This window comes from Capricornis sumatraensis, chromosome X (genome assembly GCF_032405125.1).
Source record: "Capricornis sumatraensis isolate serow.1 chromosome X, serow.2, whole genome shotgun sequence".
NCBI classification, from domain to species: Eukaryota; Metazoa; Chordata; class Mammalia; order Artiodactyla; family Bovidae; genus Capricornis; species Capricornis sumatraensis.
The window spans coordinates 28290155-28362243 of NC_091092.1; the positions used below are offsets into that span (position 1 = coordinate 28290155).

The following is a 72089-nucleotide window of genomic DNA, read 5'->3' on the forward strand; positions in this document are numbered from 1 at the left end:
GAGAGAAGCAACCCCACATCCAAGGAGCCGCAGCTGCGTGGGCGCAGGAGGGCCGAGAGGAGCCACTCCACATTCAAGGTCAGGAGGAGCGGCCCTGAGGAGATACCCCTCGTCCAAGGTAAGGAGCAGCGGCTGCGCTTTGCTGGAGCAGCCGTGAAGAGATACCCCATGACCAAGGTAAGAGAAACCCAAGTAAGAGGGTAGGTGTTGCAAAAGAGCATCAGAGGGCAGACACACTGAAACCATAATCACAGAAAACTAGCCAATCTGATCATACTAGGACCACAGCCTTGTCTAACTCAATGAAAGCCACCCAAGATGGGCAGGTCATGGTGGAGAGGTCTGACAGAATGTGGTCCACTGGAGAAGGGAATGGCAAACCACTTCAGTATTCTTGCCTTGAGAGCCCCATGAACAGTATGAAAAGAGCTACCATAGGACTCAGCAGTTCTATTCCTAGATGTATTCCCAAGACAGTTGAAAGCATATGTTCACACAAATGTTCATGTCAGCATTATTTGTAATAACAAAAGGTGAAAACAACCGACATGACCATAAAATGATGAATGAATAAATAAATCTGTCATATGCATACACTGGAGTATTATTTGACAATAAAAAACCAAAGTATTGATATATGTACAACATGGATGGAGCTGGTGAAAGAAGACATACAAAAGGTCACATCCCATTTATATGATTTCACTCATATGGGCTGTCCAGAGTAGACAAATCCACAGACAGGGTTGTGGTTGCCTAGGTGGTGGTGATATAGTCAAAGCTATGGTTTTTCCAGTAGTCATGTATGGATGTGAGAGTTGGACAATAAAAAAGACTGCCAAAGAATTGATGCCTTCGAATTGTGGTGCTGGAGAAGACTCTTGAGAGTCCCTTGGACTGCAAGGAAATCAAACAAGTTTCCTAAAGGAAATCAGTCCTCAATATTCACTGGAAGGACTGATGCTGAAGCTGAAACTCCAATATTTCAGCCACCTGATGTGAAGAGCCGACTCATTAGAAAAATCCCTGATGCTGGGAAACATTGAAGGCAAAAGGTGAAGGGGACGACGGAAGATGCGAGAGTTGGATGTCATCACTGACTCAATGGACAGGAGTTTGAGCAAGCTCCGGGAGATGGTGAAGGACAGGGAAGCCTGTTGTGCTGCAATCCATGGAGTCACAAGAGTCAGACACTACTGAGCAACTGAACAACAAGTGGTGGTGATAGTGATGGCTGGGGAGTGTTGGTTAAGATGTTTCAGTTTGGGGAATAGGTAATGAAAATGTTCTGAAATCATAGTGGTAAATATTGTAAACATTTACAGAGTTGTGGCGGGCTACAGTCCATAGGGTCGCAAAGAGTCAGACATGACTGAAGCGACTGATCCCTCACGCATGCATGACCTTCACTCGGAGGAGTGAGGGTCAGGAAAGAAGAAGCTTGGTGATTGTGGATTAAAGAGGAAGTGGGAAGTAAGAAAATGAACATGGTGAATGTAGGCAGTTCTCTGGAGAAGCTTGGATGAAAAGTAAAGAATATCTATGGAGGTAATAAAGAGTGAGAGACATCCAATGCTAAAAAAGCTTTGTTTCATTCTGTCTCTGTAAACTTGCCTTATCTGGACATTTCATATAAATGGACTCACTTAATATGCAGTTTTTTGTGTCAATCTCCTTTCATTTAGTATAAAATGTTGAGGTTCATTCATGGCATAACATGTATCTACAATTTGTCCCCTTTGATGGCTTAATGGTATTTCATTGTATGGAAGAACTTTTTATCTCCATTTTCTGGTTAATGTGCATTTGGATTCTGTTTTTCACTATTGTGATTAACGTTATGGGCATTCATATATGTAAGTGCCTGTTTACGTATATGAACAAATGTTTGCATTTCTCTTGGGTAAATACCTAGACATGGGACTGCTGAGTCATTTAGTATTTGAATTTAACTTTTTAAGAAATTCTCAGTAGCTGTACTATTTTATATTCACACCAGCTCCAGTTTCTCTATGTAGCAGCGTCTGCCTTTTTATTATAGCCAATCTAGTGGGTGTTGCAGTGGCATCTCACTGAAGTTTTAATTTGCATTTTCCTAATGATTAATGATGTTCAGTATATTTTTATGTGCTTATTATCCATTCATATATCTTCTTTGGAGCAATGTCTCTTAAGAAAATTGACAATTTTCAAAATTTGAGTTATTTGTCTCTTATTATTGAGTTGTAAGAGTTCTTTAAATTTTTAATATAAACTCTTTATCAAGTATATTATTTGCAAAAATCTCCCAGTCTATGGCTTATATTTTTCACTTATTTAATGGTATCTTTTTAAATTAAACTTTTAATTTTGAGATAAGTGTATGCTCACACGACATTGTAAGGAAGAATACAGAGATACTATGTACCCTTTAACCACTTTCTTCCACTGGTAGCACCTTGCAAAACTATACAGTATCATAACTGGGGTATTGACATTGATATGGTCAAGATACAGAACAGTTCCATCTCCACAAGGATCCCTCACGTTGCCCTTTTGTAACTACACCCAATCCCCTCCCACATCTTTAACTCTGGCAAATGCTAATCTGTTCTCCATTTCAAGTTTTTCCCTTTAAGAATGTTATGTAAATTGAGTCATACAGTATAGTCTCTTGGGGCAGATTGTTTTCTTTTTCTCAACTTTATTGGGAGTATATTAATAGTTAAATTAAAACTGTAATATATTTAAAGGGCACAATGTGATGATTTGTTATACATACACATTGTGAAAGGATTACTATCATCAAGTTAATTCACATCACTCACATATTTACTTTTTTTTTTTTTTTTTTTGGTGAGAACACTTAAGTTCTATTCTCTTGGCAAATGTCCATTATCCAATACAAATTTTCAAATGTGTGTGTGTGTGTGTTGAAAGTCGCTCAGTCGTGTCCATCTCTTTTTGACCCCATGGACTATACAGTCATGGAATTCTCTACGCCAGGATGCTGGAGTGGGTAGCATTTCCCTTCTCCAGGGGATCTACTATAGTCACCATGTTATACATTAGATCCTCAGCTCTTATTCATCTTATACTGAAGGTTTGTACCCTATTACTCTATTTCCCCTACACCCCAGTTCTGGCCAATACCATTCTGTACTCTATTTCTATGAGTTTAACTCTTTTTAAAGTTCCACATAGAAGTGATACCATGCTGTATTTGTTTTCCTCTGTTGGTTTACTTTATTTAGTATAATACTCTCCAGGTTCATACATGTTGAAAATAGCAGTATTGCAAATAGCAGTATTTCCTTCCTTTTAGAGGTTAAATCCTTTGTGTGTATATAACACATTAGCCTTATCCATTCTTCTGTCAATGGATACTTAGGTTGTTTTCATACCTTGGCTGTTGTGAATAACGCTATAATGAATATATAGCGGTATAGCTCTTTCTGCTGCTGCTGCTAAGTCACTTCAGTCGTGTACAACTCCGTGCCACCTCATAGATGGCAGCCCACCAGGCTCCCCTGTCCCTGGGATTCTCCAGGCAAAAACAAAGGAGTGGGTTGCCATTTCCTTCTCCAATGCATGAAAGTGAAAAGTGAAAGTGAAGTCGCTCAGTCCTGTCTGACTCTTAGCAACCCCATGGACTGCAGCCCACCAGGCTCCTCTGTCCATGGGATTTTCCAGGCAAGAGTACTGGAGTGGGGTGCCATTGCCTTCTTCAACAGCTATCTCTTCAAGATAGTTATTTTGTATCACACTATGGTATTTCTATTTTCAAATTATTTTGGAATCTTCATACTGTTTTTCATAGTGGCTACACCAGATTACATTCTTGCCAACAGTGTACAAGGATTCTCTTTTCTCCACAACCTCACCAGCATTTATTTCTTGTTTTTTTGGTAATAGACATCTTACCAGGTGTTAGGTGACATCTCCCTGTGGTTTTGATTTGCATTTCTCTGATGATTAGCGATGTTGAACACCTTTTCATGTACCCATTGGCAATTTGTGTATCTTCTTACAAGATGTCTGTTCATGTCCTTTGTCCATCTTTGAATTGCCCATTTTTTGCTTTGGAGATGTGTTGTTCTTTGTGTATGTTAGAAATTAACCTCTTGTTAGATATGTGGTTTGTAAATATTTTCTCCCATTCCATATATTGTCTCTTCTTCATTTTGTTTATGGTTTCCTTTACTGTGCATAATCTTTTTAATTTGAAATAGTCTCATTTGTTTATATTTTATTTTTTTGCCTTTGGTTTTGGTGTAAATTAAAAAAAAAATTGCCAAGGCCAATGTCAAGGAGCATAACCTGTATGTTTTGTTTTGTTTTTAGCAGATCTCAATTTTAAGTGTTCAATTCATTTTGAGGTTATTTAGTGTTTGTGTAAGTTAAGGGTCTAGTTTCATTTTTTTCCATGTGGATATCTAGTTTTCCCAGCACTATTTTTTTGAGAAATTATTCTTTCTTCATTGCATATTCTTAGCTAGTTTGTCAAAAATTAATTGGCCTTTTTATGTATGGGTTTATTTCTGGGCTATCGATTATGTTTCACTGCTATATGTGTCAGTTTGCGTGTCAATACCATACAGCTTGATGACCATATATAGTTTTACAATATAGTTTGGAATGAGGAAGTGTGATGCCTCCAACTTTGTTATTCTTTCTCAAGATTGCTTACCTATCCAGGGTCTTTCATGGTTACATATGAATTTTAGAATTGTTTTTTCTATTTCTGTGAAAATGCCTTTGAAACTTTGATAGGGATTACATTAAATCTGCAGAATTCTTTAGATAGTAAGGACATTTTAACAATATTCTTCCAATCCATGAGTGTGGCAAGTATTTCTGTTTGCTTGTGTCATCTTCAATTTCTTTTATTGATGTCTTATAGTTTTCAGTGTGCAGGTCTTTTACCACCTTGGTTAAATTTATTCCTAAGTATTTTACTATTTCGAAGTTATTGTACACGGCATTGTTTTTTTACTTTCTCTTTCTGATAGTTCATTGTCGGTGTATAGAAACACAACTGATTTTGAATCATGCAACTTTATTGAATTTACTAGTTCTAACAGTTATTTGGTGGATTTTTTAGAGTTTTCTAAATATCAATATAATACAATGTCATCTGAAAACAGACAGTTTTACTTCTTCCTTTCCAACTTGGATGCCTTTTATTTCTGTTTCTTGTCTAATTGCTCTGGCTAGACTTAGAGTAGTATCAAATAAAAGTAGTGAGAATGGGCATTCTTGTCTTCTTCCTGATTTTAAAGAAAAGTTTTTTTTTTTCCCCATCATTAAGTATGATGTTAGCTGTGGGCTTGTCATATATGGCTTTTTTATGTTGGTGTACATTCCTTCTATACTCAATTTGTTGACAGTTTCTATCATGAATGGATGTTGAAATTTATAAAATGCTTTTTTTTTGCATCTATTGAAATGATATATGATTTTTATTTTTTATTTAGTTAATGTGGACTCCCACATTGATACTGTCCTTGACTGGCTTTGGTATCAGAGTAATACAGGCTGATTAGAACCTGGACCCTCTAGCAGCAGCTGGGAAGTAGTCAAACTCCTACCAGGGAGAAACTGGGAGATGCATGGTTTTCGCCTGCTCCCGCTGCATGAAGAGTGATCCTGTGCTTGTTTAAAGACTGTGTCATTGTTTGCTTTAGTCCTATGGAACTCATGAATGCTAGCTATGTTGGCTTCCAGAGCTAGGTGATTTGGGAGCCTGATACTCAGGTGGCAGCCATAAAAGTTAAGGCACTAGATATGTGGACAAGCTCCTTCAAGGGAAATACTGGCAAACTGGTTTTATTGTTGGAGAGAACAAAAGGGAGAAATTGAGGAAAGTGCCCACCAGATTTGGGGGCTCCAGGAAGGAACGCAGTAACCAACTGCAATGCAGTCAAAACCTTGACCCTCAGGCAGCCGTTGTAAAATATGCAGTCAAACTCTTATGGGAAAGATTGGGAGATGAGCATGTTTGTGTGTTCCCTCTGCACTGAGCCCTGGAGGCCAGCCACAGTTGAGTGCTTGCATGCCTGTTACTGAGCTGGTTCTTTGTTTGCCACAGTCCTGTGGGACTCAGGAATGCAAGCCCCATTGGCTTTCAGAGCTAGGTGTTTGGGGGGCCCATCTCTCAGGTGAGAGTCTTAAAACTTGGGGCAGTAGATGTGTGGTCCAAATCTTTTCTTCCTCAGGGAGAAGCTCGGAGTTTGAAATTCATTCCTATTTGTATGGTACTGTGCTAGGGGTGGGGTTTATGGCTAGTGCCTCAGTCTTTCCTATCTGTTCCAATGATGGTATTTCCTCAGTCATTTGATGTTTCTGGATTTCTCTCAGAGGAAATTGCTCCATGTGTAGCTGTACATTCAGTGTGTCCATGAGAGGAGGGAAATTCAGGATCCTCTTATGTTACCATCTTGATATGGAATCTTCTTGTACTGAGTTTTTTCACTCAGTATAATTCCTTGCAGACTCATCCATATAGATGCATAAAATAATCGTTCATTACTTTTCATTCCCGAGTAGTATTTCATGATGTGGATGCATGTACATTTCTTTAACCACCCACCTATTGAAGAATATCTGGGTTGTTACATTTTATGGCAATTAAAAATAAAGCTGCTACGAACATTTGTGTCTAGGTTTTTGTATGTACATAAATTTTTATTTCTTTGGGGAAAATGACCAAGAGTGCAATTTCTTAAGAATGTCCTATGAAATACAAGTGCTTTTAATTTTAAGTCCACTTATCAGCTTTTCATGGATTGTACTTTTGACGCTGTATGTAAGAACTCAAGACCATGAGTTGCCCGGGTCATGAAGATTTTCTATGTTTTCTTCTATCAGTTTTACAGTTGTATATATCCCTGAATTCATTCATTTTGCAAGTAGATATCCAATCATCCCGGCATCATTTGTTAAAAAGACTATCTTGTTATTGAATTTCTCTGACACCTTTGTGGAAAATCAGTTGATCATAAGTGTGAAGACTTATTTCTGGACCCTCAATTCTGTTCTATTGATCTATATGTCTATCCTTGTGCCATCACTATACTGGCTTGTTCAGTTCAGTTCAGTCGCTCAGTCGTGTCTGACTCTTTGTGACCCCATAAATTGCAGCATGCCAGGCCTCCCTATCCATCACCATCTCCCAGAGTTCACACAGACTCACGTCCATCGAGTCCTCGGTCATCCCCTTCTCCTCCTGCCCCCAATGCCTCCCAGCATCAGAGTCTTTTCCAATGAGTCAACTCTTCGCATGAGGTGGCCAAAGTATTGGAGTTTCAGCTTTAGCATCATTCCTTCCAAAGAAATCCCAGGGCTGATCTCCTTCAGAATGGCCTGGTTGGATCTCCTTGCAGTCCAAGGGACTCTCAAGAGTCTTCTCCAACACCACAGTTCAAAAGCATCAATTCTTTGGCGCTCAGCTTTCTTCACAGTCCAACTCTCACATCCATACATCACCACAGGAAAAACCATAGCCTTGACTAGACGGACCTTAGTTGGCAAAGTAATGTCTCTGCTTTTGAATATACTATCTAGGTTGGTCATAATTTTTCTTCCAAGGAGTAAGCATCTTTTAATTCCATGGCTACAATCACCATCTGCAGTGATTTTGGAGCCCCCAAAAATAAAGTCTGACACTGTTTCCACTGTTTCCTCATCTATTTCCCATGAAGTGATGGGACCGGATGCCATGATCTTCGTTTTCTGAATGTTGAGCTTTAAGCCAACTTTTTCGCTCTCCTCTTTCACTTTCATCAAGAGGCTTTTTACTTCCTCTTCACTTTCTGCCATAAGGGTGGTGTCATCTGCATATCTGAGGTTCTTGATATTTCTCCCAGCAATCTTGATTCCAGCTTGTGTTTCTTCCAGTCCAGTGTTCCTCATTATGTACTCTGCATATAAGTTAAAGAAGCAGGGTGACAATATACAGCCTTGACATACCCCTTTTCCTATTTGGAACCAGTTGGTTGTTCCATGTCCGGTTCTAACTGTTGCTTCCTGACCTGCATACAGATTTCTCAAGAGGCAGGTTAGGTGGTTTGGTATTCCCATCTCTTGAATAATTTTCCACAGTTTATTGTGATCCACACAGTCAAAGGCTTTGGCATAGTCAATAAAGCAGAAATAGATGTTTTTCTGGAACTCTCTTGCTTTTTCCATGATCCAGCAGATGTTGGCAATTTGATCTCTGGTTCCTCTGCCTTTTCTAAAACCAGCTTGAACATCAGGGAGTTCACGGTTCACGTATTGCTGAAGCCTGGCTTGGAGAATGTTGAGCATTACTTTACTAGCATGTGAGATGAGTGCAATTGTGCAGTAGTTTGAGCATTCTTTGGCATTGCCTTTCTTTGGAATTAGAATGAAAACTGACCTTTTCCAGTCCTGTGGCCACTGGTGAGTTTTCCAAATTTGCTGGTATATTGAGTGCAGCACTTTCACAGCATCATCTTTCAGGATTTGAAACAGTTCAACTGGAATGCCATCACCTCCACTAGCTTTGTTCGTAGTGATGCTTTCTAAGGCCCACTTGACTTCACTTTCCAAGATGTCTGGCTCTAGATTAGTGATCACACCATCATGATTATCTGGGTCGTGAAGATCTTTTTTGTACAGTTCTTCCTGTGGCTTTATAGTAAAATTTGAAATTTAGTAACATATTGCCTCAAATTTTGTCTTTCTTTTTCAAAAATTTTTGGTTCTTCTAGGTCTTTGCATGACCATATACATTGAGGGTCTATTTATCAGTTTCTACCAAGAAAAGAATGCTAGGATTTTAACAGGGATTGCAGTGATTTATAGATCAATTTTGTGAAAATGGCCATCTTTACAATATTGAATACTCCAATCCATGAAAATAAAATATCTTTCCAGTTATTTAGATCCTCTTTAATTTCTCTCAACAATGTTTGTAGTTGTTATTATACAAATCTTTTACTTATTTTGGTAAATGTATTCCTAAGCATTTTATTCTTTTTGATGCTACTATTAATGGAATTGTCTTATTAATATCAATATCTGATGGATTATTGCTAGTAGGAAACAATACAATAGAATTTTGTACATTGATCTTGTATCATGCAACCTTACTAAAGTCATTTATTAGTTCTAGTAAGTGTTTTGTGGATTTTTCTTCTACATCATGCAATCTGCGAATAATAGCAGTTTTAAATCTTTCATTCCAAACTTGATGTGCATTATATATTTATTCATCATTTATTTATATTTGTTTTTGCCTTATTACACTAGTTAGATATTTCAGTGCAGTGCTGAAAGAAGTGGTAAAAGCAGAAATCCTTGCCCCGTTCCTGAACTTAGGGGAAAGTATACAGTTTTCACCAAAAGTATGATGTGAATTGTGGATTGTTTTGGTAAGCACTGTTTATTAGGTTGAGGAAATTCTCTTTTATTTCTGGTTTGTTGCATCATGACTGCTAGCTTTTGTCACATTCTGTTTGTGTTTCTCTTGAGATGATCATGTTTTCTCCCTTTATTCTATTAATATAATATTGATATTTACATTAATTTATTTTCAGATATTAAACCAATTTAGCATTACTAGACTAAATCTCATTTGTGTCATGGTGTATAATCCTTTTTATATGTTGCTGAATTCGATTTGCTAATTTTATTAGCTTTCTTTACTGTGTAACAAATGATCACAAACTCAGCAGCTTAAAAGAACACCCACTTATTAGCTCACAGTCCTGTAGATCAGAGGCCTAGCATGTCATGACTGAGTTATCTGCTCGGTGTCTCACAAGACTGAATTCTATCAGACTAATAATTTCTTAAGGGCATTTGCATCTATGTTCATGAAGATATTGGTTTGTACTTATCTTTCACTGGGGTACTTGGATCTAACTTTGGTATCAGGTAACACTCTGAGCATGGACTTTTAAAATTTTTATTATTTCATTTTCTTTACTTGTTATAGCTCAGTTCAGATTTTCTATTTCTTCCTGGATCAGTTTCATTAATTTGTCTCATCCTAGAAGTTTGTCAATTTCATATAAGTTTTTCAATTCATTGACACAAAAGTTGTTCATAATACCCCCCATGTACAATAATATTGTCTCCCTGCAAAATTCATGTCCACCCAGAACCTCAGAATGTGAGTTTATTTGGAAATAAGGTCTTTGCAGGTGCAGTTAGTTAGGATGAGATCATCCTGGATTAAGGAGAAGGCAATGGCACCCCACTCCAGTACTCTTGCCTGGAAAATCCCATAGATGGAGGAGCCTGGTAGGCTGCAGTCCATGGGGTCACGAAGAGTCGGACACGACTGAGAGACTTCACTTTCACTTTTCACTTTCATTTATTGGAGAAGGGAATGGCACCCCACTCCAGTGTTCTTGCCTGGAGAATCCCAGGGACGGGGGAGCCTGGTGGGCTGCCGTCTATGGGGTCTCACAGAGTCGGACGCGACTGAAGCGACTTTGCAGCAGCAGCATCCTGGATTAAAGTGGACTCTAAATATGCGTCCTCTTATGGTTACCTGAAGACGCAGAGTAGATACGCATATGAAGCCACAACCCCTGGAATGCCAAGGATTGCCAAAGGCTGGAAGAGGCAAGGAAAAGTTCTCTCCTAGAGCTTTTGGAGGGAATGTGACTCTATCAACACCTTAATTTCAGACTTCTAGTCTCCAGAACTGTAAGAGAATAGATTTGTGTTGTTTTAAACTACCCAGTTTGTGGTAATTTGTTACACCAATCCTAGGAAATGAACACACTTCCTTAAAGTCCTTTTAATTTTTGCAGGGTCAGTAGAGTTTTCTTTTTCATTGCTGACTTTGATAATTTGTGTCTTTCCTTTTTTTTTTTTTGTTAGTCAGTCTAGTTAAAAGTTTGTTAATGATAATCTTTTCAAGGAATAACATTTGTCTTTAACGATTTTTATTTATATATATATATTTTTTTGTTTGTTTGTTTTCTCTTTCATGGTTTCCCTCATAATCATATTATTTCCTTCTGTTTATCTTGGGCTTAATTTCCTCTTTTTTACTCATGGTAGAACTTAGATTGTTGATTCAACTCTGTTTTTTTAGCATATTTTCTGACATAGGCACATAAAGCTATAGTTCAGTTCAGTCATTCAGTCGTGTCTGACTCTGCAACCCCATAGACTGCAGCACACCAGGCTTCCCTGTCCATCACCAACTCCCGGAGTTTACTCAAACTCATGTCCATAGAGTCGGTGATGCCATCCAGCCATCTCACCCTCTGTCGTCCCCTTCTCCTGCTTTCGACCTTTCCCAGCATCAGGGTCTTTTCAAATGAGTTAGTTCTTCACATCAGGTGGCCAAAGTATTGGAGTTTCAGCTTCAGCATCAGTCCTTCCAATGAATGTTCAGGACTGAGTTTCTTTAGGATGGACTGGTTGGATCTCCTTGCAGTCCCAGGGACTCTCAAGAGTCTTCTCCAACACCACAGGTCAAAAGCATCAATTCTTTGGCACTCAGCTTTCTTTATAGTCCAACTCTCACATTCATACATGACTACTGGAAAAACCATAGCTTTGACTAGACGGACCTCTGTTGGCAAAGTAATGTCTCTTCTTTTTAATATGCTGTCTAGGTTGATCATAACTTTTCTTCCAAGGAGCAAGTGTCTTTTAATTTCATGGCTGCAGTCACCATCTGCAGTGATTTTGGAGCCGAAAAAGATAAAGTCTGTCACTGTTTCCATTCCTTCCCTATCTATATGCTATGAAGTGATGGGACCAGATGCCATGATCTTATGATATTAATATAGCCACTCTAGCTCTCCTATGGTTACTGTTATAATGGAATATATTTTTTTCCATTCTTTTACTTTCAACATATTTGTGTTTTTAAATATAGCATATGGTTGAATCCTTTTTTTTAAAATCCTGTCTGACTGATCTCTACCGTTTGTTTAGGGTATTTAAACTATTTAGATTTAATTCTTATTATAGTTTAATTTCATTTGCCATTCTCAATTTGTTTTCTATATGACTCCTATCTTTGCTATTTCATTTACTTCCTTCTTTTTTGTTAAATATTTTCAGTGTACCATTTAATCTCTCTACTAATTTTTGTTACTACAGTTTTTGATGTTTTCTAACTGGGTACTCTAGGGATTACAATATTTATCACAATCTACTAATTTATCATAATATATTTCAAATTAATGCTAAATTCTGATAAAATAAACTTTGCTCTGATATAATTCAATTTACTTCTCCCACCTTTGTGCAATTATTATCATATATATTACATCCCTGTATATTTTAAGCCCAGCAATACAATATTATAATTATTGCCTTATATAATCTCAGGTTGTTTTGAGAATTAAATGAGACAGTGTATAAGGACACAGTAAGTGCTCAATAAATAGTAGTTGCTATTAACCACATGTGTCCTTCTATTTTACTTACTAATATTTTCTAAATTTTCTACATTGAGCATATTTTGTGTGAAAAGACTAAAAATGGTGGAATTTAGATAGATGAGACAGTGACTTTGACTTTTATTCCTTCACCCTAGAAGAACCATCTCATCCCATTTTTTTCAGATCTTCACCCAAATCATCTTTTGAAGAGATTCATGTGAATTCCCAGCAATAAAATATTTGTATTGTCTTTCCCAAACTCTTTCTCATATCGTTTTAGAGAGAGGAACACCAGGTTGGATTTGAAGCCCCCATTTCTCAAAGATTATAATTCATACGCCTAAAATGCGGAAGAGAGGAAATTTAAAGGGGGATCCTTCATTCATCTTATTCAGAAATAAAATTTCTGAATTTCAACTCATCCCCTTGTTAAAAAAAAATAGGAAGGATCAGTTCAGCTCAGTTCAGTTCAGTCCCTCAGTCATGTCCAACTCTTTGCGATCCCATGAATCACAGCACGCCAAGCCTCCCTGTCCATCACCAGCTCCCAGAGTTCACTCAGACTCATGTCCATTGAGTTGGTGATGCCATCCAGCCATCTCATCCTCTGTCATCCCCTTCTCCTCCTGCCCCCAATCCCATCCAGCCATCTCATCCTCTGTCGTCCCCTTCTCCTCCTGCCCCCAATCCCTCCGAGCATCAGAGTCTTTTCCAATGAGTCAACTCTTCGCATGAGGTGGCCAAAGTATTGGAGTTTCAGCTTCAGCATCAGCCCTTCAATGAACATCCAGGACTGATCTCCTTTAGGATGGACTGGTTGGATCTCCTTGCAGTCCAAGGGACTCTCAAGAGTCTTCTCCAACACCACAGTTCAAAAGCATCAATTCTTCGGCACTCAGCTTTCTTCACAGTCCAAAAGCATCAATTCTTCGGCACTCAGCTTTCTTCACAGTCCAACTCTCACATCCATACATGACTACTGGAAAAACCATAGCCTTGACTAGACGGACCTTTGTGGGCAAAGTAATATCTCTGCTATTCAATATGCTATCTAGGTTGGTCATAATTTTCCTTCCAAGGAGTAAGCGTCTTTTAATTTCATGGCTGCAATCAGTGATTGCAGTGATTTTGGAGCCCCCCAAAACAAAGTCTGACACTGTTTCCACTGTTTCTCCATCTATTTCCCATGAAGTGATGGGACCAGATGCCATGATCTTCGTTTTCTGAATGTTGAGCTTTAAGCCAACTTTTTCACTCTCCTCTTTCACTTTCATCAAGAGGCTTTTTAGTTCCTCTTTACTTTCTGCCATAAGGGAGGTGTCATCTGCATATCTGAGGTTTTTTATATTTCTCCTGGCAATCTTGATTCCAACTTGTGCTTCTTCCAGCCCAGCGTTTCTCATGATGTACTCATCCCCTTGTTAAAAGAAATAGGAAGGATACAAAGAGAGAACTCTCCACCTGGAGAATTAACTCCCAACCCGCTTGGAATTTCAGGAACTGTTCATGTGAACAAGCTCAATTTCACACTGTTCTTCTCATCTTCAATATCTAAGAAAACAAATTCAACAGGAAACAGTTCTTTTAGGCTAGTGCTACATGGCAACCCACTCCAGTATTCTTGCCTGGAGAATTCTGTGGACAGAGGAGCCTGGTGGGCTGCTGTCTATGGGGTCGCACTGAGTCAGACACGACTGAAGCGACTTAGCAGCAGCAGCAGCACATCAATTTACTTGGTGTTTTTCAAGTGTTGATGCAGCAGGGAGAGGTCCCTTTTTTCAATCCAACACTGCAGGAACCTGAGCGGCACTGTGCTTCAATGCCCCTAGTGGCCTAACACGTTTATAAAACAAAGCTGGTTTCTTTCAGTCCCCTTTCTATAGGCTGGATGGTTTCCAGAGTTGAGTGGCCTAGATACTTCCAATGTAGTGACTTTTGACCCAGGACCTCCTGGTGGGCCTCAGGAATTCCATGAACACACTAAAACTATATGCTCAGTTTTGTGTGTTTGTGCTTTCCCCAGATTTCCAAAAGACACCATGACCCAAAGGCAGACACTTCTCTCAAAGATGTGATTTTACATCTACCATTGATACAGTTTTTAAGTACAAAATACTGAAACCTTACTTGATTTCTAAAGGCCTAATGAGGAGGACCAGCAACCTGGATGGAATAAATGGTTTAAGTGGTGAGACTAAAAGGCCATTTGCCTTAAATACATCCTTTCCATTGGTTTACCAGGGTGCCCAAAATTCTTTCCATCAACATAGCCCTGTAGGAATCTCCTTTGATGACATTCAAAAGCTTTTAGAGACTTTAGTTTCCTCTTGCCAAGAACAAGAGAAATGCTGCATAATATACAAAAGCATTCCCTTAAAAGTATATACATGATTAAAGGATAGTTTGAGAACTGTCAGGTCATGTTTTCAGAAGAAAGCCTGATCCCTGAGAAGTAAACTGGGTATCAGAACACATCAAAACCACATTACCCTGAGAGAGCATTTGCTGATACAAACACTTTGAGCATCAGTTCCACTGTCTCAAGGGGCTAAGTACAGAGATGGCAAAGCCCAGGTTCAAACTAAGTAAGGTTCAGTTCAGTTCAGTTCAGTTCAGTCACTCAGTCGTGTCCGACTCTTTGTGACCCTCATGTACTGCAGCACACCACACCTACCTGTCCATCACCAGCTCCCGGAGTTTACTTAAACTCATGTCCATTGAGTCTGTGATGCCATCCAACCATCTCATCCTCTGTCGTCCCCTTCTTCTCCCGCCTTCAATCTTTCCCAGCATCAGGGTCTTTTCAAATGAGTCAGCTCTTCGCATCAGGTGGCCAAAGTATTGGAGTTTCAACTTAAACATCAGTCCTTCCAATGAACACCCAGGACTGATCTCCTTTAGGATGGACTGGTTGGATCTCCTTGCAGTCCAAGGGACTCTCAAGAGTCTTCTCCAACACCACAGTTTAAAAGCATCAATTTTTTGGTGCTTAGCCTTCTTCACAGTCCAACTCTCACATCCATACATGACCACTGGAAAAACCATAGCCTTGACTAAACAGACCCTTGTTGACAAAGTAATGTCTCTGCTTTTTAATATGCTGTCCTTCCATTCCATGGAGCAAGCATCTTTTAATTTCATGGCTACAGTCAACATCTGCTGTGATTTTGGAGCCCAAGAAAGTAAACTCAGCCACTGTTTCCACTGTTTCCCCTTCTATTTGCCATGAAGTGATGGGACCAGATGCCATGATCTTAATTTTCTGAATGTCGAGCTGTAAGCCAACTTTTTCACTCTCCTCTTTTATTTTCATCAAGAGGCTCTTTAGTTCTTCTTCACTTTCTGCCATAAGGGTGGTGTCATCTGCATATCTGAGGTTATTGATATTTCTCCCGGCAATCTTGATTCTAGCTTGTGTTTCTTCCAGTACAGCGTTTCTCATGATGTACTCTGCATATAAGTTAAAGAAGCAGGGTGACAATATACGGCCTTGACGTACTCCTTTTCCTATTTGGAACCAGTTTGTTGTTCCATGTCCGGTTCTAACTGTTGCTTCCTGACCTGCATACAGACTTCTCAAGAGGTAGGTCAGGTGGTCTGGTATTCCCATCTCTCTCAGAATTTTCCACAGTTTATTGTGATACACACAGTGAAAGGCTTTGGCATAGTCAATAAAGCAGAAATAGATGGTTTTCTGGAACTCTCTTGCTTTTTCCATGATCCAGCGGATGTTGGCAATTTGATCTCTGATTCCTCTGCCTTTTCTAAAACCAGCTTGAACATCAGGAAGTTCACGGTTCACGTATTGCTGAAGCCTGGCTTGGAGAATTTTGAGCATTACTTTACTAGCATGTGAGATGAGTGCAATTGTGCGGTAGTTTGAGCATTCTTTGGCATTGCCTTTCTTTGGAATTGGAATGAAAACTGAACTTTTCCAGTCCTGTGGCCCCTGCTGAGTTCCAAATTTGCTGGCATATTGAGTGCAGCACTTTCACAGCATCATCTTTCAGGATTTGAAACAGCTCAACTGGAATTCCATTGCCTCCACTAGCTTTGTTCGTAGTGATGCTTTCTAAGGCCCACTTGACTTCACATTCCAGGATGTCTGGCTCTAGATTACTGATCACACCATCGTGATTATCTGGGTCGTGAAGATCTTTTTTGTACAGTTCTTCTGTGTATTCTTGCCACCTCTTCTTAATTTCTTCTGCTTCTGTTAGGTCCATACCATTTCTGTCCTTTATCGAGCCCATCTTTGCATGAAATGTTCCCTTGGTATCTCTAATTTTCTTGAAGAGATCTCTAGTCTTTCCCATTCTGTTCTTTTCCTCTATTTTTTTGCATTGATCACTGAAGAAGGCTTTCTTATCTCTTTTTGCTATTCTCTGGAACTCTGCATTCAGATGCTTATATCTTTCCTTTTCTCCTTTGCTTTTCGCCTCTCTTCTTTCCACAGCTATTTGTAAGGCCTCCCCAGACAGCCATTTTGCTTTTTTGCATTTCTTTTCCATGGGGATTGTCTTGATCCCTGTCTCCTGTACAATTATGGAGTGTAATCTGCTTTAAAAACACCTTCACAGAAACATCGAGAATGCTTGACCAAGTATCTTGGTATTGTGACCCAATCAAGCTGATATAGAAACTTATCCATTACCCACATGTATTTGGTAACTCATATATTTGAGAACTCATTATAGGGACTAACTTATCTGCTCATGTTCAGAAAACCATGCTGCCTATCAGAAATCTAATATTTCCCTGGCAGAGTCCAATTAACATTTTTAAAGTAGAAATATTATCCATAACCTCCCTATGAAAACCCTTTTCCTAATCTTTTGCTTGATATATTGATCAACTCTTCAATAAGAGAATCTCTACCAACCTCTGCCATTTCAGGAGTAATTTTCCTTTCTGTATGTCAGAGTCTTTTTGAGTTTTTTAGTATTAATTTCTTTTAGTGTGTGTGTGTGGTGGGACTCTGGAGAGTGGCAGGGTTGGAGAGCAGGGAGCAGAATGTGCTTGGGGAATGATATACATGAGTCTACAATTGTATTTGTAAATATAATTATTCTATATGTTAAAACTTGGTGATGAGTGCATTTACATTTGCTATTTTATTCTTTTTTACCTTCTAATGTTTTATGTTTTGAGTTTTTCATACTTTTTTGAAATCTGAGGCTCAGTAAATTTAGGTCATATTTTCAAAATCATGCAGAATTCAAACCCAAGACTGGGTGATGCCAAAGTCCTTGCTGTTATCATTCTGCTTCAGAGTACTCCATTATTAATGCCCTCTGTACAGTTATATGAATTCTCATCATTGATTATTTTAGTCAAGTATAGATAACCCCTCTTTCTTCTCCTTGACCTCAATACAGTCTTCACAGCACACTAGTAACCATCTAAGTCTCCACAGCACTACAAACACAGCCTTGGGAAAACACCAAAGTATTAAAAGTTGGAATTATTTATAACAGCCAAGATATGGAAGCAACCTAAGAGTCCATCAAGAGATGAATGGTTAAAGAAGTGGTATATCCATACAATGGAATACTACTCAGCCATAAAAAGAATGAAATTTTGGCACTTGGAGCAACACTGATGGATTTGAAAAGGATTATGCTTAGTGAAATGTCAGAGAAAGATAAATACTATATGTTATCACCTATATGTGGAATTTTAAAATATAAAAAAACAGGTAATATAATTTAAAAATAAATGGACTCACAGATATAGAGCACAAACTGCTGCTTGCCAGTGAGAAGAGGGAAGCAGGAAGAGGTAAGATAGGAATAGGGGATTAAGAGGCACGGACTACTATGTGTGAAATAAGTAAGCTACAAGAATATATTGTTCGGCACAGGAAATAAAGCCAATATTTTATAACTTTAGAGTATAATCTATAAAAATTTTTAATCACTATGTTGTACATCTGAAAATAATGTAACATTGCAAATCAACTATACCTCAATAAATACATTTTTAAATGATTTCTAAAGATAACCTTTGTATCTGCCCACACAGACGGTGATGCAGAATACAATATAAGGGTTCCCAGAAGAAGGCCTATGCCACATGGTGAGGAAGACACAGAACATTCTAAGAAGTAAGGGGAAATGAGGTCTATTACACTGGTTAGGTCAGGTAACAGTGGAACATTTGACCATTTGATCACATTAGTACAACATGCCCTGACTATGAAGAATCCTTAAATCTTTGGTTTGGGATCCAATGACATTTCTTCTTCCTCTCCATTCTGGATCCTATTTTCCAAAAAAGCAACTGGCAAGGGAGCAGTTAATTGTTTTACAACTACCTAGGCTCTCTGTTCTAAGCTGTTTATACACATCATCTCATTTTTTAAAAACCCGGTGTAGTAGGTATTAAAACAATGTCCAGCATTTATCATGAGCTCATCTGAGCCTGGTACTTTCATATGCATAATTTATTCCTGCAAACAATACTGCAAAGTACAAAATGCTGTAAGTGCAACAATTCTCTTCTTATAGATAAAGAACTTTAGGTTCAGAGAAGTGAGATAATTTGCTCAGCTTCACACAGTAAATGGCAGAACTGGACTATGTGATATCTAAGCCTAGGCTCCTTGTAACTGTACCATGCTAATTCCCCATTTACAGATGAGAAGAGATGGGGTGAGAGGGGGAGAGAGAGAGAGAGAGAGAGAGAGAGAGAAATATCACGGACCCGATTCTGTTAATTTTTCTCCCTAGAAGAGACAGTGAGAAGGACAAAATGAAGGAAAATAGATGCTATGTACTAACGCAGGAAAACAAATCCATCTTCTATTGAAGTGATTCACAGATCATTTTTATCAATCCCATTCTAAGTGACCACGAGGATTAGAGGGATTATCGGAGGAAGGAGTGGGCCCAAGAAGAAGAACTAGCCATGAGAAGCTGCCGATTAACAACAGATGCACCAAATGAGATTGTGTGTGTGTATGTGTGTGTGTGTGTGTGTGTGTGTGTGTGTGTGTGAGAGAGAGAGAGAGAGAGAGAGAGAGAGAGAGAGAGAGAGAATGAGATGGGAAAATCAAGACAAAATCAGCAGCAGATGCTGAAGTCATGCTCTCCCTTTGCGGGAAGGGAAGTTGAAATAGGACATGCAGCTATAAGGCAAAAGCAAAAACATCCAAGGAGACTGTTATTGTGAGCGCTTATTATCCTATGGAAATGACCTTCGATCAGGATGCATAATCACCATATTGCATCCAATTACAAGTTGAAGATGACACATGATTACTAGTGTCATGTTTATATCTAATCAGAAGTTGGGAGACGATTATGGTAATGATGTGGGGTGGAGGAGGGAGCTCATATCAGGAGAAGAGGGCAAACCTCACTCAAGGACTCATGTCTACTCTACAGGAGACCCGAGTGGTGAACTGGGATTCTAAAGTCATGCAAATTAAAGAATACAAGAGGATCTCAGATGGCAGCATGGAACGGCCAGGGGTCCATGGGAGGTAGGGAAAGAAGAGAACCCACTTGCCCATGGTTTCCAAAGTCTGACTTCTGGACCCTGGCATCTCAACCACCTGTGGTGCTTCTGATTCCTGGGCCCCATTCCAATCCTTCTGAGCCTCAACCTCTAAGGATGGAGGCCCAAGAGACTGAATTTGGACAGGATGTGCAAGTGCCAATTCTTCTCATGTGCCCACTAAAAAAATGATGGATCAAGGAGCAATGAGATGTTGCATAGCTCAGCTAACACAAAGTATGGACCCCTAGGTCCCATCACTTGATATATTTTAAAAACATATATATTGTTACCAATAGTTATAGTGATATTATAAGTTATGGGTGACAAAACACCAAAGTTTTTTGCAGACTCCTCTTGAGTTTTGGAAATCCTAGCAAGGGCAAATTCCCTGGTGGCTTCCCTGGCACCTTCCCTGGTGGCTCAGATGGTAAAGAGTCTGCCTGCAATACGGGGGACCTGGGTTCAATCCCTGGGTGGGGAAGATCCCCTGGAGGGGGGCATGGCAATCCACTCCAGTATTCTTGCCTGGAGAATCCCATGGATAGAAGAGCCTGGTGGGCTACAGTCTATGAGGTCACAAAGAGTCAGACACAACTGAGTAATTTTCACTTTCTCACTTAATTTAAAATCATAATTATGAAACCCTCAGATACAAAGAAAACAGAAACATGAGTATATATTACTTATTCATCTGTCCTCACAATTTTTTGTCCTTTTCAAAACACCTTTAATCTGATCAAATGAAATGAATCAACCCTCAAAGCACACACACATCCAATTCATTGCATATTTGCTTGAAATGACTGTTATTGCTTTCATTAGACTATAACCTACTTAGTGCGTACTGTGTGTCAGGCACTGTGTCAATGACTCCAAATGCATGACCTCACTGAACACTCTCAACAGTTCTCAGAGGTAAGTCCCATGATCATCTCCATCTTACACAGGAGACACTAGGATTCAGAGGAATAATTCAACCAAGGTCACACAGCCAGTCAGTGGGGGAGCCACAATAGTAATAAGCTCCTGTATGCCTTGCCCTGCAAGAAAGAAGGAAAGCAGTAGTACAGATGATACAAAACAACAAAAGGTCTCCAAGCCCTTTAGGTTTGGCTTTGGAAGGCAGTTCATGATTTTTGGCAGCAGAACAGCCTCCCTAATTAAGTTTGTTTAAGTCACCATTAAAACGACTCTGCTGGTGCTGAACTCATGTCTGCTGGGGCCACTACAAAAGAAGGCCTGACCTTGTTTTAAAAGAACAGATGAATAATCCAAACTTAACAGGATCTCAAAGAGTAAAAAAGTGATATGAGGTCAGAGCAAAGCTGGAAGTCTGAGCAGTCCGCAGAGTGGTTTGGTGTTCACATCTTGAATAGAAGCACTTACTTTCATACTGAAAGCTCCTACTTCTAGCCAATTTATCACTTTCATCTTCATGCTCCGCACAGATTTACTCTTTATAGTCATATCCATGTCATCTAATGACAAGATGCGATAACTAATCTGAGCTTGTGCCTGACCCCTAATATTCCCACGCTGAAACTCTATTAGATTCTACATTGATAGCTCCTTCTGACTCCAATCTACCAGCTTATCACTGAGCCAAAGAGTACAAGTCCCTCAAGAGCAAAGCAATTTATTTAAATAACACAGTAAAGTAGATGGGAAAGTGTGTTGCATTCAGTAAGTCAACATTCTCCTGCGAAAAGCAAAAAGTCCAGTGTAGCCGCTCCTGATGCAGTAATATAACTGTCATACATCCCTCTGCCCCCACTTCAGTCCTTCCATTGGGTCGTTTCCCCATTCATCTCAATGGAACCAGCTAAACTGGTTTCTGAAAGATATATTTTCAAGAGGGTGGTAGTCTTTCTGTGGGGAAAACCCAGACTTTGGCTTACTGAGCTCAACACCCAAGGACCTCACTTAAGAATCCCCAGGACAGTCAGAGGCTGAGAACGGACACACCTGTGTCCCCCAGGTGATGCAGCAGAGCAAAAAGCGTGAGCTTCCCACGGTGTAAAGAACAGCCTGGACTCCTTCCTCTTCAGAAAGATGCTTGGGGCTGGTGCACTGGGACAATCCAGAGGGATGGTACGGGGAGGGAGGAGGGAGGGGGGTTCAGGATGGGGAACACGTATATACCTGTGGCGGATTCATGTTGATGTATGGCAAAACCAATACAATATTGTAATTAACCTCCAATGAAAATAAATAAATTTATATTTTAAAAAAATGAAGTTAAAAAAAAAAAGATTAAAGGGATCCTGCTTACCAGGTAATGAGTAAGATCTTTCCCCTTAGAGAAAGTGGGAGAATCTACTGTTTCTAAGGTCATGTTTACATCTTCCCCTTGCAGTGGTTGGGGGTGCCTCGACTGTAAGACTGCAATAATCTGTGAACGTGGAAATGCAGTCTACTCAAGCAGACCTTGAACCGCCATCCATTCCTTTCAAGTGATGGCGGTTTAACTGGCTGTGTGATGAGGCTGCCTAGGCACCCAGTGTAGCCTGCTCTCAGGGGAGAGCCATTTATAGTGTCTTTGAAGCCCACCAGAAATGGTGTCAACGCACCACAAGAAGGGCTGAGCCGACCGCCGCTGCCAGGTTGACTGAAGCTGAAGAGAGTCAGTCAGGCCATAAATCTTTTGAAAGAAGCCTGGGTGATGGACAGGCTTTGAGAAATGTGTTCTGAGGATTCTGCCAGGAGAGTAGGCTCTGTATGCAGGCCTGAACAAACTTCTGTTACTCTTTCCTTTTCTCATGGCTCATTCTCTTCCTCAAAATATTTCCTATCAAGCACTCTTCCTTTCGTCCCACATCTGAAAAAGAAAATGCTCCTTTCCAAGGAAAACTCTTCCACCAATTCCCATCGCAACCCTCCTCCTCTGTGGATTCTTTGTATGAATTAGCCAGCCTCTCCCACATTTCCAGAGTTTCCCTCTCCACAGGCCCCTTCCTCTCTGGCTTCAAAGATACTGCCTCCAGAATCCACCCTTTCAGGCCCCTGGGCCCTCTAGTTGCTGAGGCTCATTCATCTCCCCTCCATCGCCACACTCACCCTTGTGTATCTTTGAGATCCGACTTTTGCTCCCACCATTTTACCAAAAGTATTATGTAGGGAGGTATTGAATGCATTGAAATCAACAATAACTATATTGTTATTGACATTTTCTTCATGCTTATTCACTTGACCTTTCTCCAATTGTTTAAAAGAATTGGCCACCCATTGACATATATACACCGCCGTGTGTAAAATAGCTAGCTAGTGGGAAGCAGCTTTACAGCACAGGGAGCTCAGCTTGGGGCTGATGACTTAGAGGGGTGGGAAGGGGGAATGGGAGAAAGGCTCAAGAGGGAGGGAATATATGTATACATATAGCTGATTCACGTTGTCGAACAGCAGAAACTAACACAACATTGTAAAGCAGTTATCCTTCAGTTAAAAAATAAATTTCAAAAAAGAGAGGGGAGGAGACAAAAAAAATTGACTACCAATTTGATCATCAGAGCTATCTAAGGAAATAAATCTATGTCATTATTCCGGTGCATCTCAATCTTCAGTGTCTCCATAATGCCTACTGACTAAAGAGCAAATTCCTTAGTCTGGCATTTCAGCCCATAATCTCTTTCCCATCCCTCACTCCCCACTCCTCCCTGGCATATATCTTTTACTCTAGCCTAAACCACTTCCTGTTTCCAGGACACACTGTGACCATATTATTTTATTTTGGTAAGAACACTTAACATGAGATCTACCCTCTTAACAACTTTTAAGTATATATACAGTGTTTTTGGAGGAGGGCATGGCAACCCACTCCAATATCCTGGAGAATCCTATGGACAGTTGAGCCTGGCAGGCTACACTCTGTAGGGTCACAAATAGTTGGACATGGCGTGCTGCGATTCATGGGGTCGCAAAGAGTCGGACACAACTGAGCGACTGAACTGAACTGAACTGAAGCTACTTAGCACGCAGAGTACACAGCGTTTTTCACTCTAGGTGCAATCTTGTACAAATCTCCAGAACTTATTTATCTTGCATAAAAATGTTTGTACCCTTTAACCATCATCTTTCCATTCCCCTTCCCTCCAGCCCTGACAACCACCCTTCCATTCTTTGATTCTATGACTTTAGATACCTCATCACGCAGTATTTGTCTTCTGTGATTGGCTTATTACACTCAGCATAATGTCTTTAAGGTTCATCCATGTTGTCACATTGTGAAATTTTCTTTTCAAGGACTGAATAGTATTTCATTCATGTATGTATCACATTTTCTTTATCTGTTGATAGACATTTAAGTTGTTTCAATTTCTTGGCTATGGTGACTAATGCTGCATTGAACATGTGGGTGCAGATATCTCTTTGAGATCTTGATTACCATTCTTTTAGATCAACACACAGAGGTGAGCTTGCTGGATCATATGGCAGTTCTATTTTTAACTTTCTGAGGAACCGCCATACTGTTTTCCACAATGGCTGTACCATTTTGCATTCCCACCAACAGTGCACGAGTGGTCCCTTTTCTCCACATTCTCACCAACACTGGTTGTGCCTTTTGGTGGTTTTTTTCTGTAATAGTCATCCTGACACTGACTATTTTTGACTGCACAACATTGCTCACATAATCCCCTCCATTTATAATGCCCTCTCTCATATATTGTCTCTCTAACCACAATTTAATAAATGTTTCTTGAGCACCTGTTTTGTGCCAGAGCTGGATCAGACATCACTTCCTTTGTGAAGTTTTATCTGGTCCTACAGACAGTGAATCCCCACAGAATTTTGTTTTCCTTTTCTGTGTTTTCCTTGTGGAAATCACACTCTACAAAGACCTGAAAGATTGCTTTAACCCACAGTTAACTCATATGCTCTATAAGAACAGAGACCATGTCTTTGTAATCCTGCAGTATCTCAGCACAATACATCTTCAGAATACACTTTCAATAATTTTCTGTCAAATAAATTCAGACCATGCAATTAATAGATTCCCAATCACAATTCCAATAATTTCTCTGAGATGTTAATCCTACTGAATCCTTGCTCTCCCCAGATTCAGCAAGACAAATGCACTCCTATTCGCCCCTCTACAGAGTAAGAATAGTGAGGCATTAGAAACACTATATGCCAGCAACTAAACAGGACATATGTGAGTGATACCTAAAAAGGGCATGTTATTTCAAAAAGAAAAAGTACCAACACCAAAGCTGCAGAGATGATAAGATGCCAGCAATGCCATATGCCAAACACTGAAGGCAAAGGTGTGAGTGCAGCATGGTTTAGGGGATGAGGAAAGCATGTGGATCTTCTGAAAATGTACCTAGAATCCCGTATGTAGAAGCCCAGTACTAGCATCATCCTCACGAAGATACTGAGGATCTAGAAAAATCCTTAGATCTGAGGCCTTTGTATTTGGGGCAGCAGTAATTTACCTGAAAAATAAAAAGCTGCCAGTAAGTGGCTGTTTAGAAGGAGATAAAAAGGCTGAAACATCAGAAACACCTTTGTTTCATGGAAATAACACTAATTTAATGAAAGGGGGAAGCAGGCTTTAGAGAAGAAAAAAAAAATTGCCCCACCAAAACGTAGATAACAAACAGCTCCTTTTCCCTAGAGTTGAAAGTGAGGAAAATGAGTAGCCAGGGTACCTCAAGGGCAAAGGAGCATGTTTGGGGTTTGTTACTGTTATTATGTTAAGGTGGTAGCTAACTGTGTGCCTCTCATTTCTGGAATGGGAACAATGTTTCTGGGAAACATCATGGAGTGGGAGAAAGATCACAGGCTTTGAGGCAGATCAATCTCAGTTCAAATTCTAGCCTTGTGCTTATTAACTGTACTTTAGACAAGCTATTTAAGTCCTGTGAGTCTCAGTCTTCTCAATTGTAAAACAGGGGTCATCATACCTAATTAGCAGGGTGGTGTGGCTCAGAGGTTAAAGTGTCTGCCTGCAATGTGGGAGACCTGGGTTCGAACCCTGGGTCGGGAAGATTCCCCTGGAGAAGGAAATGGCAACCCACTCCAGTATTCTTGCCTGGAGAATCCCATAGATGGAGAAGCCTGGTGGGCTACGGTCCACGGGGTCACAAAGAGTCAGACACGACTGAGTGACTTCACTTCACTCACTTTGAAGGCAAAGGATAATAAGAACAGCATTTAATAGGAGACAGGCACTATAAGCTTCCCATGTATTATTATCTCACCTGTGTTATCACACAATCCTCTGAACTAAGTGCTACTAGCTTCCCCATTTTGCAGATGAGGAAAGAGGGGCTCTGAATGGTTAAGTGATTTATCCAAGATCATACCGCTAATGGATGACACAGCTAGGACTGAAACTCAAATCAGGATGTTATCTTATTCACTACAACAGTCAGCCTTGCTAGAAACCGTCTCCAAAAGTTGGCACACCCATCCCCAGGGCTGGGAACTGGGGCAGTTCTCAGGCTATCTTTTGCTTCCAGACCATTGTTCCTCTGCCATATCTCTCAAGAAAACTATTCTATTCCCAGCTGTCTTGATGAATCTAGCAAGAATTTTGGTTAGTAGCCCCTGAACTGATTTTGGTGTTGAACATCTGGTGATGTCCATGTGTAGAGTCTTCTCTTGTGTTGTTGGAAGAAGGTGTTTGCTATGACCAGTGCATTTTCTTGGCAAAACTCTATTAGTCTCTGCCCTGCTTCATTCCGCATTCCAAAGCCAAATTTGCCTGTTACTCCAGGTGTTTCTTGACTTCCTACTTTTGCATTCCAGTCCCCTATAATGAAAAGGACATCTTTTTGGGGTGTTAGTTCTAAAAGGTCTTGTAGGTCTTCATAGAACCATTCAACTTCAGCTTCTTCAGCGTTACTGGTTGGGGCATAGACTTGGATTACCGTGATATTGAATGGTTTGCCTTGGAAACGAACAGAGACCATTCTGTCGTTTTTGAGATTGCATTCAAGTACTGCATTTCAGACTCTTTTGTTGACCATGATGGCTACTCCATTTCTTCTGAGGGATTCCTGCCCACAGTAGTAGATATAATGGTCATCTGAGTTAAATTCACCCATTCCAGTCCATTTTAGTTTGCTGATTCCTAGAATGTCAGCGTTCACTCTTGCCATCTCTTGTTTGACCACTTCCAATTTGCCTTGATTCATGGATCTGACACTCCAGGTTCCTATGCAATATTGCTCTTTACAGCATCAGATCTTGCTTCTATCACCAATCACATCCACAGCTGGGTATTGTTTTTGCTTTGGCTCCATCCCTTCATTCTTTCTGGAGTTATTTCTCCACTGATCTCCAGTAGCATATTGGGCACCTACTGACCTGGGGAGTTCCTCTTTCAGTATCCTATCATTTTGCCTTTTCATACTGTTCATGGGGTTCTCAAGGCAAGAATAATCAAGGATAATCACAATGGTGTTATCACTCATCTAGAGCCAGACATCCTGGAATGTGAAGTCAAGTGGGCCTTAGAAAGCATCACTATGAACAAAGCTAGTGGAGGTGATGGAATTCCAGTTGAGCTGTTTCAAATCCTGAAAGATAATGCTGTGAAAGTGCTGCACTCCATATGCCAGCAAATTTGGAAAACTCACCAGTGGCCACAGGACTGGAAAAGTTCAGTTTTCATTCCAATTCCAAAGAAAGGCAATGCCAAAGAATGCTCAAACTACCACACAATTGCACTCATCTCACATGCTAGTAAAGTAATGCTCAAAATTCTCCAAGCCAGGCTTCAGTAATACGTGAACCGTGAACTTCCTGATGTTCAAGCTGGTTTTAGAAAAGGCAGAGGAACCAGAGATCAAATTGCCAACATCCTCTGGATCATGGAAAAAGCAAGAGCATTCCAGAAAAACATCTATTTCTGCTTTATTGACTATGCCAAAGCCTTTGACTGTGTGGATCACAATAAACTGTGGAAAATTCTGAGAGAGATGGGAATACCAGACCACCTGACCTGCCTCTTGAAAAATCTGTATGCAGGGCAGGAAGCAACAGTTAGCACTGGACATGGAACAACAGACTGGTTCCAAATAGGAAAAGGAGGACGTCAAGGCTGGATATTGTCACCCTGCTTCTTTAACTTATATGCAGAGTACATCATGAGAAACGCTGTACTGGAAGAAACACAAGCTAGAATCAAGATTGCCGGGAGAAATATCAATAACCTCAGATATGCAGATGACACCATCCCTATGGCAGAAAGTGAAGAGGAACTAAAGAGCCTCTTGATGAAAGTGAAAGTGGTGAGTGAAAAAGTTGGCTTAAACCTCAACATTCAGAAAGAGGAGGGTGAAAAATTTGGCTTAAAGCTCAACATTCAGAAAACGATAATCATGGCATCTAGTCCCATTAGTTCATGGGAAATAGATGGGGAAACAGTGGAAACAGTGTCAGATTTTATCTTTGGGGACTCCAAAATCACTGCAGATGGTGACTGCAGCCATGAAATTAAAAGACGCTTACTCTTTGGAAGAAAAGTTATGACCAACCTAGATAGCATATTCAAAAGCAGAGACATTACTTTGCCGACTAAGGTCTGTCTAGTCAGGGCTATGGTTTTTCCAGTAGTCATGTATGGATGTGAGAGTTGGACTGTGAAGAAAGCTGACACCGAAGAATTGATGCTTTTGAACTGTGGTGTTGGAGAAGACTCTTGAGAGTCCCTTGGACTGCAAGGAGATCCAACCAGTCCATTCTGAAGGCTGGGATTTCTTTGGAAGGAATGATGCTAAAGCTGAAGCTCCAGTACTTTGGCCACCTCATGCAAAGGGTTGATTCATTGGAAAAGACTCTGATGCTGGGAGGGATTGGGGACAGGAGGAGAAGGGGACGACCAAGGATGAGATGGCTGGATGGCATCACGGACTCGATGGACGTGAGTCTGAGTGAACTCCGGGAGTTGGTGATGGACAGGGAGGCCTGGCGTGCTGCGATTCATGGGGTTGCAAAGAGTCCAACACGACTGAGCGACTGAACTGAACTGAACTGAGACCCTGAACTTTGCTTTTCAAGGCCGCTGGTTGTGTCTTATCCTAGTAACTCAATTGTAGTAGTAGTAGTGACAATAACAGTAATAATAGCTCACTTTTATTGATGGCTTGCTATGCACCAGGCATTGTACTAAACACTCCATATGAATGAGCTTATTTAATCTTTATAATGACTCTGTGGTGTGGGTACTATTATTCAATAAGATAATGAATGTTAAGTCCCTGGCACAGAGTAAGCTCAATAACTGCTGGTTCTTACTCTGAATATTACTTCTCAGTAGGTCTGCAGAATGCAAAGCACTCACAGAAGGGATGGGCAATCTTGTTTACATTAAGAGTAACTGTCCGTTCAGTCCCTTCAGTCGTGTCCAACTCTGTGCGACCTCATGGACTGTAGCCCACGAGGCTCCTCTGTTGATGGTGATTCTCCAGGCAAGAATATTAGAGTGGGTTGTCATTCCGTTCTCCATGGGATCTTCCTGACTCAGGGATCGAACTGGCATCTCTTATGTCTCAGCATTCCAGGTGGATTCTTTACTACTGAGCCACCAAGGAAGCCCCACTAAACAGGTGAGGTTTTATGGGAAAGAAATATAAGAAATCCAGTTGACTTGCTTTTACAATAAAAGGTAAAACTCTGTTCAATAAATAAAAGTCAATAAAGAAAACTTTGCTAGCATTTTATGTCAACACAAATGATAGAAGAACTAAGGGAAAGTAGACTCAAGGAAATAGGAACTTTCAAAGAAGAGGGTTCTACAGATGCAGAGCCTTGTAGAGCCCTATTCATCCTTCCCTTCAGCGAAATTTCATTGAGCTCATAGCCTCTCTGAAGCCCATCCTTGGCACTCTTACCTTGGGAAGAAGAGGGAGAAAGAACAAAATCAAGCCAGAGAGAGGAGAGAAACTGAGCAGAAAGAGAAACAAATGAAAACAGCCAGTGTGCTCTGCCTGACCATTTCTCAGCTGCTGTTTTCAGAAGCCTTTACCACTATACCCTCTCCAGCTTCGCCACCTTCCCATCATCTCCAGTTGGCACTCAGCAAGCCAGACACATGAAGATCAGCAACTTGCTTCACTAACTTCCTCTCAAACTTAATCTCAATCAGTTCAAAAGTGGTATAGACTCCATCCCTTCTTCCATTGCTCTCATCCTCCCAACTCCTCCTCCTGGAGATTATGTGTCTGCACAAAGCATCTCTCCCTCTCAAAGGCTATCTCAGGGCCCTGAGGCCGGCCTTTCAACTCCCCCGAGGTCTCTTTTTTTTTTTTTTTTTGAAAAGGTAAAATAGCTGAAAGCATTTAATATCTAAACAAATCAATCTGTTAATTATAGTAGTCACAAAATATGCTTAATATAGAAACCCACATTTATGTCTTTAAGAAAAAGGGTAAATTGTAGTTTACCTCAAAACATAAATTAACCCACTTAAAGAATCTGCAGAGGTCAAAATCATGGTGAATTTCAAACAACTTCAGAATAAAATAAACAAGTATTTTACACTGCTTTATATCTTAAAAAATGCTTACAACTTCTCATAAAAATAGTCTGAGGCAACTATTTTCTCTTTTATTCTTTAACAGACGTTCAATATTATGGGCAACATTCTTAAAACCTTAAGCTTCACAGACTTTCAGACATTCAAATACTATGGTCCCCTTTTCTTTGATGTGAAAGTTTATTCAGCTAGTAAAAGAAAAAGCATGGTAGACAACTTATACATTTTTCACCAAATTGAAAGTAGTACAAAAATTTCAAGACTACAGAACTACACATCGTACCTCATGTGTCATTAAAAATAGAAGACAGTATTTTCTTCAGCAAATAAAACAGCATACTGGTATGCCGGTAATGCATAAACCTTTTAATGTATACTGTCATTCACAAATTATTTACAACTTCCACTGTGTGAAGAGAACTAGAATGTAAATTTTCTGCAAAACTGGAAAAAGCAATACAAAATTTGTGAAAGCTTGTGTTTCATATACAAAAGTAAGCCAGTTTTTTTCTTCAAATACCAGATAATGTACACAGTGATATTTTGGACATATTACAGTAATTCTTGAGGATGTTTTAATGCTGGAGGCAAGTTTACAGGCCTTGATTCTTCATCGAGGAGTACTAAGTCTTCTATTTCACTGCCTCTGTATTTCCTTTTACATATTTTTACCACTACCTTTTTCTTGAGAAATAACTTCAAGGCTTCTCTTGATGCAACTGCTTTAGCATTTTCTTTGCTTTTTCCACAGCCAGTGCCCAAATACACAGACTTACATCTCAATTCACAAACAATACTTTCTTGAGAACTCTTGTTTTGAGGCAGATCTGCCAGTTCTTTTAGTGGGACAAAAAACACATCCAGTGTGGCTTTCAGAGCCTCAATAGCTGCGTTTAAGAGCTCGCCATGATTCACACTGGGACTAAAGCCACCGACAGCCACCAACTTCCATGCCACTGTTTTATATAGTCTATTGAAAAAAGGTTGTTTCTGTTTCACATCTTCGTTGGTTAACTTGCAACAATAGAACTTGACAGAACTCTCACTCGACTGTGAAGTACTTTTGGAAGGCAGCTGTGCAGTGCTGGTCTGAGAACTACTCTTAGAAGCCAGCTGGGACACACTTGCTATGGCAGTGTTTTTGGAGACCAGAGAGCTGCTGGTCTGGGAGCTGTTCTTGGAAGCTAACAGTGACGCAGCTACCTGTGAAGCGCTTTTGGAAGTCAGCATTGTGTTCACTGAGGTGTTGCTCTTGGGGGTTAGTGAAGATGTGCCTGATGATGAACTATTTTTAGAAACTGATGATGAAACCCTTGCCTCTGAACTGGCTTTAGAAGTTAACCCGCTGGAAGCTGTCTCTGAACTAGCTTTAGAAGACAACAGTGGCAACCCTACTTCTGAGCTTCCTGAGGAGCCCAACAAGGGTACCTCAATCTCTGAGACGCTTTGAGAGACTGAGGTGGAGGAGCCTTCCAAAGCACTCTTTTTTGGCGATCCACTTTGTTGTCTGGAATCAGTGGACTGGGTTACATGACTATTCACACTGGATTTCAACAATGAAGAAACAAATGATGCTGAACCATGTTTATCTGGAACTTCTGGTTCAGAAGCTTTTCCAGACCCTACTGCTGTCACCTGAGAGGCAACGCTGCTGCTGCTTTGGCTGGCAACTGCGCGCTCTCCATCACTTGTGGCGCTATTCTGACTTGGGGTGCTGGAGCTCCGAGCTGAGTTCCCACTACTCTCTGATTTGGAAGAGGAACCTGAACAGGTTGAGCTGCTCTCCTGCTGAGCTGATGTTTTAGCAGGAATTTTCAGACGATCTTGCTCAACTGCAGATTTGTTTTTCCCTTCTATGGTTCGTTTTTTGGCTGGCTCTTCTACCCCTTCTTGGCAACCAGTTCGTCTCTTGTGATATGGATTGGAGCATCTGTCACTTTGATGCCTTCAGCCATACTAAGTATTTTATCCATAACTTTTTGAGGGTACCGGCACCCGAGGAAGACGTGGTTGGCCCAGGCCATGGAAAAGGAGATGAGCTGCTGCAGCTGCCGATTGCGGGTCCCGCTCTCGGCGTCGGCGGCCTCCTCCCGGGGAGCCGAGGCAGCACCGCTGGCGGGGGCCAGGTCCCCGGCGTTGCGGAGCAGGAACTCTCGGCGGTGGCGCCAGTGTTTGTCGGTCTCGCCGTCGCAGCGTAGCGCCTCCACCCAGGCGGCCACTCGCGGGTTCTGGCTCAGGTATTCCGACACCTCCTGCGCCATGTTGGGCCTGCGGGTCGCGGAGGCCGGGAGCGGACTCTGAGCCGGGAGGCAGGCGGGGGGCGCGGGGCGAGCGGCCCTGTCACTGCGGCCTGCACCGGCCCCGAGGTCTCTTTTGAATTCATGCAACATTCATGTTGAACTCGACTTGAAGAAGTTGTCTGTATGTGTGTATGGGTCAGTGTAGGAGGAGAAAGGTAAGAACTCAGAAAATTGCTTCAGGTTGTGTTAAAAAATAAAGCCCAGGGTCACACCCAAGTGATGGGTCAGAGGTTTCTTATATTTGCACTATGATATAAACATAGTTTCTCTTTGTTCTTAATTCTTCTCTGTGACAGCAGAAATAGAATTATTTTTCCCAGACAATCTCTATTTTCAGTTCAAGTCTTTGATGCACTAACCTACTTTACTTCTCTCTGAGAAAGTGATACTATGATACATGATAAGCCTTCCAGAGATTCTAAGCACTAGGATTCAAGCACACTGATGGAGCATGGAAACAAGTGGATATTTCTAATCAGTATGTGAACAAAGCATATTAGTCATCAGAATACCAAGGTCATGAACTGCTACATGGAAAACCTGCCGTCATACATTGTGCCTGTGGAATATTCACGATAAATGGTGAAACTTTTCTCAAAGTGAAATTTCTTTTTCAGTCAGAAGGAACATCTGTTGGACAAGTAATTTTCTAGAAGGGAATGGAATTTTACACCTGTCACAGAGACCATTCCCTGTTAGGCTTTTTAAATTAGAAAAGGTTAATTAGTTCATGTCTGGTTATAACGACTTCATTGAGGCTTCTTGTGAAATCTGATTAGAAGGCAAATATCTGAAAGAAGAGCACATGTGGTGTTTGGCAAAGAAGAGTAGTGAGTTAACAGTAAATGATTTAGGGAGCTGGCTGGTATTAATCAAACATACATTACTGAGGCTTCTTCTTTACATCTAAGAAATTTAAAAGCTGAAAATCTTAAAGAATTTTTCAATTTTAGGCATGATACAAATCAGTCTTATTCAGACCATATCGGGGTAATTTTTGTTTGTTTTGAAAAACACTCACTCATTTAACAATCGAGGTTAAAAGACCATGAGGCTCTAAGTATTGCTTCCATTTCCAAAATTATAGGAATTATGGGACACTGACCAGATGATGTGGCTCCCATGGCCCATCAAATTGCAACCAATGTTGGCAGGTTCTTCATTTTTCTATCCCCTTGCCAGCTGCTCAGTTGGCTACTACATTCAACTTTGGCCTATGTCTACAACATACACGAATGGGCTTCCATTCAAGGGCTTGATTAATAGCTTTCAGCATCTGTTCAGATTCCAAGCATCAAGTACTAAATCCAGAGGCAGACTGGCATATGGCTGCATTGTTCTACTTGTAGAAAATGAAAACACAGGAATGCACTCTCAACTAGTGAACTTCAGAACCACTGCTGGCTTAAAATAAAAAACTTGAAGGGTCCTTCTTATCTGCATGTGTGTGTGTGTGTGTGTGCGCGCGCGTGCATACACATATGTATACACACACTTACTAAGACTGGGATAAAAGGTGACAATTGAGGAGCTTTCACTCTTTATATCATACTAACTTCCATTTTGTTTTCCCATCATCATTGAAGGATCTGGGGATATAAATAAATCATAATTATAGGTCTCGGTTTGATTGGAGAAAATTGAGAAGGGAAGCATAAACTTTCTGTGCATTTTGTAAAATATAACCATCACAAGGTCAAAGACCTTGTCTGTTTTGTTCACCACCACATCCCCAACAGCTATCACTTTTGCCTGGCCTGTAGTAGGTATTCAATGAATAATTTGTTGAATGATTAAATGAATAAATGTTTGAATCAAAAGACAAAGGGAGCCCTTCAGAGACCTATATGGTGAAAGAGCAGGGGATATGCCATGTAGATGGTAAGAGAAGAAAAGACAAACATGGTTTAAAAGGGAAAAAAATTGTACTGGGGAGTCAAGGGAGCTGTATCTAATTGACAGTTAGATCTAATTGACTTTGGACAGGTCCTCTCTCTAGGACTCAAAGTCCTCATTTGTAAAGCAAGAGGATTAGGGTCAACTTATAGTATTCAAATTGTTTATAACAATGGACCCATATTATTTAAAAGAAATCCAAGAAGATGTGAAATAATTACAAATGTAAAAATTCATACAGTTGTCTGAGATGATGTACACCTAGTTAGTGCTAATGATGGTTACTTACAGAGAATTTTTTGCTTCACTTTCCTCAATTACTTGAACATTTTATAATAATCATGTATAGTTTATATAAAAACAATCATCACTGTGCTATTTTAAAGTGATGAGCAGCCTATGAAAACAAAATAAATAAATAAATGAAGCATTGCAATTAGCCAACAGGATAAAAAGGGAGACCCTGACAGTTACAATCCCTCATGGTAAGAACAAGCCTCCTCCAGACTTGGCACCTGTCTGGAAAAGATCAAAGTGTTCTACATGCTCCTGATGAAACCACCACTCCACCTCCCCCTATGCACTACATAAGACCATTCTCAAGAAGAAGCTACATTTAAAATCTGCCCATTTGTCCCCAGCCAAGAGCTCAGAGGGACTCATCATGCTCTAAATGCCTATCCACATCAATCATCACAAAAAGTTCCAACCACCTAGATCATCCAATATTACTCACATTCTTTTAAAAATATTTTAAAATTTCTTTTATTGAAGTATAGTTGATTTACAAGGTTGTGATAGTTTCTGCTGTACAGCAAAGTGTGTGTATATATAATACAATGTAATATGAAAAAGAATGTGTGTGTGTGTATATATATATATATATATATATATATATATATATATTCTTCTCTATTATGGCTTAGCACACAATATTGAATGTAATGTCCTGTGTTTTACAATAGGACCTTGTGGTTTATCCATCCTATATATAATACTTTGCATCTGCTAATCCCAACTCCCAATCCATCCCTCCCCCACCCCCTTCTCCCTTGGCAACCACAAGTCTGTTCACTATACCTGATTGCTAACATTCTTTCTCACATCGAAATGAATCCCTACACTTCCTAATCTGGCTCCATCTACCACCCCTCCCCACACCCCCAAACCCTTTTCTCCTGCTCTTTGCAAAATTCCCAAAACCTTCAACTTCTCCAAAACCTCGCTTGAACTTTTTGCTGTATCAAAAACTTGGCTCCCCTCTGTGGATCTTGCTTCCTGTAAAGTCTTCTCAAGTGGTGGCCATTTTTTCTCATGTCCAACAGACCACTGAACACAGAGGTGGGGTATATATCCTTGCTCTACCTTAGCACTTTCTGTCCATGGGTTCCCTCCTAACCCCCCTGGCCTAGCTCCTTTCAATCAGTTTGCTATCAGACTATATCGCCTACCACACCTCCTTATTGCAGTTATCTGCCAGAAAATTTGGAAAACTCAGCAGTGGCTGCAGGACTGGAAAAGGTCAGTTTTCACTCCAATCCCTAAGAAAGGCAATGCCAAAGAATGCTCAAACTACCGCACAATTGCATTCATCTCACATGCTAGCAAAGCAATGCTCAAAATTCTCCAAGTCAGGCTTCACCCGTGAACTTCCAGATGGTTAAGCTGGTTTTAGAAAAGGCAGAGGAACCAGAGATCAAATTGCCCACATCCACTGGATCATTGAAAAAGCAAGAGAGTTCCAGAAAAACATCTACTTCTGCTTTATTGACTATGCCAAAGCCTTTGACTGTGTGGATCACAACAAACTGTGGAACATTCTTAAAGAGATGGGAATCCCAGACCACCTGACCTGCCTCCTGAGAAATCTGTATGCAGGTCAAGAAGCAACAATTAGAACTGGATATGGAACAACAGACTGGTTCCAAATAGGAAAAGGAATACGTCAAGGCTGTATATTGTCACCCTGCTTATTTAGCTTATATGCAGAGTACGTCATGCGAAATGCCAGGCTGGATGAAGCACAAGCTGGAATCAAGATTGCTGGGAGAAATATCAATAACCTCAGATATGCAGATGGCACCACCCTTATGGCAGAAAATGAAAAAGAGCTAAAGAGCCTCTTGATGAAAATGAAAGAGGAGAGTGAAAAAATTGGCTTAAAACTCCACATTCAGAAAACGAAGATCATGGCATCCAGTCTCATCACTTCATGTCAAATAGATGGGGAAGCGATGGAAACAGTAACAAGCTTTATTTTGGGGGGCTCTAAAATCACTGCAGATGGTGACTGCAGCCATGAAATTAAAAGACACTTGCTCCTTGGAAGAAAAACTATGACCAACCTAGAGAGCATATTAAAAAGAAGAGACATTACTTTGTCAACAAAGGTCCATCTAGTCAAAGCTATGGTTTTTCCAGTAGTCATGTATGGATGTGAGAGTTGGACTATAAAGAAAGCTGAGTGCCGAAGAATTGATGCTTTTGGACCGTGGTGTTGGAGAAGACTCTTGAGAGTCCCTTGGACTGCAAGGAGATCCAACCAGTCCATCCTAAAGGAGATCAGTCCTGGGTGTGCATTGGAAGGACTGATGCTGAAGATGAAACTCCAATACTTTGGCCACCTCATGCGAAGAGTTGACTCATTGGAAAAGACTCTGATGCTGGCAGGGATTGGGGGCAGGAGGAGAAGGGGACGACAGAGAATGAGATGGCTGGATGGCATCACTGACTCTATGGACATGAGTATGAGTAAGCTCCGGGAGTTGGTGATGGACAGGGAAGCCTGGTGTGCTGCAGTCCATGGAATCACAAAGAGTCAGATACGACTGAGTAACTGAACTGAACTGAACTGAACTGACCCTCCTCCCGTTCAAGTCGTCTTATTCATTGTTGATTTTAGCTCATGATTCACTGTCTTTCTGACAACCACTCATGTCATCATTCTTGGAGATTTCAATATCCATGTGGAGTCTATATGCATATATTTTCTACATTATAAATAATCCATGTAATACTCTGGCCCCTTACTTGCTTGACTTCTGCTCAAAGATCTTGTCCTTTTACCAATCCCAGCCACCAATGTGTGCTAAGTTGCTTCAGTCTTATCCAACTCTTTGCAATGCTATGGACTGTAGCCTACCAGGCTCCTCTGTCCATGGGATTTCCCAGGCAAGAATATGGAATGGGTTGCCATTTCTTTCTCCAGGGGATCTTCCTGACCCAGGGATCAAACCTGAATCTCTTACGTCTCCTATATTGGCAGCTTGGCCAGCCACTTATGCCCACTCTCCTCTTTTAGTTAAGAGATCACTTAACTTAGGTCCGTCAGGCTCTAATAAGCCTTATACACTTAACCATAAATTACATGGCCTTCCCATATAGGTAGTATGCAACACTATGCTTCCCTCCCCCTCTTTTGTTTTGTATAAACAACCTGTATGCATCTGTTTGTATAAAGTGGTATAAACAAGTAAGCCAAAAGGCACATATGGGGGGGCGCTCCTAAGATGGCAGAGGAATAAGACGGGGAGACCACTTTCTCCCCCACAAATTCATTGAAAGAACATTTTAATGCTGAGCAAATTCCACAAAACAACTTCTGAATGCTGGTAGAGGACACAGACACCCAGAAAGAGCCCATTGTCTTCAAAAGGAGGTAGGAAAAATATAAAAGATAAAAAGAGAGACAAAAGAGGTAGGGATGGAGATCTGTCCTGGGAAGGGAGTCTTAAAAAAGAGAGTATTTCCAAATGCCAGGAAACACTCTCCCCGGCAGGTCTGTGGCAAGTCTTGGGATCTCAGTGGGCAACAGAACTGGGAGGAAAAATAAATAATTAATTAAAACTCATAGATTACATGCCTAAGGGCAACTCCCAGCAGAGAAGCAGCCCAGACCCTTGCATCCACCACTAGCAAGCAGGGGCTGGACAGGCTGAATTGCTTGGGGTAAGGACCAGGCCTGAATGCCCTGAGGGCAATCTGAGGGAACTAACTTGAGATAGCAACCCAGACTGTGGGATAGCCAGAGAGAGAGAGAGAGAGAGAGAGAGAGAGAGAGAGAGAAATATCCCGTGAAAAGCCCTAAACTAAAACACCACCAGGCCCACTCACAGAACAAAGTACTGAGCAGAGCTAGCCGCTGTGGACCGGCACATCCCCTGCTGGAGACAAGCAAGCAGGGGCAGCCAGAACCAGAAGGGGGCAATCACGGCCCCAGAGAGGCATCCTCTACCAAACTGAAAGCAAGCTTCATTGCTAACCAAGACTTCTTGGGATTCTGGGTGGTTGACATCCGCCGGGAGGGTTGCAGCCAGAGATCAATTCCCCAGAAGAGACACAAGGCCCACCTGAGAAGGCGCGCCCATTGTACACCCAGAAAACTGAGCAGCTGGGACAGGGGACGCGATAAGATGCAGCCTCCAACTGGGGGTGACTGCGCTCACCAAGCACCTGGTCAGCTGAGCTGCTTGGACCTGGAAAGGGCACAAAGCACAGGCCCAACCGAGTCTGCACCTTTGTGGAGTACCTGAGAACCTAAACCTGAGTGGCTTAGACCTGGGAATTGCATGCAACCCAGGGCCCGCCTCAGACAGTTCCCTGGCAGAGCAACCTAGAGCCTGAGCAGTGTAGACAGGGAAGGCACACACACCATGAGTGGGGGCAAACCCAGTGTGGCTGAAACACTGTGAGCACTCCCCACACATGCCAGTGATATTTGTTTGTGGTGTTCCTCCATCCCCACAGCAGGAGAGGACAAGTGAGCCTAAAAAACTGACCACCATCGCCCCCTTGTGTCAGGGCAGAAATTAGACGCTGAAGAGACCAGCAAACAGATGAAGCTAAAACAGAGGGAACCACTTTGGAAGTGACAGATGCAACAGATTAAAACCCTGTAGTTAGCACCGACCACATAGGAAGGGGCCTATAGATCTTGCGAACTATAAGCCTAATCATGGAACTATCTGAAAATGAACTGAACCCACACTGTCTGCAACAGCTTCAGAGAAAGTCCTAGATATAGTTTTACTATTATCATTTTTTTATTTTTTAAATTTTTTAAAATTTTAAGTCCTTTATTACTCCTTTAATTTTCATTTTTATAACCTACTATTACCTTGTCAAAAAAAGACCTTACTTTTAAAGCAACGTTCATATATTTTATAATTTTTGTGACTTTGTTTTGTTTGTTTATTATTATGATTTTGAGAATCTAACCTCTACTCTAGATTTTTAATCTTTGTTCTTTGGTATTTGTTATCAATTACTATACCTTTAAGAACCCAGTCTTCAGTACCAATTTTTACTTGGGAGTGAGATAACTGGCTTGATTGCTTCCCCCCCCCCACCTCTTTTGACTCTCCTTTTTCCCCACCAGGTCACCTCTATCTCCTCCCTCCCCCTTCTCTTCTCTACCCAACTCTGTGAATCTCTTTGTATGTTCCAGGCTGTGGAGTACACTTAGGGAACTGATTGCTGGCTGGATCTGTCTCTCTCCTTTTGATTCCCCCTTTTATCCCCCTGGCCACCTCTGTCTTCTTCCTCCCTCTTCTCTTCTCTGTGTAACTCCGTGAACATCTCTGAGGGATCCAGACTGTGGAAAGCACGTAGGGAAGTGATTACTGGCTAGTTTGCTCTCTCCCCTTTTGATTCCTCCTGTTCTCCTCCTGATCACCTCTATCTCCCTCCTCCCTCTTCTCTTCTCCATGTAACTCTGTGAACCTCTCCAGGAGTCCCTCATTGTGGAGAAACTTTTCATCATTAACCTAGATGTTTTATCATCGGTGCTGTATAGATAGAGAAGTCTTGAGGCTACTGTGAGAATAAAACTGAAAACCAGAGTCAGGAGGCTTAAGTCCAAAATCTGAGAACACCAGAGAACTCATGACTCCAGGGAACATTAATTGATAGGAGCTCATCAAAAGCCTCCATACCTACACTGAAACCAAGCACCACCCAAGGGCCAACAAGTTCCAGAGCAAGACATACCACACAGATTCTCTAGCAACACAGGAACATAGACCTGAGCTTCAACATACAGGCTGCCCAAAGTCACAACAAACCCATTGACATCTCAAAACTCACTAATGGACACTTCATTGCACTCCAGAAAGAAGAGATCCAGCTCCACCCACCAGAACACTGACACAAGCTTCCCTAGCCAGGAAAGCTTCGCAAACCACCCGTCCAACCCCACCCACAGCAAGGAACCTCCACAATAAAGAGGAACCACAAACTGCCAGAATATGGAAAGGCCACCCCAAACACAGCAATATAAACAAGATGAAAAGGCAGAGAAATACTCAGCAGGTAAAGGAACGGGATAAATGCCCACCAAACCAAACAAAAGAGGAAGAGATAGGGAATCTACCTGATAAGGAATTCTGAATAATGATAGTGAAAATGATCCCAAATCTTGAAAACAAAATGGAGTTACAGATAAATAGCCTGGAGACAAGGATTGAGAAGATGCAAGAAAGGTTTAACAAGGGCCTAGAAGAAATAAAAAAGAGTCAATATATAATGAATAATCCAATAAATGAGATGAAAAAAAAAAAACACGCTGGAGGGAACAAACAGTAGAATAATGGAGGCCATAAATCTAGCCTTGGTAAATTCAAAAAATTGAAATCATTCCATGCATCTTTTCTGACCACAATGCAGTAAGATTAGATGTCAATTACAGGAGAAAAACCGTTAATAATCCCAACATATGGAGGCTGAACAACACGATGCTAAATAACCAACAGATCACAAAAGAAATTTAAAAAGAAATGAAAATGTGCATAGAAACAAATGAAAATGAAAACACAACAACCCAAAACCTGTGGGACACTGTAAAAGCAGTGCTAAGAGGAAGGTTCATACCAATACAGGCTTACCACAAGAAACAAGAAAAAAGTCAAATAAATAACCTAACTCTACACCTAAAGCAACTAGAAAAGGAAGAAATGAAGAACCCCAGGGTTAGTAGAAGGAAAGGAATCTTAAAAATTAGGGCAGAAATAAATACAAAAGAAACAAAACAGACCATAGCAAAAATCAACAAAGCCAAAAGTTGGTTCTTTGAGAAGATAAATAAAATTGACAAACCATTAGCCAAACTCATCAAGAAACAAAGGGAGAGGAATCAAATCAACAAAATTAGAAATGAAAATAGAGAGCTCACAACAGACAACACAGAAATACAAAGGATCATAAGAGACTACTATCAGCAACTATATATCAATAAAATGGACAACTTGGAAGAAATGGACAAATTCTTAGAAAAGTACAACTTTCCAAAACTGAACCAGGAAGAAATAGTAAATCTTAATAGACCCATCACAAGCACGGAAATTGAAACTGTAATCAGATATCTTCCAGCAAATTCTACCAGCTGAATTCTACCAAAAATTTAGAGAAGAGCTAACACCTATCCTACTCAAACTCTTCCAGAAAATTGCAGAGGAAGGTAAACTTCCAAATTCTTTCTATGAGGCCACCATCACCCTAGTACCAAAACCTGACAAAGATGCCACAAAAAAAGAAAACTACAGGCTGATATCACTGATGAACATAGATGCAAAAATCCTTCACAAAATTCTAGCAAACAGAATCCAGCAACATATTAAAAAGATCATACATCATGGCCAAGTGGGTTTTATCCCAGGGATGCAAGGATTCTTCAATATCCACAAATCAATCAATGTAATACACCACATTAACAAATTGAAAGATTAAAAACCATATGTTTATCTCAATAGATACAGAGAAAGCCTTTGGCAAAATTCAACATCCATTTATGATAAAACCCTCCAGAAAGCAGGAATAGAAGAAACATACCTCAACATAATAAAAGCCATATATGACAATCCCACAGCAAGCATTATCCTCAATGGTGAAAAATTGAAAGCATTTCCCCTAAAGTCAGGAACAAGACAAGGGTGCCCACTCTCACCACTTACTATTCAACATAGTTTTGGAAGTTTTGGCCACAGCAATCAGAGCAGAAAAAGAAATAAAAGGAATCCAGATTGGAAAAGAAGAAGTAAAACTCTCACTGTTTGCTGATGACATGATCATCTACATAGAAAACCCTAAAGACTCCACCGGAAAATTACTAGAGCTAATCAATGAATATAGTCAAGTTGCAGGATATAAAATTAACATACAGAAATCCCTTGCATTCCTATACACTAACAATGAGAAAACGGAAAGTTACTAGAGCTAATCAATGAATATAGTCAAGTTGCAGGATATAAAATTAACATATAGAAATTCCTTGCATTCCTATACACTAACAATGAGAAAACAGAAAGAGAAATTAAGGAAAGAATTCTATTCACCATAGCAATGAAAAGAATAAAATACTTAGGAATATATCTACCTAAAGAAACAAAAGACCTATATATAGAAAACTATAAAACACTGGTGAAAGAAATCAAAGAGGACACAAATAGATGGAGAAATATACCATGTTCATGGATTAAAAGAGTTAATATAGTGAAAATGAGTATACTACCCAAAGCAATCTATAGATTCAATGCAATCCCTACCAAGCTACCAACAGTATTTTTCACAGAACTAGAACAAATAACTTCACAATTTGTATGGAAATACAAAAAACCTTGAATAGCCAAAACAATCTTGAGAAAGAAAAATGGAACTGGAGCAATTAACCTGCCTGACTTCAGAATCTACTACAAAGCTACAGTCATCAAGACAGTATGGTACTGGCACGAAGACAGAAATATCAATCAGTGGAACAAAATAGAAAGCTCAGAGATAAATCCACGCACCCATGGACACCTTATCTTTGACCAAGGAAGCAAGAATATACAATGGAGAAAAGACAATCCCTTTAACAAGTGGTGCTGGGAAAACTGGTCAACCACTTGTAAAAGAATGAAACTAGAACACTTTCTAACATGATATACAAAAATAAACTCAAAATAGATTAAAGATCTAAACGTAAGACCAGAAACTATAAAGCTCCTAGAGGAAAACATGGGCAAAACACTCTCTGACATACATTACATCAGGATCCTCTATGACCCACCTCCCAGAGTAATGGAAATAAAAGCAAAAATAAACAAATGGGACCAAACTGAACTTAAAAGCTTTTGCATAACGAAGGAAACTATAAGCAAGGTGAAAAAACAGCCTTCAGAATGGGAGAAAATAATAGCAAATGAAACAACTGACAAAGAATTAATCTCAAAAATATACAAGCAACTCCTGCAGCTCAATTCCAGAAAAATAAACGACCCAATCAAAAAATGGGCCAAAGAACTAAACAGACATTTCTCCAAAGAAGACATACAGATGGCTAACAAACATATGAAAAGATGCTCAACATCACTCATTATCAGAGAAATGCAAATCAAAACCACAAATGAGGTACCATTTCACGCTGATCAGGATGGCTGCTATCAAAAAGTCTACAAACAATAAATGCTGGAGAGGTTGTGGAGAAAAGGGAACCCTCCTACACTGTTGGTGGGAATGCAAACTAATACAGCCACTATGGAGAACAGTGTGGAGATTCCTTAAAAAACTGGAAATAGAACTGCCATATGACCCAGCAATCCCACTGCTGGGCATACACACGGAGGAAACCAGAATTGAAAGAGACACATGTACCCCAATGTTCATCGCAACATTGTTTATAATAGCCAGGACATGGAAACAACCTAGATGTCCATCAGCAGATGAATGGATAAGAAAGCTGTGGTACATATACACAATAGAATATTACTCAGCCATTAAAAAGAATACATTTGAATCAGTTCTAATGAGGTGGATGAAACTGGAGCCTATTATACAGAGTGAAGTAAGCCAGAAAGAAAAACACCAATACAGTATACTAACACATATATACGGAATTTAGAAAGATGGTAATGATAACCCTGTATGTGAGACAGCAAAAGGGACACAGATGTACAGAACAGACTTTTGGACTCTGTGGGAGAGGGAGAGGGTGGGATGATTTGGGAGAATGACATTGAAACATGTATACTATCATGTAAGAAACGAATCACCAGTCTAGGTTCGATACAGGATACAGGATGCTTGGGGCTGGTGCACTGGGATGACCCAGAGAGATGATATGGGGAGGGTGGTGGGAGGGGGGTTCAGGGTTGGGAACTCATGTACACCTGTGGTGAAAAATTAAAAAAAGGAAAAAAATAGAAAGATGGTAATGATGACCCTATATGCAAGACAGCAAAAGAGACACAGATGTATAGAACAGTCTTTTGGACTCTGTGGGAGAGGGTGAGGGTGGGATGATTTGGGAGAATGGCATTGAAACATGTTAATATCATATGTGAAATGGATCACCAGTCCAGGTTCGATGCATGAGACAAGGTGCTCAGGGCTGGTGCACTGGGATGACCCTGAGGGATGGGATGGGGAGGGAGGTGAGAGTGGGGTTCAGGATGGGGAACACATGTACACCCGTGGCAGATACATGTCAATGTATGGCAAAACCACTACAATATTGTAATTAGCCTCCAATTAAAATAAATAAATTTATATTTAAAAAGTGGCACATATGGGCCGCACTCAGCATAAAGCTAGCAGCTGTCTAGTTTCAACCCGGCAGCTATAACAATCCTGCTAAACCTGGGAGTCAGATCATGTCTCTCACGTTTTCAGAACTCTGCAATGGCTGCACTTTTAATTCAGGGTAAAAGCTTGTAAGTAAAAGGTCTGCAAGTCCCTTTAAAATCTGTCCCCCTTCTATTAATCTGGTCCCTTCCATTACTCTCCCTTTTATACACTAACTTAAGCCACATGGGCCCTACTTTGCTGCCACTCAAACTTCCATATAGGCCTCCAGCAAGTCTTTTCACTCAGTGCTCTCTGTTGCATTGAGAGCTCACACCCAGTGCAAGTTCCCAAAAGCTTCCATGGCTTTACGCTGAGGGTGGCTCATATGTGCCTTTTGGTTTACTTGTTTATACCACTTTATACAAACAGATGCATACAAACTGTTTATATTAAAAAAAAGAGGGGAAGGGAAACATAGTGTAACACACTACCTATATGGGAAGGCCACATAATTTATGGTTAAGAGTCCGACAGACCTAAGTTAAGTGATCGAATCGCTTAAAGGTAAAGAAAAAAAAATGACCAATCTGATTCTAAAAAATCACTCCTCATCCCCTGCCCAGGCCTCTGTTTTCTCATCTGCAAAGTGTGAAAATAACCATATCAACCACATTACTAAATCATATAATGCATGCAAGGTGCTTGCTACATAGCAAGCATTTAGTAAATATCAGACATTATTATTATTAATCAATGAAATGTAAAAGAAGTTTAAGTACTGAGATTCCAAGAGTAATTATTTTGAGGTATAACCCAGAAGAAGGTAGCCTGGTATTTGAGTGGACAAACTTTCCTTTAGTACAAATTTGGGCTTTAAAACTTCTTAACAAACTTCACATCACACATTTGTACAGCCCTAGGATTTCACCAAATGCAGTCAGGAAATGACATTGTTTATTTAGGTCTCTCTCACACTAATATTCTCTGTGTCTCAGTGTTGTATGCCTCATAGCAACAGTGAACTGACACAGTCTTGAGTTTGGCAATGGGCTTGCTTCATGAGAAAAGTTCCCCTAGCAAGTACTGCCACCTCCAAACACCTCCTCAAATAAACCCAGTTCCTGCTCCCCAAACACTCCAATATCAGGATTTATTTGGCCTTCAAACAAGGGGAAAAAATCCTTTGCTTTTCTCTCAAAGCCATCAAACTCACAAAAATTTTAATCTATAAAAACAAAACTAAGTAAGTAAGTAAGAGAAGTCGCTCAGTCGTGTCCGACTCTTTGCGACCCCATGGACTACCAGACTCTTCTGTTCATGGGATTTTCCAGGCAATAGTACTGGAGTGGATTGCCATTAAAAGCTGGTCTCAAAACTCCAAAGAAAGCATGACAGGACCACTGACAAGGTAACTGTGACAATCTCCCCTCGGTAGCAGTGTGAGAAAATTGTAGTGAGAAACTACAGACCCTCAGAGGGTTCACGCTACCACCTAGGGCAAAGAGGCAGAATTAGTCTTAAATAGAAAATCCGTTATTTTGACAGTCATGACAGAGACATCTTCTAATTCTAAAAGCAAAGTAAGCAGACATAAGATAAATGAAAAGGATACCAGGATATCATTAGGTGTTTAAAAATGGATGAAAATATATTTGATTTTTTTTAAGACTTCAGAAAATGTGACAATATTGTTTTCAGAACTTTGTGTGGTCTTTGGTAGGAGTGCGCCCTCTAGTGACGCTAGCAATGACTTGCAAGTGAATAGGCACCTAGTTCAGCTTAGCTCAGTTTAGTCGCTCAGTCGTGTCCGACTCTTTGCGACCCCATGAATCACAGCACGCCAGGCCTCCCTGTCCATCACCAACTCCAGGTGTTCACTCAGACTCACGTCAATTGAGTCCGTGATGCCATCCAGCCATCTCATCCTCAGTCGTCCCCTTCTCCTCCTGTCCCCAATCCCTCCCAGCATCAGAGTCTTTTCCAATGAGTCAACTCTTTGCATGAGGTGGCCAAAGTATTGGAGTTTCAGCTTTAGCATCATTCCTTCCAAAGAAATCCCAGGGCTGATCTCCTTCAGAATGGACTGGTTGGATCTCCTTGCAGTCCAAGGGACTCTCAAGAGTCTTCTCCAACACCACAGTTCAAAAGCATCAATTCTTCGGTGCTCAGCTTTCTTCACAGTCCAACTCTCATATCCATACATCACCACTGGAAAAACCATAGCCTTGACTAGACGGACCTTTGTGGGCAAAGTAATGTCTCTGCTTTTCAATATGCTATCTAGGTTGGTCATAACTTTCCTTTCAAGGAGTAAGCGTCTTTTAATTTCATGGCTGCAGTCACCATCTGCAGTGATTTTGGAGCCCAAGAAAATAAAGTCTGAAACTGTTTCCACTGTTTCCCCATCTATTTCCCATGAAGTGATGGGACCAGATGCCATGATCTTCGTTTTCTGAATGTTGAGCTTTAAGCCAGCTTTTTCACTCTCCTCTTTCACTTTCATCAACAGGCTTTTTAGTTCCTCTTCACTTTCTGCCATAAGGATGGTATCATCTGCATATCTGAGGTTCTTGATATTTCTCCCAGTAATCTTGATTCCAGCTTGTGCTTCTTCCAGCCCAGTGTTTCTCATGATGTATTCTGTATAGAAGTTAAATAAGCAGGGTGACAATATACAGCTTTGACGTACTCCTTTTCCTATTTGGAACCAGTCTGTTGTTCCATGTCCAGTTCTAACTGTTGCTTCCTGACCTGCATATAGGTTTCTCAAGAGGCAGGTCAGGTGGTCTGGTATTCCCATCTCTTTCAGAATTTTCCACAGTTTATTGTGATCCACACAGTCAAAGGCTTTGGCATAGTCAATAAAGCAGAAATAGATGGTTTTCTGGAACTCTCTTGCTTTTTCGATGCTCCAGCAGATGTTGGCAATTTGATCTCTGGTTCCTCTGCCTTTTCTAAAACCAGCTTGAACATCAGGAAGTTCACGGTTCACGTATTACTGAAGCCTGGCTTGGAGAATTTTGAGCATTACTTTACTAGTGTGTGAGATGAGTGCCATTGTGCGGTAGTTTGAGCATTCTTTGGCATTGCCTTTCTTTGGGACTGGAATGAAAACTGACCTTTTCCAGTCCTGTGGCCACTGGTGAGTTTTCCAAATTTGCTGGCATATGGAGTGCAGCACTTTCACAGCATCATCTTTCAGGATTTGAAATAGCTCCACTGGAATTCCATCACCTCCACTAGCTTTGTTCGTAGTGATGCTTTCTAACGCCCACTTGACTTCACATTCCAGGATGTCTGGCTCTAGGTGAGTGATCATACCGTTGTGATTATCTTGGTCATGAAGATTTTTGTACAGTTCTTCTGTGTATTCTTTCCATGTCTTCTTAATATCTTCTGCTTCAGGGTAAGGTCAGTGCCTTGATATTAGAGGGTGTAGTCACTCACCAGGCATGCAGTGCAGGGGTTGCTAACCAATGTCAGAGGGTGAGGTCACTGCACAGACTTGAGAGGGTGGGGTTACTGCCTAGAGATCAGAAGGTGGGATCTTTCCCCAGAGATCAGAGGGAGGGTCACTGTCCAGAGATTAGAGTATGAGGTCACTGTCCAGGTCTGAGAGGGTGCAGTCACTGTCCAGAGATCAGAGGATGGGATCTCTGCCCAGAGATCAGAAGGTGGGGTGAGTGTCCACCTCTGAGAGGGCAAGGTCACTGTCCAGAGATCAGAGGGTGGGTTCTCTGCACACAATCAGAAGGTGAGGTCAACTGCACAGGTCTGAAGCAGTGGGGTCACTTCCAGAACTGAGCGACTGAGGTCAGTGCCCAGAGATCACAGGGTGAAGTTATGGCCAGTCTTTAGAGGGTGAGGTTACTGCCCAGAGATCAGAGTATGAGGTCACTATCCAGAGACCAGACGGTGATGTCACTATCCTTAGATCAGAGGGTGTGGTCAATGGTCAGAGATCAGAGGCTGAGGTCATTGCCCAGAGTTCAGAGGGTGGGGTCACTGCCCAGAGATCAGAGGTGGGATCTCCCCAGAGATCAGAGTTCAGAGTCACTGTCCAGAGATTAGAAGGTGATGTCACTGTTCACAGATCAGAGGGTAGGGTCAGAGCCCAGAGATAACAGAGTAGGAGGGTCACTGCCCAGAGACCAGAGGGTGGGGTCACTGCCCAGAGATAACAGAGTAGGGTCACTGCCCAGAGACCAGAGGGTGGGGTCACTGCTCAGAGGTCAGAGGCTGTGGTCACTGTCCAAGTCAGAGAAGGCAGGGTCACTGCACAGAGTTCAGAGGGGGGTGTCACTATCCAGGGATTAGACAGTTGGGTCACTCTCTTGTCCCTAGAGTATGGGATCACTGTTAAAACATCGGCGGGTAAGGCCACTGTCTATGTCTGAGAGGGTGAGGTCACTGGCTCAGACCAGAGTTTGGGGTCACTACCCAGAGTTCTGAGTATGAGGTCACTGTCCAGAGATGAGAGGGTGGGGTCAGAGCCAAGAGATCAGAGGATGGTGTCACTGCCCAGAGACCAGAGCGTAGGGTCACTGCCCAGATATCATAGTGTGAGGTCACTGCCCAGAGATCAGAAGGTGATCTCAGTACCTAAAAATCAGAGCATGGGTTCACTGTCCAGAGATCAGAGGCTAGGGTCACTGCCCAGAGATCAGAAGGTGGGGTCACTGTCCAGATATGAGAGTATGAGGTCACTCTCCAGGTCTGAGAGTTTGGGGTCACTGTCCAGAGATCAGAAGGTGGGGTCAGTGTCCAGATCTGTGATGGCAGGGTCACTGTGCAGAGATCAGAGGGTGGGTTCTCTGCACACAGATCAGGTGAGGTCAATGCACAGGTCTGAAGCAGTGGGGTCACTTCCAGGACTGAGAGACTGAGGTCAGTGCCCAGAGATCACAGGGTGAGGTCATGTCCAGCCTTGAGAGGATGAAGTAACTGCCCAGAGATCAGAGTATAAGGTCACTGTCCAGAGACCAGAGGGTGGGATTACTGCCCAGAAATCAGAGGGTGAGGTCACTGCACAGGCCTGAGAGTGTGGCATTAATTTCATGACTGAGAGACTGAGGTCAGTGCCCAGAGATCACAAGGTGAAGTCATGTCCAGCCTTGAGAGGGTGTGGTAACTGCCCAGAGATCAGAGGGTGAGGTCATTGCCCAGAGATCAGATGGTTGGGTCAATATCAAGAGATCAGAGGGTGATATACTATCCAGAGATCACAGGGTGAGGTCATTATCCTTAGATCAGAGGGTGGGGTCAATGCTCAGAGATCAGAGGCTGGGGTCACTGTCCATGTCTGAAAGGGAGTGGTCATTGCACAGAGATCAGAGTGTGATATCACTATCCAGGGATCAGAGGGTTGGGTCACTGTCTTGCCCCGAGAATATGGGATCACTGTTAAAACATCGGAGGTAAAGGCCACTGTCCAGGTCTGAGAGGGCGGAGTCACTGCACAGAGATCAGAGGGTGGGGTCACTACTTAGAGTTCTGAGTATGAGGTCACCTCCAGAGATGAGAGGGTGGGGGGTCAGTGCCCAGAGATCAGAGGCTGGGGTCACTGCCCAGAGATCACAGGGTGATGTCAGTATCCAGAGATCAGAGCATGGGTTCACTCTCCAGAGTACAGAGGTGGGATCTGCCCAGAGATCAGAGGCTAGGGTCAGTGTCCAGAGATCAGAGGCTAGGGTCAGTGTCCAGAGATCAGAGGCTAGGGTCACTGCCCAGAGTTCAGATTGTAGGCTCACTGCCAGAGACCAGAGGGTGGCATCTATGCACACAGATCAGATGGTGAGGTCACTACACAGGCCTGAGGGGGTGGGGTCACTTTTAGGACTGAGAGACTGAGGTCAGTGCCCAGAGATCACAGGGTGAAGTTATGTCCAGCCTTGAGAGGGTGAGGTAACTGTCCAGAGATCAGAGGGTGAGTTCATTGCCCAGAGATCAGACGGTTGGGTCACTATCAAGAGATCAGAGGGTTATGTCACTATCCAGAGATCAGAGGGTTATGTCACTATCCAGAGATCAGAGGGTGAGGTCACTACCCAGAGATCAGAGGGTGAGGTCACTATCCTTAGATCAGAGGGTGGGGTCACTGCCCAGAGACCACAGGGTAAGGTCAGTGCCTTGATATGAGATGGTGAGGTCACTTCCCAAAGATCAGAGGTGTGGTCACTCTCCAAGCAGAGGGGAGGGGTCACTAACCAGAAAAAAAGGGTGAGGTCACTGCTGGGGTCACTGTCCAGGCCTGAGAGGGTGGGGTCACTGCCCAGAGATCAGAGCATGATGTCACTCTCCAGGGATCAGAGGGTTGCGTCACTGTCTTGTCCCAAGAGTGTGGGATCACTGTTAAAACAGTGGAGGGTAAGGCCACTGTCCCTGTCTGAGAGGGTGAGGTCACTGGCCAGAGACCAGAGGGTGGAGTCACTACTCAGAGTTCTGAGTATGAGGTCACTGTCCAGAGATGAGAGGGTGGGGTCAGTGCCAAGAGATCAGAGAGAGGTGTCAGTATCCAGAAATCAGAGCATGGGTTCACTCCCCAGAGATCAGAGGTGGGATCTGCCCAGAGATCAGAGGGTACAGTCACTGTCCAGAGATCAGCTGGTGATGTCACTGTCCACAGATCAGAGGCTGGGGTCAGAGCCCAGAGATCAGCGGCTAAGGTCACTGCCCAGAGATCAGAAAGTGGGGTCACTGCCCAGAGTTCAGAGTGCAGTGTCACTTCCCAGAGACCAGAGTGTGGGATTCCTGCCCAGAAATCAGAGGGTGTTGTCACTGTACAGGCCTGAGAGGGTGTGGTTACTCCCCAGAGATCAGACATGGGGTCACTGTCATGGCCTGAGAGGGTCAGGTCCCTGGCCAGGCCTGAGAGGGTGGGGTCACTGTCCATATATCAGAGGGTAGGATCTGTGCCCAGAGATTAGAGGCTTGGGTCACTGTTCAGAGACCAAAGTGTGGGGTCACTGTAGTGTGAGGCATCTGCCCAAAGATCGTCACAGTCTAGTCCTGAGAGTATGGGTCACTACTAAAACATCAGAGGGTGAGTACACTGTCTGAGCCTGAGAGGATGAGGTCACTTCCCAGAGATCAGATGGTGAGGTCACAGATCAGGCCCGAGAGTGTGAGGTCACTCAACAGAGAACAGAGTGTGAGGTCACTGCCCAGGCATGACAGGGTGGGGCTACTGCCCAGACATCAGAGATAGATGAGAAGGTGAGGTCACTGCACAGAGATCAGAGGATGAGCTGTCTGTCCAGAGGTCAAAGGGTGGGGTCACTGTCTAGTCCTGAGAGTATGGGATCACTGCTAAAACATCAGAGGGTGAGGACAATGTCCAGGCCTGAGAGGGTGGGTTCACTGCCCAGAAATCAGAGGGTGATGTCAGTACCCAGAGATCAGAGCATGGGTTCACTGCTGAGAGATCAGAGGTGGGATCTGCCCAGAGATCAGAGGGTACAGTCACTGTCCAGAGATCAGAAGGTGATGTCACTGTTCACAGATCAGAGGGTAGGGTCACTGCCCAGAGATAACAGAGTAGGATCGTTGACCAGAGATCAGAGTGTAGGGTCACCGCCCAGAGACCAGAGGGTGGGATTACTACCCAGAAATCAGAGGGTGTGGTCATTGCACAGGCCTGAGAGAGTGGGGTCACTCTGCAGGTCTAGAGGGAGGGGTCACTGCCCAGAGATCAGTCTCTTCCCAGAGATCAAAGGGTGGGGTGACTGTCTAGTCCTGAGATTATGGGAATCACTGCTAAAACATCAGAAGGTGAGGACACAGTGCAGGCCTGAGAGGGTGGGGTCACTGTCTAGAGATCAGAGGGTGGGATTTCTGCCCAGAGATCAGAGGGTAGGGTCACTGCCCAGAGATCAGTAGGTGGGGTCACTGTCCATTGATCAGAGGGTATGGTCACTCACCAGTCCTGAGAGGGTGTGGTCACTAATGAGAGATCAGAGATGGGGTCAGTGCCCTGGCCTGATTAGGTGGGGTCATTGTCCAGGCCTGAGATTGTGGAGTCACTACTCGGAGATCAGATGGTGATGTCAATACCCAGAGATCAGAGGGGGGGTCAGTGCACAGAGATCAGAGGGTGAGGTCATTGCCCACAGATCAGAGGGTGGGGCCAGTGCCTTAGGATGTGGTCACTCACCAGGCATGCAGTGCAGGAGTTGCTAACCAAAGTCAGAGGGTGAGGTCACTGCACAGACCTGAGAGGGTTGGATTACTGCCCAGAGATCAGAGGGTGGGATCTTTCCCCAGAGATCAGAGGGAGGGTCACTGTCCAGAGATCAGAGTATGAGGTCACTGTCCAGGTCTGAGAGGGTGGGGTCACTGTCCAGAGATTAGAGGGTGATATCTCTGCCCAGAGCTCAGAAGGTGGGGTGAGTGTCCAGGTCTAAGAGGGCAGTGTCACTGTCCAGAGATCACAGGGTGGGTTCTCTGCACACAGATCAGAAGGTGAGGTCAAGTGCACAGGTCTGAGGCAGTGGGGTCACTTCCAGGACTGAGAGACTGAGGTCAGTGCCCAGAGATCACAGGGTAGGTCATGTCCAGCCTTGAGAGGGTGAGGTAACTGCCTGGAGATCAGAGGGTGAGGTCACCATCCAGACATCAGAGGATGGGGTCATTGACCAGAGAATAGAGGGTTGGTCACTGTCCAGAGATCAGAACGTGAGGTCAGTGCCCAGAGATCAGAGGGTTTGTTCACTCTCCAGTCCTGAGAGGGTATGGTCACTAACCAGAGATAAGAGATGGGCTCACTGCCCTGGCCTGAGAGGATGAGGTCACTCCCCAGGCCTGAGAGGGTGGGGTTACTGCCAAGAGATCAAAGATGGGGTCACTGCCCTGGCCCAAGTTGGTGGGTAATTTCCAGGGCTCAGATCGTGAGGTCACTGCCGGAGATCAGACAGTATTGTCAATATCCAGGGTTCAGAGGGTACGATATCTGCCCAGAGATCAGTCTCTGCCCAAAAATCATTGGGTGAAGTCACTGCCCAGAGATCAGAGGATGATGACACTATCCAGAGATCAGAGGCTGGGATCTCTGCTCAGAGATCAGAGGGTGAGGTCACTGCCCAGAGACAACAGGGTAAGGTCAGTGCCTTGATATGAGAGAGTAAGGTCACTTCCCAAAGATCAGAGGGTGTGGTCAGTCTCCAGGCCAAAGGGGAGGCGTCACTAACCAGAGAGAGAAGGTGGAGTCACTGCACACAGATCAGAGAGTGGGTTCATGGTCCAAGCCTGAGAGTTCAGATCACTCCTGAAAGATCAGATAGTGGGGCTGGTTCAGGCCTGAAAGGATGCGGTCATTGTCCAGAGATCAGAGGGTGGGGTCAGTGCCCAGAAATCAGAGGGTATGGTCACTGTCCAGGCCTGAGAGGGCAGGGTCACTATACACGGATCAGAGGGTGGGGTCATTGCCCAGAGATCGAAGGGTGAGGCCACAGTCCAGGCCTGAGAGTGTGGTCACTCCAAAGAGAACAGAGGGCTAGGTCACTGCCCAGAGATCAGAAGGTGAGGTCACTGTCCAGAGGTAACAGGATAATGTCACTCCCCAGGCCTGAAGTGTGGTGCCACCACCCAATAATCAGAGTTGGGGGTCACTGTCCAGGCCTGAGAGGGTAGAGTCACTGCCCAAAGATCAGAGGGTAGGGTCATTGCCCAGAGATCAAAAGGTGAGGCCACAGTCCAGGCCTGAGAGTGTGGTCACTCCAAAGAGAACAGAGGGCAAGGTTACTGCCCAGAGATCAGAGGGTGAGGTCACTGCCTAATGATCAGAGGGTGGGGTCACTGTCCAGGCCTGATATTGTGGGATCTCTGTCTAAAGATCAGAGGATGTGTCACTGCCCAGAGATCAGACAGTGGGGTCAATGCACAAAGATCAGAGGGCAACGTTACCACCCAGGGTGCAGAGGGCCAGGCTGCCTCCTATTTCTCTGAAGGCAAAGCTGCCCCCTCAGTTGCAGAGGGCAGGGCTCCTGCCCATGATGGAGGCAGGTGGCCACCGGGGACTGTCCATGTTCTGAGCTCCAAAGAGTGGGGCTTCCTCCTGGATCCAGCAGTTGGAGTTTCTGCCCAGGGCTAAGAGGTTCAGACTTCCTCCTTTCCTGAGGGCGGGGCCTCCTCCCAGTTACAGAGGGCACGGCTAAGTCCTCAGCAGCAGAGGGCAGCATAGCTGCTCAGGTCTGAGCGGCAGAACCTCCACGCAGGGCCTGGAGACACCACCGAGAGCCAGGGGGCCTGGCCACCTCTTCTTTCCAGATGGTGGGCTGCCACCTAGAGCTGAGGTGGGCCAGTGGATAGAGCCACAGAGAATTATTCTAAATCCGTTATTCCTAATGGAATTTGCTCTGTTATGTTACAAACTGTTTTAAAGCAGCGACAGCATTTTTTCCTTCCAGTTTTGCCGTTTTGGAATGGAAATGTTTGTCCTATGCCTGTCCCACTGTTATATCTTGAAAGCAGGTAACTGTTTTCTAGGTTTCACAGATTCACAGCTGGAGAGAAACTTTACTCCAGGACCGACCCATACCTCATTTAGATGATATCTAGATGTGATTTTGGACTTGAGTTGATCCTAAAATGCGTTAAGACTTTGGGGCGATTTGCCTGGAAAATCCCACGGACAGAGGAGCCTGGTAGGCTGCAGTTCATGGGGTCACAAAGAGTCAGACACGACTGACCGACTTCACTTTCACTTTTCACTTTCATGTATTGGAGAAGGAAATGGCAACCCACTCCAGAGTTCTTGCCTGGAGAATCCCAGGGATGGTGGAGCCTAGTGGGCTGCCATATATGGGGTTGCACAGAGTTGGACACGACTGAAGCGACTTAGCAGCAGCAGCAGCAACAGAATGTGATAAATGTATTTTTCATGTGGAGAAGAAGTCTGACACTGTTTCCACTGTTTCCCCATCTATTTCCCATGAAGTGATGCGAAAACTAAGACTAGATGCCATGATCTTCGTTTTCTGAATGTTGAGATTTAGGCCAAGTTTTTCACTCTCCACTTTCACTTTCATCAACAGGCTTTTTAGTTCCTCTTCACTTTCTACCATAAGGGTGGTGTCATCTGCATATCTGAGGTTGTTGATATTTCTCCCAGCAATCTTGATTCCAGCTTGTGCTTCTTCCAGCCCAGCGTTTCTTATGATGTACTCTGCATAGAAGTTAAATAAGCAGGGTGACAATATACAGCCTTGACATACTCCTTTTCCTATTTGGAACCAGTCTGTTGTTCCATGTCCAGTTCTAATTGTTGCTTCCTGACCTGCATATAGGTTTCTCAAGAGGCAGGTCAGGTGGTCTGGTATTTCCATCTCTTTCAGAATTTTCCACAGTTTACTGTGATCCACACAGTCAAAGGCTTTAGCATAGTCAATAAAGCAGAAATAGATGTTTTTCTGGAACTCTCTTGCTTTTTCCATGATCCAGCGGATGTTGGCAATTTGACCCCTGGTTCCTCTGCCTTTTTTCAAACCAGCTTGAACATCTGGAAGTTCACAGTTCACGTATTGCTGAAGCCTGGCTTGGAGAATTTTGAGCATTTACTTTACTAGCATGTGAGATGAGTGCAGTTGTGTGGTAGTTTGAGCATTCTTTGGCATTGCCTTTCTTTGGAATTGGAATGAAAACTGACCTTTTCCAGTCCTGTGGCCACTGGTGAGTTTTCCAAATTTGCTGGCATATTGAGTGCAGCACTTTCACAGCATCATCTTTCAGGTTTCGAAACGGCTCCACTGGAATTCCATCACCTCCACTAGCTTTGTTCGTAGTGATGCTTTCTAAGGCCCACTTGACTTCACATTCCAGGATGTCTGGCTCTAGGTGAGTGATCACACCATCGTGATTATCTGGGTCGTGAAGATCTTTTTTGTACAGTTCTGTGTATTCTTGCCACCTCTTCTTAATATCTTCTGCTTCTGTTAGGTCCAGACCATTTCTGTCCTTTATTGAGCCCATCTTTGCATGAAATGTTCCCTTGGTATCTCTAATTTTCTTGAAGAGATCTCTAATCTTTCCCATTCTGTTGTTTTCCTCTCTTTCTTTGCATTGATCGCTGAAGAAGGCTTTCTTACCTCTTCTTGCTATTCTTTAGAACTCTGCAGTCAGATGCTTATATCTTTCCTTTTCTCCTTTGCTTTTTGCTTCTCTTCTTTTCACAGCTATTTGTAAGGCCTCCCCAGACAGCCATTTGTTTTTTTGCATTTCTTTTCCATGGGGATGGTCTTGATCCCTGTCTCCTGTACAATGTCATGAGCCTCAGTCCATAGTTCATCAGGCACTCTGTCTATCAGATCTAGTCCCTTAAATCTATTTCTCACTTCCACTGTATAATCATAAGGGATTTAATTTAGGGCATACCTGAATAGTCTAGTGGTTTTCCCTACTTTCTTCAATTTAAGTCTGAATTTGGCAATAAGGAGTTCATGATCTGAGCCACAGTCAGCTCCCAGTCTTGTTTTTGTTGACTGTATAGAGCTTCTCCATCTTTGGCTGCAAAGAATAGAATCAATCTGATTTCAGTGTTGACCATCTGGTGATGTCCATGTGTAGAGTCTTCTCTTGTGTTGTTGGAAGAGGGTGTTTGCTATGATCAGTGCATTTTCTTGGCAAAACTCTATTAGTTTTTGCCCTGCTTCATTCTGTACTCCAAGGCCACATTTGCCTGTTACTGCAGGTGTTTCTTGACTTCCTACTTTTGCATTCCAGTCCCCCATAATGAAAGGACATCTTTTTGGGGTGTTAGTTCTAAAAGGTCTTGTAGGTCAACTTCAGCTTCTTCAGTGTTACTGGTTGGGGCATAGACTTGGATAACTGTGATACTGAATGGTTTGCCTTGGAAATGAACAGAGATCATTCTGTCATTTTTGAGATTGCATTCAAGTACTGCATTTTGGACTCTTTTGTTGACCATGATGGCTACTCCATTTCTTCTGAGGGATTCCTGCCCGCAGTAGTAGATATAATGGTCATCTGAGTTAAATTCACCCATTCCAGTCCATTTTAGTTTGCTGATTCCTAGAATGTCAACGTTCACCTTTGCCATCTCTTGTTTGACCACTTCCAATTTGCCTTGATTCATGGACCTGGCATTCCAGGTTCCTATGCAATATTGCTCTTTACAGAATCGGACCTTGCTTCTATCACCAGTCACATCCACAGCTGGGTATTGTTTTTGCTTTGGCTCCATCCCTTCATTCTTTCTGGAGTTATCTGTTCACTGATCTCCAGTAGCATATTGGGCACCTACTGACCTGGGGAGTTCCTCTTTCAGTATCCTATCATTTTGCCTTTTCATACTGCTCATGGGGTTCTCAAGGCAAGAATACTGAAGTGGTTTGCCATTCCCTTCTCCAGTGGACCGCATTCTGTCAGACCTCTCCACCATAACCCGCCCATCTTGGGTGGCCTCACAGGCATGGCTTAGTTTCATTGAGTTAGACAAGGCTGTGGTCCTAGTGTGATTCGATTGACTAGTTTTCTGTGATTATGGTTTCAGTGTATCTGCCCTCTGATGCCCTCTTGCAACACCTACCCTCTTACTTGGGTTTCTCTTACCTTGGATGTGGGGTATCTCTTCACGGCTGCTCCAGCAAAGCGCAGCTGCTGCTCCTTACCTTGGACGAGGGGTATCTCCTCACAGCCGCCCCTCCTGACCTTGAACGTGGAATACCTCCTCTAGGCCCTCCTGCACCCATGCAGCCACCGCTCCTTGGACGTGGGGTTGCTCGTCCTTCTAGGTCCATGCATATTTTCACAGATGGCAAGATTTCATTCTTTTTTTTTTTGATTGAGTAATACTCCATTATGGGCTTCCCTGGTAGCTCAGACAGTAAAGAATTCACCTGCAATGCGGGAGACCTGGATTTGAGCCCTGGGTTGGGAAGATCGCCTGGGGGAGGGCATGGCAACCCACTCCAGAATTCTTGCCTGGAGAATCTCCATGGATAGACGAGCCTGGTGGGCTCCAGTCCATGGGGTCCCAAAGAGTCAGACATGACTGAAACTTAGCACACACACATGGTAGTTCCAGTTTTAATTTTCTGAGGAAACCTCCTAATTGTTTTTCATAGTGGCTGTACCAATTTTACATTTCATCCAACAGTGCATGAAGGTCTCCTTTTCTGCACACCCTCTCGAACACTTGATCTTGTTATCATGGTGACAGTCACTCTGACAGGTGTGAGATGATAACTCATTGTGGTTTTGATTTGCATTTCCTTGATGATTACCGATGTTGAGCATCTTTTCGTGTGTCTTTTGGCTCTCTGTCTTTCTCAGGAAAATGTGTATTCAGGTCTTCTGCCCATTTTTTAATATGACTGGGTTTTTTAAATATTGAGTTGTGTGAGTTCTTTACATATTTTGGATACTAACCTCTTATCAGATATTTCACTTGCAAATATCTTCCCCCATTCAAGAGGTTGCCTATTCATTTTGTTGATGGTTTGCTTCACTATGCAAAAGCTTTTTAAAATGTAATCCATTTGTTTATTTTTGCTTTTATTTCCCTTGCCTGATGAGACATTTCCAAAGAAATACTGCTAAGACCAGTGTCAAAGGGCATACTATACTGCCTGTGTTTTTCTCTAAGAATTTTATGGTTTCAGGTGTTACATTTAAATCTTTAATTCATTTTGAGTTTATTTTTGTGTAATGATGTAGAAAGTGGTCTAGTTTCATTTTTTACAGCTGTCTTATTTTCTTAACACCATCTATTGAAGAGACTGTTTTTTTCCCTAATTACTGTGTTTAGATTATTTACATTTAAGGTAATCATTGCTAGGTTAGGGTTTAAGTGGTATTTTTATTTGTTTTCTGTTCGTTTGCTCTGTTTCTCGTTACTCTGTCTTTTATTGCCTTCTTGTGGGTTACTTGAAAATTTTCAGGAATCAATCTTGATTTATGTATCATGTTTTTAAAGTCATTTTGAATAATTTTTTTAATGATTGCTCTAGCAACTGTAGCATACATAGGTAACTTACCAAAGTCTACTTTGAGTGACACATAGGAAACTTACTTCCATTTATATCCGTTTACACTGCCCAGTTTTAAAAATATAATTGTCTTAAATATTTCCTTTACATATATAAACATCACATCAGATGGTGTTATAATTTTTGCTTTAACCATAAAATATGATTTAAGAAACACACACAAGAAATAAGATAGTCCATTATTCTTATCCCTATTTTTACCCATTTTGATGTTATTCTTTCCTTTCTGAAGTTCTAAGTCTTCTTCTAATTTCTTTTCTCTCTATGGTTCAGACTGGGTGAATTCTATTGATCTCTCTTTAAACTCACTGAGTCTATCCTTTGTCTTTTTCACTCTGCTATTGAGCCCATCCAATGAGTGGGTTTTTTTAAATTTCCTGTTATCATATTTTTCAGTCAGTACTATAATTTCCACTTAGTCCTTTTTTAGCTTCTATTTCTTTGCTGAGATTTTTCTATTTTTTATTTCAAGAAAGTATGTAATTGCTTATTGAAGCAATTTTTAATGAACGCTTTAAAATCCTTGTCAGATAATTCTGACATCTGATTCATCTGACTGTTGGTGTCGTATTCAAGTTGTGATTTTCCTGGTTCTCAGAATGATGAGAAACTTGCTATTTAAACCTGGATATTTTAAGTATTATAAGGCCTGGATCTCGTTTATAAATTTTGCTTTAGGAGGCCTCCCCTGACACTGCTCCAGCAAGAAAATGGGGGAGGGGGCACCGCCTCATTCATATCAGGGTTGGGTGGAGGGGGGTGTTCTAATGTCCACTAGGCTACCTTGCCACCACTCTAGCAGAAAATGGTAAAGGTACCTCGTTGCTGCTAAGTGGTGGTGGAAGTCTACACTTTCTGTGTGGAGGCAGAGAGGTTAGGAGGTAGAGGAAAAGGAGATTGTTACTGCCCAGTGAGTCTAAAAGTCCCAGCTCCTGAGTCAGCTTCTCTGACATTACCCCAGCAGCAACAGCTGGGACACCATATTACAGTCTGTCAAGGTGGGGTTGCAAGGTGTCCTACTCAGCCTTATCTGCTGTGGGTAGGGACGGAGCCAGAGCTTTTGTTTGCAGTGTTCGCATGTCACACAGTTGTCTAAAAGTTTTCTGTCTTGCTAGGCTGTCTCCTTCCTGGTCTTTGGCTGAAGAGAGCAGGATTTTCTTGAGACTCTTTGTTTGCACTCATTGGCTTTTCTGGGTTGTTAGCTTCTCCAGTCTTCTGTCTGGGACATATGAAGAGAAACCCAGGAAATTCATCTCAGGTTTTAAGGTCTCCAGCAGGTCTTTCTCTTCTATTTCAGAGAAGATCATTTAGAGTCTTCCTGTTTTTTGTTTTTGTTTTTGTTTTTTTATGCAATGTACATGGTTTTTAACTACACTTAGTGGGAAGAATAGGGAAAAGTATACCTGTTCCACCTTTTCAGAAGTGGAAATCTTCATCTCTGTTATTGATTCCTAGCTTATTTCTATTATGGTCTGTATTAGGTCCCCAGGGCTGCCATAACAATGTACCAAAAACTGGGTGGTTTAAAACAACAGAAATTTATCATATCACAGTTCTGGAGGCTTGAAGCCTGAAATCAAGGTGCCAGCAGGGTGATGCTCCTTGTAAAACTTATAGGGGAAAATGCTTCCTTTCTTCCTCCTAGCTCCTGGTGACTGCTGGTAATCCTTGACTTTCCTTGGTTTGCAGCTGCAGCACTTCAGTCTCAGCCTCTGTTGTCACGTGGCATTCTACCTTCATGTGTCTCCTTAGAGGGACACCAGTCATATTTGATTAAGGGCACTGGACTCCAGGATGACCTCATCTTAACTAATTACATCCGCAATGATCCTATTTCCAAATTCTGTCACATTCTAAGGTATTACTACAATATATGTCTTGGGAGAATACAATTTAACCAAAAACATTATCAAAGACTATACTTTCATCATTTAAATGCTTTTGAACTTAAGACTTGTTTTATGGCCCAGAATATGTTCTGTCTGTCTTGGCACTTGAAAAGAATGTGTGTTTGGGGGTTGTTGGGTGAAGTGTGGTGTAAATGTCACTTGGGATGTGCTTGTTGACAGTTCAGTTCAGGTCTCCTATATCCTTTACTGATTTTCTGTCTATTTGATCACCAGTTACTGAGACAGGAGTGTTGAACTATTTCCACATTGTTGTTTAGTCACTCAGTCGTGTCTGACTCTTTTGTGACTCCATGGACTGTAACCTGCCAGGATCCTCTGTCCATGGGATTGCCCAGGCAAAAATACTGGAGTGGGTTGCTATTTCCTTCTCCAGGGGATCTTCCTGACCCAGGGATTGAACCTGCATCTCTTGCATTGGAAAGCATATTCTTTACCACTGAGCCACCAGGGATAATCTATCTATTGCTTTTCTCCTGTCTATCAGTTTCTGCTTCATGTATTTTAAGGCTCTGTTTCTTGTTACTTCATTTCTTTCTCTCTCTCTTTTTTTTTTTCTTTTTTTGCCTTTCTGTGGGTTACCTGCACATGATTTTAGGATTCCATCTTGATTTATTTTTAGGTTCCATCAGGTTTTTCTTTGTTAACCAGGACCCCCAACATATTTTTAGCTGTGAAGCCACAAAAGGAGTAATAATGTGGCCCCAGCTTTCCTGTCTCCACTAATTCCACCTTCACTGTTTCACTTCACTGACTAAACATGCTTAGCTTCTCGGATGGCCCTGTAATCTCCTATTTTGTCCACTCTTGCCAGCACTTTAGCATAGATGCTTAGTGACAGTTTCTCAGATCTTCTTTCTCTCTAACTCTTTGAAAGTTGTGTAAGGTCCAATGTTATTTCATAATACATATAGTGGCCCTGCCACTCTCCTGACTGAATCCTGAGAGAGGATAAGAGGGCATGTGGAGAGAAGGGCCAAGACAGTCCAGCTATTTCAACCTTCAGAGCCAAGGCCCCAGATACATGAGTAGAACCATCTTGCTGCTACTGCTAAGTCACTTCAGTCGTATCCGACTCTGTGTGACCCCAGAGACGGCAGCCCACCAGGCTCCCCTTTCCCTGGGATTCTCCAGGCAAGAACACTGGAGTGGGTTGCCATTTCCTTCTCCAATGCATGAAAGTGAAAAGTGAAAGTGAAGTGGCTCAGTCGTGTCTGACTCTGAGCAACCCCATGGACTGCAGCCTTCCAGGCTCCTCCATCCATGGGATTTTCCAGGCAAGAGTACTGGAGTGGGGTGCCATTGCCGTCTCCGAGAGCCATCTTAGACCACTGAAACTGGTACTTAAAAATAATGTGCTTTTGCAACAAAAAAGAAGAAGAAGAAGAAGAAGAAGAAGAAGAAAGGAAAAAGCTAAAACAGGTGTATTAACTTTGGGACTGAGTTGTGGGGAGAGGCTAGAAAAACAGCTAGGAAAATGTTAGTAAAGGTTGGGAAATGTGTGAACAAAGTAGAATCTCTAGAGTAGTGAGGAAACTGTAACAGAAGGTTGGAAAATGACATCTCATGTCATATAGGTAAAAAAACAATTGGCAAAACTGTCATCTGCAGTAAATGGAAGATGGAAAATATGTACCTAATGAACTTGTGTATCTACCTAAGCAGAACATCCAGTCAAGCAGAATGCTGATAGTGCCATTTAACATTTAGCTGCATGTGATAATGTACACAAAGAGAGAGGTGAGCCGAGCAGTATTTGCAAATGGAATTTTAGAGGAAATAGAGAAGAGCCAGGATTTTCTGGGTCAGAAAATAAAACTTTCACATTTCTGGTTTTCCAAGCCAGCAAAGATTAAGAGTGTAATGTAAGATCCTTTGTGAAGACCCCAGAAAGATATAAGTTGGTGCTTAAAAAACCTTTCAAATAGAAAAAAGGCATTGTATATAGGCAGAACACTGACAGAAATCATACCTGTGTGTTTTTGGATCTGTCTCCTAAGAGAAAAGAAACAAAAGCAAAAATAAACAATTGGGACCTAATTAAACTTAAAAGCTTTATGCAGTAAAGGACACCATCAACAAAATGGAAAGATAATATACTGAATGGGAGAAAATACTTACAAATGATATGACTGTTAAGGGGTTAATGTCCAAAATATAAAAACAGCTCATACATCAACATCAAAATCAAAATCAACATCAAATCAACATAAAAATCCAATTAAAAAATGGGCAGAACTGAATAGACTTTTTCCAAAGAAGACATTCAGATGGCCAACAGGCAAATGAAAAGATGCTCAACACAGCTAATCATCAGAGAAATGCAAGTCAAAAGCACAATGAGATATCACCTCACACCTGTCAGAATAGTTATCATCAAAAACAACTACAGATGACCAATGTGGATGGTCAGAGAAGGATGTGGAGAAAAGGGAACCCTAGTACACTGTTGGTAGGAATGTAAATTGGTGTAGTTACTATGGAAAACAGTATGGAGGTTCTTAAAAAACCTGAATATAGAAATACCATGTGATCCAGCAATTCCACTCATGGATACATATTCAGTGAAATAAAAAACACTGTTTCAGGGCTTCCCTGGTGGCTCAGTGATAAAGACTCTGATTGCCAATCAGGAGACAAAGGTTCAGTCCCTGATCCAGGAAGATCCCACATGCTGCGGGGCAACTAAGGCCCTGCACCACAGCTATTGAGCCTGTGCTCTAGAGCCCGGGAGCCACAACTACTGAGCCCTCATAGCACAACTACTGTAGCCCACACACCCTAGAGCCTATGCTCCACAACAAGAAGAGCCACCACAATGAGAAGCCTGTGCATCACAACCAGAGAGTAACCCCCAGCTCCCCTACAACTAGAGAAAAGCTTGAGCAGCAACCCAGCAGAGCCAAAAATAAATAAATAAAAATACTAATTCAGTAAGATACATGCACTTCAGTGCTCATAGCAGCACTTATATGGAAGCAGTCTAAGTGCCCATTCAACAGATGAACAGATAAAGAAGATGCAATGGAATATTAGTCATAAAAATAGAATGAGATTTTTCCATTTGCAACTGCATGGATGGACCCAGAGGGTATTATTCTTACTGAATCTTAAGTCAAATACAGAAAGACAAATACATATGTTATCACTTATATGTGGAATCTAAAAAATAAAACAAATTACTAATATAACAAAACAGAAACAGACGTACATATATAGATAGCAAACTAGTGGTTACCAGTGGGGAGAGGGAAGAGAAGAGGGGCAATACAGAGGTAGGGGGTTAAGAGGTATAAAGTATTATGCATAAAATAATCTACAAGAATATATTGTACAGCACAGGGGATATAGCCAATATTTTATAATAAGTTTAAATGGAGTATAATCTGTAAACATATTGAATCACTACGCTGTACACCTGAAACTAATGAAACACTGTAAATCAACTACACTTCAATTTAAAAAGAAAAAAGGCATTGTCCCACACCCCTTAACATGCTATCCAAAGTAGAAAGAAGCTCATCTCAAAAAATGTTGTGGGTATAACTTCCATTCTACGGACTCAGATTCATATGAACCCCATACTTTATTCCTTTGAATCTATAAATGTTCTATATGTTCCCTTCCTCCTACTGCGTCCCCAACTGAAGTTGCTATATAACACAGGGAGCTCAGCCTGGTGCTCTATGACAACCTACAGGGGTGGGATGGGGGGGATGGTAAGAGGGAGGGAACATATGTATACTCATGGCTGATTCATGTTGTTGTATGGCAGAAACTAATACAACATTGCAAACCAATTATCCAATTAAAAATAAATTTTAAAAGTCACTATAAGTTCTGTAAAAATATATTACAATATAATAATTTTAAAAAGTATATGTTGAAACATGTATAATATCATATAAGAAACGAATCGCCAGTCTAGGCTCGATGCAGGAAACAGGATACTTGGGGCTGGTGCAGTGGGATGACCCAGAGAGATGGTATGGGGAGGGAGGTGGGAGGGGGGTTCAGGATTGGGAACAAATGTACACCCGTGGTGGATTCACGTTGATGTATGGCAAAACCAATACAGTATTGTAAAATTAAATTTAAAAAAAAAAGTATATGTGTGTGTGTGTGCTCACATGGTAATGTATACGTTAGGGTTTCCCTGGTAGCTCAGATACCTGGATTCCCTGGTAATTAATCTGGCTACAAAGCAGGAGACCTGGGTTCAGTCCCTGAGTTGGGAAGATCCCCTGGAGAAGGGAACCGCTACCCACTCCAGTACTCTGGCCTGGAGAAATCCATGGACAGAGGAGCCTAGCAGGGGTCCCAAAGAGCTGGACCATGGGGTCCCAAAGAATCGGACATGACTGATCAACTTCACTTTCACTTTCAATGTATATGTTTCCTTGCCCCTGTCTCAATTCATCCCACCCTCTTCTTCCCCCACTGTGCCCACAAGTCTGTTCTGTCTGTATCTCTATTCCTGCCGTGCAAATAGGTTCATCAGTACCATTTTCCTAAATTCCATACATATGTGTTAATATACAATATTTGTTTTCCTCCTTCTGACTTACTTCACTCTGTATTACAGGCTCTAGGTTCACCACTTCACTAGAACTCACTCAAATGCTGAATCCACATTTTTAAGAGAACTGAACCAGAAAAACCCCTTCAAATAGATCTAAGAGGGGTTGAGATTGCTCCATTTGCAAATTCCAACTGGGCCCCCAACTTTCTGTGAGTAGTGAGGGAGCAGACTGAGAAAGCCACTAAGCTGCAAACATAGGCCATTTTTTAAAAATAAAAGTATGACCCATGGGGCCATGTCAAGAGCCCAGAGAATGAAAATAAGAACTATGAATCACAGTAAACTAGGAAGCCACTCCCAGGCAATAGAATGAGGATTGATTCAAGGATTTCTCTGCTCCAAGAAAAGGGAGACCTGGCAGCACATATCCAGGTGGTTCTATGGTTGCTATGGGTCAATGACTCCTTTGTACCTCTCTTTTCAAGTGGGAGTGTTTACTGTAGTTATCTTGTCCCCATATCACCATTGTGGTTGGAGGGCAGTACAGATAACTTGTGTGGCAGAATGCATTTTTCCAATATGGGCACATTAATATATAGATTATCCTATATGCTGTTCTCACAATGTGGCATTGACAGCTCTCCAAGATGGTGGCATCCATGTTCCTTGCCTTTGAGCTTGGGTGGACTTTTGTAACTGCCTCAGCCAAATAAAATGTGGTGAAAGTGACACCGTATGACTTCTGAAGCTGGGTCACGAAAGGTAACAGCTTTTGCCTGGCACCCTTTCTCACATGCTCTCGCTCTCGCTCTCTCTCTCCGCTTGCCCTGGAAAGGCTGTATTGTGAGGAAGCCCGGTCAATATGAAGAGATTAGTGTGGCTGTTCTAGCTGACAACCACAGACAGGCTCCTAGCCAACAGCTACAAGCCACACATGTGAGTAAACAGAGCCTTAAGATGACGCTAGCCTTCACTGAAAGGGTCTTCCAACTGAAGCCCCAGACATCATGGAACAGAGACAAACTATACCCTCTGATGCCCTATCTGAAAGAGAAGCCAAGAAGGTAATAAATTATTTTGCATTGTTTTAAGCCACTAAGTATGGGGGTAACTTGTTATGTGGCAGTAGATAATGAATGCAAAGTGTTTTACGAGAAGCTACCTCTGGGTGTGACTGTAGATGACAAAATTCTGGACATTGAGCTGAGGCTATAATTGGATGAAATATCTGAGGTCTCAGGAGAGGTAAGTATATTTTGCACGTAGGAAGAACACAAATCACAGGTACCAGAGAGAGGACAGTGCTATATTGTCATATTAATCATCAACAATGGTTAATCCTCTGCTATATTGACCACAGGCTTGACTGTGTGACATGCTTTGGCCGAGATGATGAAAGCAAAATCTTGAAACTAGTTGTACTTTGGGGTTTGCCCTTTCTTACTGCTGGAGAACCTAAGACCACCATGTGAAGCAGCATAGCCTTAGCTCCTAGAGGATTAAAAAACTCATGGAGTAGGAGCCCAATTTATACAGATCATTCCAGTTGAGGCCCCAGAGTTAGCCAGGCAAAGACAAGGCACAGTCATGCAAGGCAGAGGCACAGAATCACAAACCGGCTGGTTGTATACTGTTCTATATTTCTGTAAGGTCAGGTTTGAGAGGTAGTATAGCAATAGGGTCTTGTAGAGGTAGACAGGGACCAAGGCACAACAGTGTTTTATGCTTTATTTTCATTCTTTCTTCTTTTGGATCATTAGGGGCTTTAAGTAAGGGAGAGACATGATCAGTCAGCAATTTAGAAAGATAATTTTGGTGGCAGAACAAAAGATGGATTAGAGAGGTGAAAGGTGGGAGATATACAGAATTTGTGATAATGGTGTGGTCAAGAAGTGATGAGTGGTAGAAGAAGTGGCAAGGAGAGGGAAAATATGGGAAATATTTAGGAGGTAAATACACTAGGGCTTAAGGATGGGTTGAATGTCAAGGTCGTGGAGGAAAGGGAGGCATCTAGGAGAATTGTCTGGGGTCTGGCTTCAGTAGAACTGGTACCAGTCACTGAGGCAGGAAATATAGGAAGAATGATAAGGCCTTTTTTAGTTCTGTTTTAGTGAGGGGAGGCTGAGCTGAGTTTTGAGTATGTCAGTTTCAGTTGTTTCTCAGACATCCATATAGAGATGTTTGGCTGGCAGTAGTGTATATAACCAGGCTAGAGTTTTAAATGCAGGAGTTGTAGTCATATATGTGAAAATAAAACAAGAACACATACAATGTATCAATTAAGAGTATAGCTTTTGGGCTCATTTAACTTGGATTCAAATCTCAGCTCCACCACATATTAACCACAATCATTAAGAAAAAATGTCTTCATCTACAGAGACAGATTAAATATAGACAAGGTTGTTGTGAGGATTAAATGAGGCAAGGTTTAGCAAAGAATCTAAAATTATTAAATTCTCAATAAGTGGTAGATATTGTTATTAAATGATCAAGAAATAACAAAGAAGTAGACCAAAACCATGGAGCCAAGAAGTGGCCAAAAGGCACTTGAAAAGATGCTTAACATCACTAATCATCAGAGAAATGCAAATCAAAAGTACAATAAGATAGCACCCCACATCCATTAGGAGAGCTAGTATAAGAAGGAAAGAGAGAGAGAGAGAGAAAAGGATGGAGGGAAAGAGGGAGGAAAGAAGAGAAAAAGGAAGGAAGGAAATAACAACTGTTGGCAACAATGTGGAGAAATTGAAACTCTTGTGTACTGTTGGGAGGATTGTAAAATAGAATAACCATCATGGAAAACAGTAAAAATCCTCAAGAAATTTAAAATACAATCACCATATGATCCAGCAATCCCACTTCTAGGTATATATCCAAAAATTTTTGAAATAGGGTCTCAAAGAGACATGTGCACATCCATGTTCATAGGAGTACTATTCACAATAGGTTGTCTGAGGAGGCCTTACAAATAGCTGAGAAAAGAAGAGAAGCAAAAGACAAAGGAGAAAAGGAAAGATATACCCATCTGAAGGCAGAGTTCCAGCAAATAGCAAGGAGAGAAAAGAAAGCCTTTCTAAGTGATCAGTGCAAAGAAATAGAGGAAAACAATAGACTGTGAAAGACTAGAGATCTCTTCAAGAAAATTAGAGATACCAAGGGAACATTTCATGTAAAGATGGACACAATAAAGGACAGAAACAGTATGGACCTAACAGAAGCAGAAGATATTAAGAAGAGGTGGCAAGAATACACAGAACTGTACAAAAATGATCTTCATGACCCAGATAACCACAATGGTGTGATCACTCACCTAGGGCCAGACATCCTGGAGTCCAAAGTCAAGTAGGCCAAACAAAGCTAGTGGAGGTGATGGAATTCCAGCTGAGCTGTTTCAAGTCCTAAAAGATGATGCTGTGAAAGTGCTGCACCCAATATGCCAGCAAATTTGGAAAACTCAGCAGTGGCCACAGGACTGGAAAAGGTCAGTTTTCATTCCAATCCCAAAGCAAGTCAATGCCAAAGAATGTTCAAAGTACCACACAATTACCCTCATCTCACACACCAGCAAAGTAATGCTCAAAATTCTCCAAGCCAGGCTTCAACAGTACATGAACCGACATTTACCCCAATGTTCATTGCAGCACCGTTTACAATAGCTAGGACATGGAAGCAACCTAGATGTTCATCTGCAGACGAATGGATAAGAAAGCTGTGGTACATATACACAATGGAGTACTACTCAGCTATTAAAAAGAGTGCATTTGAATCAGTTCTGATGAGGCGGATGAAACTGGAGCCTGTTATACAGAGTGAATTAAGTCAGAAAGAAAAACACCAATATAGTATATTAATGCATGTATATGGAATTTAGAAAGATGGTAACAATGACCTATGTGCGAGACAGCAAAAGAGACACAGATGTAAAGAAAAGACTTTTGGACTTTGTGGGAGAAGGCGAGGGTGGAATGATTTCAGAGAATAACATTGAAATATGTATGCTACCATATATGAAATAGATCTCCAGTCCAGGTTCTATGCATGAGACAGGGTGCTAAGGGCCAGTGTACTGGGATGACCCTGAGGGATGGGATGGGGAGGGAGGTGGGAGGGGGTTCAGGATGGGGAACACATGTACACCCATGGCTGATTCATGTCAATGTATGGCAAAAACCACTACAATATTGTAAAGTAATTAGCCTCTAATTAAAATAAATAAAAATTTTTTTAAAAAGAAACATTAAAAAAAAAAAAAACAGTATGTGAACCGAGCAATTCCAGATGTTCAAGCTGGATTAGAAAAGGCAGAGTAAACAGAGGTCAAAGTGCCAACATCCAGTGGATCATAGAAAAAGCAAGAGAGTTCCAGAAAAATATCTACTTCTGCTTTATTGACTATGTCAAAGCCTTTGACTGTGTGGATCACAATAAACTGTGGAAAATTCTGAAACAGATGGGAATACCAGACCACCTGACCTGCCTCCTGAGAAATCTGTATGCAGGTCAAGAAGCAACAGTTAGAACTGGACATGGAACAACAGACTGGTTCCAAATCAGGGAAGGAGTACATCAAGGCTGTATACTGTCACCCTGCTTATTTAACTTACATGCAGAGTACATTATGTGAAATGCTGGGCTGGATGAAGGACAAATTGGAATCAAGATTGCCAGGTGAAATATCAATAACCTCAGATATGCAGATGACACCACCCTTATGGCAGAAAGTGAACAGGAACTGAAGAGCCTCTTGATGAAAGTGAAAGAGGAAAGTGAAAAAGCTGGCTTGAAACCCAACATTCAAAAAACTAAGATCATGGCATCTGGTCCCATCACTTCATGGGAAATAGATGGGGAAACAGTGGAAACAGTTTCAGACTTTATTTTCTTGGGCTCCAAAATCACTGCAGATGGTGACTGCAGTCATGAAATTAAAAGACGCTTACTCCTTGGAAGAAAAGCTATGACCAACCTAGACAGCATATTAAAAAGAAGAAACAATACTTTGCCAACAAAGGTCCATCTAGTGAAAGCTATGGTTTTTCCAGTAGTCATGTATGGATATGAGAGTTGGACTATAAAGAAAGCTGTATGCTGGAGAATTGATGCTTTTGAACTGTGGTGTTGGAGAAGACTCTTGAGAGTCCCTTGGACTGCAAGGAGATCCAACCAGTCCATCCTAAAGGAGATCAGTCCTGAATATTCACTGGAAAGACTGATGCTGAAGCTGAAACACCTGATGCGAAGAGGTGACTCATTTGAAAAGACCCTGATGCTGGGAAAGATTGGGGGCAGGAGGAGAAGGGGACAACAGAAGTTGAGATGGTTGGATGGCATCACCGACTCGATGGACATGAGTTTGAGCAAGCTCTGGAAGTTGGTGATGGACAGGGAAGCCTGGTGTGCTGCAGTCCATGGGGTCACAAAGAGTCAGACATGACAGAGGGACTGAACTGAACTGAAGAAGTGGAAGCAACCTAAATGTCCACTAATGGTTGAATGGATAAAGAAAATGTAATAGAGATAGATACATTTAACAGACTATTCAGTTCAGTTCAGTTCAGTTGTTCAGTTGTGCCCGACT

General features: G+C 42.0%; 1 pseudogene; it reads right to left on the reverse strand.

Moving 5' to 3' along the window:
* Window positions 1-30641: 30641 nt before the first annotated feature.
* LOC138071400 (CDKN2A-interacting protein pseudogene) lies at window positions 30642-32609 on the reverse strand (annotated as a pseudogene).
* Between the last annotated feature and the right edge of the window lie 39480 nt (window positions 32610-72089).